Source organism: Scyliorhinus canicula, chromosome 7, assembly GCF_902713615.1.
Source record: "Scyliorhinus canicula chromosome 7, sScyCan1.1, whole genome shotgun sequence".
Taxonomy (NCBI): Eukaryota; Metazoa; Chordata; class Chondrichthyes; order Carcharhiniformes; family Scyliorhinidae; genus Scyliorhinus; species Scyliorhinus canicula.
The window spans coordinates 24,656,383-24,728,197 of record NC_052152.1 but is presented as its reverse complement, the minus strand read 5'-3'; the positions used below and the strand labels follow the sequence as shown (position 1 = coordinate 24,728,197).

General features: G+C 48.4%; 1 protein-coding gene across 2 annotated transcripts; it reads left to right on the top strand.

The window, feature by feature from the left end:
- Nucleotides 1-22,841: 22,841 nt before the first annotated feature.
- On the top strand, nucleotides 22,842-69,986 carry chaf1b (chromatin assembly factor 1, subunit B). Of its 2 annotated transcripts, none has more exons than XM_038801567.1 (14): nucleotides 22,842-22,937; nucleotides 31,278-31,413; nucleotides 37,364-37,496; nucleotides 38,158-38,278; nucleotides 39,609-39,712; nucleotides 40,922-41,018; nucleotides 43,454-43,532; nucleotides 50,026-50,119; nucleotides 57,230-57,299; nucleotides 57,387-57,478; nucleotides 60,854-61,010; nucleotides 62,710-63,153; nucleotides 65,835-65,920; nucleotides 69,540-69,986. In XM_038801567.1, exons 2-14 carry the CDS (start codon nucleotides 31,288-31,290, stop codon nucleotides 69,686-69,688), a joined length of 1,752 nt encoding a protein of 583 aa, XP_038657495.1. In that variant the 5' UTR covers nucleotides 22,842-22,937; nucleotides 31,278-31,287; the 3' UTR covers nucleotides 69,689-69,986. The 2 variants fall into 2 exon arrangements, with proteins under 2 accessions (XP_038657495.1, XP_038657496.1); XM_038801568.1 differs by lacking the exon at nucleotides 22,842-22,937 and adding an exon at nucleotides 25,892-25,913.
- Nucleotides 69,987-71,815: the final 1,829 nt, after the last annotated feature.

Here is a 71,815-nt window from a genome sequence, read left to right as displayed (position 1 = left end):
TCGACTTTTCTAAGTTTGTTCCCTCCTTTCCTAGAGCAAATAAAATAAACGGGGAAGGGACAAATGTTGCACAGGTACCGGGAGATTTCTGGTACTTTGCCCAAGGGGCCTTTCTTCAAGCACGAACCTCGGTGGCAACTATTGGCAGACAATTGATTGGGGGAAGTGTAAACATTGGCCTGTCTTCACCGGATGTCTACACGTTTCATCTTTCCAATAATGATCATTGGAGGAGAGATCAGGAGTGGGAACTATGGGTTATTTCTCTTACTGAATGGAAGGATGCTGTGGCCAGTTATGTTCCCTTCTCTGGCCCGGGCGCAACACAGACTGGGAACGATCTTTCGATCTCCTTGGTCTCGGGTCAAACTGTGAGAAATGGAGGATTTTCTCAATATTGGCTTCTAAGTACTGGGGCAATTTAAGGGTTAAAAGCGTGTTTGACTGCATTTGTCATGCTTTTAAAAAAGATTTTGTTTTGCAGGGCCTGGGAGCTCTTAGGAACCAGAAGGTGAAATTGACCAGGGGAATGTGGTTTTTCGACGGGGCTAATGCACCGTGATCTGACTGGAGAAAGTCTCTGGGGAGTTATTGTGCTTTCAGCCTGGACAGCCAAGTTGTTTTGCAGCTCGGGGAGATGATGTCATTGTTGGGTGGAGCTAAGACATGTAAAAGCATTTTGGAAAACCTTCGGAGAGGAGTTGAAGTCTGGTCTGTTTGGCACAGAGTCTACAATTCTCTCACAGTAGGATAGTTCAAAAAAGAGTAATAATATTTAAAGCACAGCAGTCTTGCTCGAGGACAAGGAAGAGGCTGAAACACATCAGGTGAACCAGCTTTTTGAAGATATTCAGCCAGAGTCTGAAGAGGTTCTAACAAGAGCCAAATCTATTCTGTGAAGCGCGTATATCTCCGCCAAGCTGGTTTTAAGAAGGATTGAGAGCTGTATGTTTCTTTTCTTGTTTAATGGCGAACTGAGTAATAGTGTTGTCATGAGAATGCTGCTTTAAGAAATGTTTGGCTGCTCATGTTACTGCAGTGATGTCAGAGTATGGGTGGAGCGAGCTCTGGTTCTGCTTTTTAGTTTCACTTTGAGAAAAGCTTGGGTGTGTCTGTGTCTTTCTGGTTTCGTTTTTCAGTGTGTTGCAGCTGAAGTCAGACCAAGCAGCTGTTCTGTTGATCTCTCTGCCATCCAAAGACTATCTCTGGATCATTTAGTGAATTCAGAATTATAAATGTTCTCAATAGTGAATGTAAACCCTGATGTGCTTCTGTTTAAAGGTTTGTTAATTCTTCTGGGTGTTAAAAGGACAGCTTACAGATTACTTAGTGTTGTATTCTTTGGGGATGTATTTCATTTACTGGTTGCTAAGATGCTCTGTTTTAGAAAGATTAACTTGAGTTCATAGAATAAGCATTGTTTTGCTGTTTAAAAAAAAATACTTGTCCATTTCTGAACTACCACACTTTATAGAGTGGGCCGTGTGCTCCCCATACCACAATCTATATAAAAGTTGTGGGTCAGGTGAACTCTGTGATACACTTTGGGGTTCTCTAAACCCTGGCCCATAACAGTATTTAACGGATAATTTCCAGCTGTCCTTTTTTGGGTGCAAATTTAAAGAGTTTAATATCGTATTCCCAATAAAGTTTTGTTTTAAAAATACCGAATTCTTATTTCTTCATGCAATCACACCTGGAGCCAATCATTCTTCCCGCACAGTCTTACAAATAAACTAAATGATTGGGGTTTTGGTCCAGTATCCTAGCCACTGTTGGGCTAGGGTTGGGCTAGGGTCTGGGATCGTAATACAGACAAGGACAGTTTACCAATCGACTGACAGAAACAACTTGCATTCGTACAGCAATTTTTTCACAACCTCCGGACACAATGAAGTCGGAAACAGGGCAGCCAAACTGTGCACAGCAAGATCCCAGAAATAGCAATGACGTAAACGGCAGGTCATTTGTTTGTTTTAAGTCACTGGTTGAGAGATAAATATTGGGCAGGGCACCAAGAACTCGCCTTCAAATAGTATCGCAGAACCCTTTATGTCCACCCAAGAGGGCAAACAGAGGGCACCCAAAAGGTGGCACACCTCTGATCGAGCAGTCCGCCCTCAATGCTGCACACTGCAGTGCTGGGTTACAAGCCTCTGGATTGCATCCTGAACTCGCAACCTGAGAAAGAGAGCCCCCCCCGAGCCAGGGCAAAATCAGACACCATAGACTCAAGAACATGGGTCTTGGAGATCTACAGCCCTATCCATCACCCTGTTGTATCTTAAAAAAAAGGTCAAAAAGGTAGAAAAATAAACCTTTGTGACTGACAATGAACTAGTTTTCAGTCTGTCAGTTCCTGAAAAAACAGCACCCCCAAAAATGGATTGTTACTGACATTGACACAGGAAGTTAGATCATTTGCATTTAGGAGTACAGGTATCAATGTGAAAACCCACACAGCCACAATCTAAGGCATTCCATTACAGTTAAAAAGTGCCATCAAATATTACCAGAGATATTCTGCAATATGATCAATAGCACACTATGCTGTTAGCTTAAAATGGTGACACTTGAAATCAAATCTTTTTTAAATTTATTACTTGCATGGTGACCTCCCAACCACTATTGCATGAAGCCCATCATCTGCTCAGGAATGCAGGTCAAACTGTCCATCGGTCTGTCCATACATGTGTTTTTTTTGAGTTCCCTCATGCAGCCAGTTTACAGGAAGGCCAGATGTACATTATAAAACTGAATGTGATAGTGGTGATCCAGTGAGATTCTGCCAGAGCCCAATCTACAATGGAAAGATCGCTTTTGTGGTAATATTGAGCAGTACAGCCACTAGATACAGTACATAAAAAAAGATTCCAGCAGAGGTGCATCCAACGGGGGATATAAACACACATATTATTGGTCCCCTGAATGGAGTTGTGACGTCTGACTCTGAGTAGACTGTGTAGGCAAGGTTTGGTATTCAAGGCAAACACGACTTGGGGAATCATGAGTTTAATGACATGCGTAAGCAATTCTGTATGTTAACATGTCAGACCACTAACCAGCAGGTGCCAGTAGAGATGTCCCACATGATCCTGCAAACTCAAGGAGTGGTGCCTGCGACACAGGGGAAGATGGCGGAGGGTCAGGGCCCCACCTTGCCGGCCCAGTGGTCAATGGATCAGCTCGTAGGCTTCCTCCACGTGAACTTTGCCCAGCAGAGGAAGGAGAACTTGGAGGACCTGGCCAGGGTGGTGGACCCGATAAAGGTGGGGAACGACTGCCTGGAGACGAGGTTAGAGGCCGAGGGCCAGGCAGTCCAGAAGGTGGAGGAGACAGTGGGGGAGTACGAGGAGCAGCTTGCTTCGATGGCTGCGGAGATGGGGTTGAGCAGGTTCAAAAAAGGAGGCTGCAGGAGAAGGTGGAGGACCTGGAGAATAAATTGCGCAGGCAGAACGTTAGGATCGCCGGCCTGCCGGAGGCTAGTGAGGGAGCGGACGCCGGTGCATCTGTGGCGCAGATGTTCGAGAAGCTATTGGGTGAAGGGGCATTTGCTCGGACCCTGGAGGTGGACCAGGCGCACAGGGCGCTGATGAGGAAGCCACAAAGGAACGAGCCGCCGAGGGCGATGGTGGTGTGACTGTACAGGTTCCTGGATAAGGAGCGGATTTTGAGGTGGGCCAGACAGACGAGGCGCTGTACATGGGAAGGCAGTGAGCTGCACGTCTATCAGGACCTGGGTTCAGAGCTGGCCAAAAGGAGGGCGAGCTTCATCAAGGTGAAGGTGGCCCTCTTTAAGAAGGGGGTGAAGTTCGGCATGTTTTACCCAGAGCGCTTGTGGGTAACATATGAAGGCCGGAAACTTTACTTTGGGTCGCCAGAGGAGGCGATGGAGTTTATTAGAGACAGTGGACTGGCAGGAGAAGGAAGACATTGAACTCTGGAGGGGATGTTCCTGTCCTGTATTTTATTTTTTTTCCGGTTTGTATGAACCACCTTTGTAGTGGGTTAGGGGCCATTGAGATGTCCTGGATTTGTTTTGTCCCTAATGGGGGATGGTAGGTTGATATTTTCTTTGTGTTTGGTGGGGATTGTAAAGTTTGCACTGGGAGAATGGTTAAGGGGGGGGGGGGGGAGAATCAGTGGGGGGTAGGATGCTAGGCGCCATGGGCAGGGGCTACCAGGCTAGCTGGGCGGGCTAGCTTATAGAAGTGCAGTGGGGGGTGAGCAGGTGGTTCGTGTGTTGAAGGGGTTTGGGATTGATGTTTTGTTATAGGGTGGGGGGGAGGGGCGGTAGACTGCTGACAGGGGAGGGGTTGTTAAAGGGTGACATGGTGAGGGTCGGTGGGCACCCGAGTGCAGGCCTGAGGAGGTATGGAGGTGGGCTGGAGGCTGGCCAAGGAAGGGTTATGGTTGATTGACAAGTGGGGGGTGCCCCCCCCCCCGACCAGGCTGATCACATGGACTGTGAGAGGGCTGAACGGACCCGTCAAGAGGGCCCGTGTGTTCACACATCTGAAAAGCTTAAAGGCTGACGTGGCAATGATACAGGAGACACACCGGAGGGTGGTGGACCAGACCTAAGCTGAGGAAGGGGTGGGTAGGGCAGGTATTTCATTCAGGACTAGACTCCAAAACAAGGAGGGTGGCGGTTCTTTTTTGTAAATAATTTTTATTGGACTTTTTGAAAAATAAATATCAACAGAACAATAATAACAATAACAATAATAAACACCCCCCGGCACCCGTAACAACGCATATAACAACCCCCCCCCCCCCCCAAACCCAATAAACAACAAAATAAATTAACAATAAGCAAATTAACTTAAACACTATCCCCCTAAACCACCCCCCCCCCTTTCCCCCCCTCCCCCCCCCCCCGGGTTGCTGCTGCTGCTGCTGACCTAGTTCCTTATCGTTGAGCCAGAAAGTCGAGGAAAGGCTGCCACCTCCTAAAGAACCGTTGTACCGACCCCCTCAGGGCGAATTTGACCCTCTCCAGCTTAATGAATCCTGCCATGTCATTGATCCAGGTCTCCACGCTTGGAGGTCTCACAGCTTTCCACTGCAGCAAGATCCTCCGCCGGGCTACTAGGGACGCAAAGGCCAAAACATCGGCCTCTTTCGCCTCCTGCACTCCCGGCTCCACCCCAACCCCAAATATCGCGAGTCCCCAGCCTGGCTTGACCCTGGATCCTACCACCCTCGACACCGTCCTCGCCACCCCCTTCCAGAACTCCTCCAGTGCCGGGCATGCCCAGAACATATGGGCATGGTTCGCTGGACTCCCCGAGCACCTGACACACCTGTCTTCGCCCCCAAAGAAGCTACTCATCCTAGATCCGGACATGTGGGCCCAGTGCAGCACCTTAAACTGGATGAGGCTAAGCCTCGCACATAAAGAGGAGGAGTTCACCCTCTCCAGGGCGTCCGCCCATGTCCCCTCCTCAATCTGCTCCACCAGCTCCACCTCCCACTTTGCCTTCAGCTCCTCTACCGACGCCTCCTCCACCTCCTGCATCACCTGGTAGATGTCAGACACCCTCCCATCCCTGACCCACACTCCCGAAAGTACCCTATCCCTTACCCCCCGCGGGGGCAGCAAAGGGAACCCCTCCACCTGCCGCCTAGCAAACGCCTTGACCTGAAGGTACCTGAACATATTCCCCGGGGGAGCTCAAACTTCTCCTCCAATTCACCAAGGCTCGCAAACCTCCCGTCAATGAACAGGTCTCCCAACTTCCTAATGCCCGCCCTGTGCCACCCCAGGAACCCGCCATCCATGTTCCCTGGGACAAACCGGTGGTTCCCCAGCAGTGGGGCCTCCACCGAGCCCCCCACTTCCCCCCTGTGTCGCCTCCACTGCCCCCAAATTTTGAGGGTAGCCGCCACCACCGGGCTCGTAGTGTACCTCGGAGGGAGCGGCAGTGGCACCGTTACCAGTGCCTTCAGGCTCGTGCCTCCACAGGACGCCATCTCCATCCGTTTCCATGCTGCCCCCTCCCCATCCATTACCCACTTACGTATCATCGAGATGTTAGCCGCCCAATAGTACCCAGAGAGGTTGGGCAGCGCCAGCCCCCCTCTATCCCTGCCCCGCTCCAAAAAGACCCTCCTCACCCTCGGAGTCCCGTGCGCCCTAACAAATCCCAGAATGCTGCTGTTCACCCTCCTAAAAAAGGCCCTCAGAATGAAAATGGGGAGGCACTGAAACAAAAACAAAAACCTCGGGAGCACCGTCATTTTAACGGACTGTACTCTACCCGCCAACGATAGCGGCAGCATGTCCCACCTTTTAAATTCCTCCTCCATCTGCTCCACCAACCTAGTAAAATTGAGCTCGTGCAGAGTCCCCCAGCTCCTAGCCACCTGAACCCCCAGGTACCTAAAACTCCTCACTGCCCTCTTTAGCGGGAGCCTGCCAATCCCCTCCTCCTGATCTCCCGGGTGTACAACAACCAGCTCACTCTTGCCCAGGTTCAATTTATAGCCCGAGAAACTCCCAAACTCAGCAAGAATCTCCATCACCCCCCACCGGGTCTGCTACATACAGCAGCAAGTCGTCCGCATACAGCGACACTCGGTGCTCCTCCCCACCTCGCACCAAACCCCTCCACCTCCCCGACTCCCTGAGATCCATGGCAAGAGGCTCTTGCCAGCGCAAAAAGCAAGGGGGACAGGGGGCACCCCTGCCTCGTCCCACGGTAGAGCCTGAAGTACTCGGACCTCCTCCCATTTGTCGCTACACTCGCCATCGGGGCCTCGTACAGCAACCTCACCCATTTAATAAACCCCACCCCAAACCCGAACCTCTCCAACACCTCCCACAAGTACCCCCACTCAACCCTATCAAAGGCCTTCTCCGCATCTAATGCCACCACAATCTCCGCCTCTCCTTCTGCCGTCGGCATCATTATCACATTTAGCAGCCTTCGCACGTTAGTGTTCAGCTGCCTCCACGTCACAAAACCCGTCTGATCTTCATGTACCACCCCTGCACCCAGTCCTCTATTCTAGTGGCCAAGATCTTCGCCAGTAACTTGGCGTCTACATTCAGCAGTGAAATCGGCCTGTATGAACCGCACTGCAAGGGGTCCTTATCTCGCTTCAGGATCAGGGAAATCAGCGCCCGAGACATCGTCGGGGGCAAAACACCCCCCTCCCTTGCCTCGTTAAAGGTCCTAACCAACAGGGGACCCAGCAGGTCCGCGTATTTCTTATAAAATTCAACCGGGAACCCATCCGGTCCCGGCGCCTCCCCCGACTGCATGTGGCCAATCCCTCTGACCAGCTCCTCCAACTCGATCGGCGCCCCCAGTCCCTCCACCTGCTCCTCCTGCACCCTTGGAAATCGCAGCCTGTCCAAAAAGCTCTCCATTCCCCCTCCCACCACCGGCGGCTCCGACCGGTACAGTTCCCTGTAGAAATGCCTAAAGACCTCATTGACCTCTGCACCACATTCCCACCCCTATCCTTCACTCCACCAATCTCCCTAGCCGTGTCCCGCTTACGAAGCTGGTGCGCCAGCATCCTGCTCGCCTTCTCTCCATACTCATAGACCGCTCCCTGCGCCTTCCTCCACTGTGTCTCCGCCTTTCTGGTGGTCAATAAATCAAACTTGGCCTGCAAGCTACGCCGCTCCCCCAGCAATCCCTCCTCCGGGGCCTCCGCGTACCTCCTATCTACACTCAACAGCTCCCCCACCAGTCTCTCCCTCTCCCCCCTCTCCCTATGGGCTCGGATGGAGATGAGCTCCCCACTAATCACTGCCTTCAGAGCCTCCCACACCATCCCCACCTGGACCTCCCCAGTATCATTGACCTCGAGGTACCTCTCGATACATCCCCGAACCCTCCTACACACCTCCTCATCAGCCAACAACCCCACGTCCAGACGCCAAAGCGGGCGCTGGTCCCGCACCTCCCCCATCTCCAGGCCCACCCAATGCGGAGCATGGTCCAAAATCGCAATAGCCGAATACTCGGCCTCCTCCACCCTCGGGACCAGTCCCCTACTCAGGACAAAGAAATCAATGCGGGAATAAACCCTGTGCACATGGGAGAAAAAAGAGTACTCCCGAGCCCTCGGCCTCCCGAACCTCCAGGGATCCACTCCTCCCATCTGGTCCATAAACCCCCTCAACACCTTGGCCGCCGCCGGCCCCCTGCCTGTCCTTGAACTAGAACGATCCAGTAGGGGATCCAGCACCGTATTGAAGTCCCCCTCATGATCAAGCCCCCCACCTCCAGGCCAGGAATGCGGCCCAACATACGCCTCATGAAACCAGCATCATCCCAATTTGGGGCGTACACATTAACCAACACCACCCTCTCCCCCTGCAGCTTACCGCTCACCATCACATATCTGCCACCACTATCAGCCACAACCTCAGATGCCTCAAACGCCACCCTCTTCCCCACCAGGATCACCACCCCCCCCGGTTCTTCGAGTCGCGCCCTGAATGGAAAACCTGCCCCACCCACCCCTTCCTCAGACGGACCTGGTCCGCCACCTTCAGGTGAGTCTCCTGGAGCATGGCCACGTCCGCCTTCAGCCCCTTCAGATGCGAAAACACCCGGGCCCGCTTAACCGGCCCATTCAACCGCCTCACGTTCCGCGTAATCAGCCGGATCGGGGGCACCCCCCCCCCCCCCCCCCCCGTCGACTAGCCATAGCCCATCGACTGCCAGCACCCATTCGGCCCGTTTCCCACGGCGATAGAACCCCACCCCGACCCCCCGACCCGCACCAACTCTTCCCTGGCCAATCCAGCAGCAACCCGGTATCCCCCCACCCCCAGGCTAGGACCCCTCCTAGCCGCGACTCTCCCTCCACTGTACTCCCGTGAGCCAGCTGACTTCTGCTGACCCCGGCAGCTCCCGCTCTAACTCCGACCCCTCCCGATATGAGGTCACACCTCCTCCTCTGCATCAGCTCCTTGGCACCGCTTCAGCGCGGGAAAACTGATCTGATAACCACGCCCCTCGCCACCAGCTCCACCCCCCTTGTCCCGCAGCACGGGAAACCAGAGAAAAGCCCGCGCTTTCACACTGCCCCACCCCACCAACGCAGCTCCCAAACCGCAGTCCCAACCCAACCACCAACTCCGTACAAACAAAGACACAGATCAACCACAAACCCCAGTACCCCCCTTAGAACACAGAACCATAACCCACATCGTCCGAAAGCGAGAGAAGAAACAGAAACAAACAGAATAACCCGCTACAGCATAAACCGTGATACAGAAATAGAAAAACTCCCACAGCCCCCAATCTCTAGTTCGAGTCCAACTTTTCAGCCTCCTCCAGGACTCAAAATAGTGATGCCGGTCCTTGTAGGTGACCCACAGGGGCGCAGGCGGCAACATGCCGAACTTCACCTGCTTTCCGCGCAGCACCGCCTTCGTCCGGTTAAACCCGGCTCTCCGCTTGGCCACCTCCGCACTCCAGTCCTGGTAGATACGCACTACCGAATTCTCCCACTTGCTACTCCTCACCTTCTTGGCCCATCGCAGAACACACTCCCGGTCACTGAACCGATGGAACCGCACCAGCACCGCCCGCGGGGGTTCATTCGCCTTAGGCCGCCTGGCCAGTACTCTTTGGGCCCCCTCCAGCTCCAGGGCATATGGAAGGATCCTGCCCCCACCAGCGAGTTCAACATCACGGCCACATAGGCCGGCAGGTCTGACCCCTCCAGCCCCTCCTCGAGGCCCAGGATCCGCAGGTTCTTCCTCCGTGACCGAAGCTCCATCTCCTCAAACCGATCTTGCCACTTTTTATGAAGTGCCTCGTGTATCTCCACCTTCCCCACGAGGGCTGAAACCTCCTCCTCGCGCTCAGAGGCCTGCTGCTGCAACTCGAGTATCACTGCACCCTGGGTTGTCTGGGTCTCCAGCAGCTTACTCGTCGTCACTTTCAGGGATCCAACAACTCCCCTTTCAGCTCTGTGAAATAGCGCAGAAGGGCCGCCTGCTGCTCCTCCGCCCACTGCCTCCACTCCTCAGGGGCTCCAGCGCCGCCATTTTGTCCACCTTCCCCCACTTTTCCAGGGGAGCTGCTGCCGTTTTTCTCCTCGCCCCACTCCGAGTCCGCACCATAAATCCCGGGGGGTTTTTCTCCAGACCCCTTTATCCACCGGGAATTGTCGAATCAGGGCTGTTTGGGGCCCTTAAAAGAGCCCACAAGTCCTATTAAAGCGGGAGCTGCCGAACGTGCGGCTTAGCTCCGCATAGCCGCAACCGGAGCAAGGGTGGCGATTCTGATTAACAAGCGGGTTGAAGTGGAAAATATAGTTGGGGACTTGGGGGGCAGATATGTTTTGGTGAGCGGGAAGCTGGAGGTGGTGCTGGTGAATATTTATGCACCGAAATGAGACGGCGTAGAGTTTATGAGGCAGGTGTTGGGGAACATCCCTGATCGGGAATCGCATCGGCTGATTATGGGGGGAGGTCGAGGAGAGGGAGGGTCGGCGACGGCGAAGGAACTAAAGGGGTTTATGAAACACATAGTGGGGGTGGATCCTTGGAGGTTTGGGTGGTTGAGAGCGAAAGAGTACTCACTTTTTTCCCATGTACACAAGGTGTACTCCCAAATTGACTTTTTCATTGTGGATAGGACTTTGCTGGTGGGAGTGGTGGACGTTGAGTATTCGGCGGCAGTAGTGTCGGATCATGCCCCAGACAGGGTGGACTTACGGATGAGTAAGCGGGGGGGGGGGTGGACTTACGGATGAGTAAGTGGGGGGGGGGGGGGGGGCAGCGCCTGCACTGGAGGTTTGATGTAGAGCTATTCGTGGAGGAAGATGCCATTCGGAGGTATGTGGTGATATAGAAACGTGGGAGGTTTCAACAGCTATGGTATTGGAGTCGTTGAAGGCAGTGTGAGAGGGGAGTGTTTATTTTGATCTGGGCACACAGGGAGAAAGCGGAGTGGGTGGAGATGGATAGATTAATGAGGGAGATCCTCCAGGTGGACAGGAAGTGCTCAGAGTCCCCGGAGGCGGGATTGTTGAAGGAGCGGCAGAGGCTGCAGATGCAGTTTGGGTTGCTATCTGCAGGAAAGGCGGTGGGGCAGTTGATAAAGGCGAGAGGGGCGGTGTACGATTATGCGGAGAAGGCTAGTAGGATGCTAGCACACCAGTTAAGGAAACGGGAAGCGGCGAGGGAGATTGGGAAAGTGAAGGTTTTTGGAGGGACTGGAGTTTCCGAGGGTGGAAGAAGAGCTGGTGGAGGATCTAGGGACCCCAATTGGGCTTATGGAAGTGGTGGAGGGGCTGGATGCAGTCAGGCAAGGCCCTGGGCCGGACGGGTACTCAGTGGAGTTCCATAAATGTTTTTAAGAGTGCTGGGCCCCTGCTGGTAAGGGTGTTTAATGAGGCTAGAGAACAAGGGATTCTATCCCCGACGATGTAACAAACCTTGATTTCTCTCCTCCTGAAGCGGTATAAGGACCCAGAACAATGCGGGTACTACAGGCCAATCTCCCTTCTAAATGTAGATGCCAAGCTATTGGCCAAGATCTTGGCCTCGAGAATAGAGGATTGTGTTCTGTGGGTGATGTGGGAGGACCAGACGCGGTTTGTGAAGGGGAGGCTGCTAAATGTGATTATGAGGGAAGGGAGGTGGAGAAGACCTTTGATTGGGTGGAGTGGGAGTATTTGTGGGGGGTTCTTGGGACGGTTTGGGCAGGGGTCTGCTGTACCAGGCACTGGTGGCTAGAGCGCGGACGAACCGAGTGAGCTCGGAATATTTTAGGCTGCACCGGGGGACGAGGCAGGGATGTCCACTCTCCCCACTGTTGTTTGCCTTGGCTATATAGCCATTGGCGATGGCGCTGAGAGCATCAAAGGACTGTCACAGGATAGAACGGGGGGGGGGGGGGGTGGCTGAAGCACAGGGTCTCGCAAAATGTGGACAACCTGCTTTCGTATATTTCTGACCTGCTGGGGGATTGGAGAGGTTATGGGGATAGTAGAGGAATTCGGCTGGTTTTTGGGGTTTAAATTGAATATGGGTCAAAGCGAGGGCTTTCTGATTCAGACGAGGGGGTAGGAGAGGAGATGGGGGGGGGGGTGCCGTTATAGGTGGTGGGAGGGAGCTTTCAGTATTTGGGCATTCAGGTGGCGTGGGAGTGGTGTCATGAGAATGTCGCTTTAAGAAATGTTTGTCTGCTCCAGTTACTGCAGTGATGTCAGAGTGTGGGTGGAGCTGAGCTCTGGCTCTGCCTTTTAGTTTCACTTTGAGAAAAGCTTGGGTGTGTCTATGTCTTTTGGTTTTGTTTCAGTGTTGGAGCTGCAGCCAGCCACAGAAGGTGTAATGTTGTTCTCTCTGCCATGTAAAGACTATCTCTTGATCATTTGGTGAATTCAGAGTGATAACTGTTCTCAGTAGTGAATCTAAACCTGGGGTGGAATTCTCCGACCCCCGCAGGGTCCCCTCCTTTGGGGAGGCCCGACGCCAGAGTGGTTGGCGCCACTCCGCTATGCTGGGACCCCCGCCCCGCCGGGTAGGGGAGAATTTTGCCCCTGATGTGCTTCTGTTAAAAGGTTTTTTTATGTCTTATGGATGTTAAAAGGAAAGTTTAAGGATTACTTAGTGTTGTATTCTTTGGGGGTTGTATTTGAATTGATGGTTGCTAAGATGTTCACTATGTTTTAAAAAGGTTAACTTGAGTCCATAGAATAAACATTGTTTTGCTTCAAGAAATACTTTTCTGCTGTACCACACCTGTAGAGTGGGCCGTGTGCTCCCCATACCACAATCTATTAGAAGTTGTGGGTCAGGTAAACTCCATGATACACTTTGGGGTTCCCTAAACCCTGGCCCATAACAGTGTTAACACAGGAAAATCAAGATTAAGCACACGTTAAAATTTACAACCTCTGTATTTGGAGTGTCAGACAGCTTTAACTGTTGATGCAACCGTAAATAATAATAATCGCTTATTGTCACAAGTAGACTTCAATGAAGTTACTGTGATAAGCCCTCGTCGCCACATTCCAGCGCCTGTTCGGAGAGGCCGGTACAGGAATTGAACCCGCGCTGCTGGCATTGTTCTGCATTACAAGCCAGCTGTTTAGCCCACTGTGTAAATGTATAAATTATCAAAAGATCCCAATCGCTGAATAGTCAATCTCGTTATCTTTGGGATCACGCGCTAACGATTATGATTGTCCCCTAATAAACTGGTCACATGGTTCTGTAGATCCTTGCGCGGCTGATGATCCCGATCCTAGAGCCTCATCTTCGACTGCACACTTGGCAGGTGTTTCCGGGAGATGGGATTGGTCCTTGGTCTCTAGATCGCTGGTATTCCTTTCTCAGGCTCCTTTTCCAGGCTTCCATTTGCCATCAGGTGTCCTCAAAGAATTTGTCCTTTCAATTAGGAGGTTCCTCCAAGTAGGTTTCTTCTGAGCAAGGGTCACCCAGGCATTGACATCTATGTTGCCATTTCTTGAGGTAAACCTTCAGGGTCTCTTTGAAGTGCTTCCTTTGTCCTCTTCATGTTCAGGAGGCTTCTTTGAGCTGGTCGGAGAAGACTTGCTTTGGCAGTCGTGGCTTTGACATCCTAAACACATGGCCGGCCCAGAGGATTGGATTGGATTTGTTTATTGTCACGTGTACCGAGGTACAGTGAAAAGTATTTTTCTGCGAGCAGCTCAACAGATCGTTAAGTACATGGGAAGAAAAGGGAACAAAAGAAAATACATAATAGGACAACACAAGATATATAGTGTAACTACATAAGCACTGGCATTGGATGACGCATACAGGGTGTAGTTTTAATGAGGTCAGACACTAAAAGGGTCATTTAGGAGTCTGGTGACAGTGGGGAAGAAGCTGTTTTTGAGTCTGTTCGTGCGTGTTCTCAGACTTCTGTATCTCCTGCCCGATGGAAGAAGTTGGAAGAGTGAGTAACCTGGGTGGGAGGGATCTTTGATTATGCTGCCCGCTTTCCCCAGGCAGGGGGAGGTGTAGATGGAGTCAATGGATGGGAGGCAGGTTCATGTGATGGACTAGGCGGTATTCACGACTCTCTAAAGTTTCTTGCGGTCCTGGGCCGAGCAGTTGCCATACCAGGCTGTGATGCAGCCCGATAGGATGCTTTCTATGGTGCATCTGTAAAAGTTGGTAAGGGTTAATGTGGACATGCCGAATTTCCTTAGTTTCCTGAGGAAGTATATGTGCTGTTGTGCTTTCTTGGTGATAGCATCGACGTGAGTGGACCAGGACAGATTTTTGGTGATGTGCACCCCTAGGAATTTGAAACTGCTAACCATCTCCACCTCAGCCCCGTTGGTGCTGACAGGGGTGTGTACAGTACTTTGCTTCCTGAAGTCAATGACCAGCTCTTTAGTTTTGCCGGCATTGAGGGAGAGATTGTTGTCGTTACACCACTCCACTAGGTTCTCTATCTTCCTCCTGTATTCTGACTCGTCGTTATTCGGGATCCAGCCCACTATGGAGTTGATTTATTTGAATTTTCAAATATCCTTCAATATGGTTCCACATGACTAAGGTCATAACAAGTGACATTAGGATGGAAGCAGGATAGATAGCAATCTGATGAAAAATAAAAAATGGAGTATGGTTTTTAACTCGTTCACAGGATAACATCATTGGCTTGGCCAGCATTTTATTACTCATCCCTCAATACCCTTGAGTTGGTGGTAACTCCATTCCGGACAGCATTGAGGCTCTTTACACACCACCTGGATCTACGGCACCTCTAGGGATCCTTGATTATGCTGCCCGATTTCCCCAGGCAGCGGGAGGTGTAGACGGAGTCAATGGATGGGAGGCAGGTTCGTGTGGGAACCAGTGGGGACCAGTTTTGGTGGGAAGAATAAGGAAACCGTGTATTGCTTAGATAACAAAGAGCCTACATGGGGCAACGAGTAAAAATCCTAAAAGTAGGAGCACAACTTAATACGGTCATTAACTCAAACAAACCAAGTATTCAGTGCATTTCTAGAGGAATAGGATTGAAAAAGACCTGGGGCGGGATTCTCAAAGCCAAAATTGCAATCGGCGTGGGGCAGAGATTGCCCGTGATTGGGTCCGTGCCGAGACGTGATTCTCCGCCGACTGGAGAATCGGCGTCAGTCGCGAGCATGCGGTCGATGCGGCGCCGGTCGGGGGCCATTGAAAGAGGCCCCCGTGGCGATTCTCCGCGGTCGACCGGCCGAGTTCTGCTGGCGTGATTCCGGTATGGTTTCATCTGGTGGGGGCTTGGCATCGCGGCTGCGGGGGCCGTCCTGGTGGGGGTTGGGGGGGGCTGGGGAAATCAGACTCCAGGGGGCCCTCCAAGATGGCCAGGCCCGCAATCGGGGGCAACCGATCGGAAGGCACACGCATTCCGGGGGGGGGCTATCTTCCACGCCGGGCTGCTGTAGGGCTCCGGCATGTTGCACGGGGGCCGGCGCGAAAACGGCTGCCGTGCGCATGAGCGGACCCGCGGCCAGAAGTGCTGGGACCCGTATCGGCAGCCAGAGCTGCGTGAAGCACTCCAGCGTCAAGCTGGCCCCCTGCTGGGCCAAGAGGTTCGTTGATGCCGGCATGAAACACTCCGGTGTTTACGCCAGCGTCAACACTTTGCCGTGATTTTGGAGAATCCAGGCCCTGATCAGAGATATTTAAGATAATGAAAAGTTTTACAGGTAGACGTGTTGCATCTTTTTCCACTTGTGGGTGAGACCGGAACAAATGATTTTAACTGTAAGAAACACATTCATAATTTTAACAGAGAATTTGGGAGAAACATTTTTACCCAAAGAGTGGCCCACCTAGACTATACCAGAAAGCGTGGTTGTGGCAAATGGCTTAGATACATTTCAGGGGACAAGCAGATGAGGGGGGAGGGGGACGGAATGAAATGATATGCTGATGGGATTAAGATGAAGCAGTGTGTGAGGGATCTTGTATGGAGTATAAACAGCACCATAGGCCATGAGGCCAGTTTTGTGCACTTGATGGAACAGGATAGATGAGCGTATAATTAAGAACCACCAAATTACAGTGAAGAAGGAGGCTGTTCGGCCCATGAAGTCTGCACCGACACTCTGAAAAAGCACTCTACACAGACCCACTCCCCCACCCTATTCCTGTTACCTAGACATCCCGAGACACTAAGGGGCAATTTATCATGGCCAATCCACCTAAGCTACACCTGTGGACTGTGGGAGGAAACCCACACAGACACGGGGGGAAAAAGTGCAAACTACACCCGGACAGTCACCCAAGGCCGGAATTGAACCTGGGTCTCTAATGCTGTGAAGCAGCAGTGCTAACCTCTGTGCCACCGGGCAGCTGTGTGGTGAATAGAGCTGCGCGGACGTGCCAAGGAGTTACTAGTAGGGTGCCCCAGGTATTAGCGCAGGGTCATTGCCGTTTATGGTGTCTATTAATAATGTGGAGTGGGGAAAGAATGCAGTTTGCACACAATTGGAGAGGCAATTCAGGCAGCAGGAAAACGGCAACAAAAATATGATGAGAGGTCTAGATAGGTGGGGAAAAGAATGGCAGAATGCAATTAATGTGGACGTGTGCAAGGTAATGAGATTGGGGAAATTACATCGCAGTAGGTAATAGCTAAACTAACTGGCTCTAGGTTCCAGGACGCATCTGAAGAGAATAACTCAGTTTAACTAGGATTTGACAGTTAAATATATTTTAGTGCTTCAGCGAAAACATGTTGAATATAAATTTCAGCATACATTGTGTAATGCAATCTATTACTGCAGTAATAATTCTGCACCATTATATTTTTTTCTATTCAGTTTTATTGATATGAATTACTTCCAAGCACTTACATCCATGGTTAGTACCATCAGAAAATGGGATATTCTAGCTTTCTGTTCTAACCAGGAGCGTCAAGAAACTAATCTCAGACAAGAAGAGATTTTGTGCCAGTTGGATTTCTGAGAGTATCAACACATTACATTGTCCCCGACACCATCCCTTTTTGTAAAGCGGAAAAGACCTGCCTTTGGAAAGCTAACATTCATTTTCTTCTATTGCTGTCGACAAACTACACAAAGTTGATGCTGTTACGATTTCCGTAGAGGCCAATAACTTTGGAATTCCCAGTGACTGACTGAAAGGAACGCACAGGATTTCACATTTTGAGACTCTTCTTGTAACAAACGCATGAAAAGCAATCACAACTAAACTGTGATTTAAGAGGGAACTAATACAATAGATAGTTCCCTTAACTTCCTAACATGACCAAAAACCCCACGCCGTGTTTATAGACCACAGCACACTTTCCGCAGAATTGTAGTCTTTTCAGGAACCAGCCCAAAGTTATTCCTAGCTTCCAACAGGCTCACTTCTGCCCATCTTGTTGACTTATAACATCCAGTGTCCATCGAAAGTCATTTCTCTCAGTCTTCTGAGAATCCCTGATTCAAACTCTCCACTTTAACAGTTCTGTGATTAGCTAGGCTCACTCTGGTCATTCCTTCCGGCCACAGCAGGCCAAATCCTCCAGTGTCCTTAAATCTCTACCAGGTCCCATCCCTTCAACTAGAGAAAAAGCTTTATCTGCATTCTGCCAGGTAGCTAACAGAATCACAGAACTGTTACAGTGCAGGAGACCATTCAGCCCATAATTCTGCCCAGCTCTCTGAATGAGCAATTCCCTTTATACTATTCTCCCTTTCTCCCCATAGGAAACAACGACTATCCCTGTTCTTTACAACGGTTGCTGTTTTCCTGTCTATCTCTCTCTCCCTCCAGAACTCTTGAGTCAGTTTGACCATAAGACATAGAGCAGAATTAGGCCACTCGGCCCATCGAGTCTGCTCCGCCATTCAATCATGGCTGATATTGTTCTCATTCCCATTCTCCTGCCTTCTCCCCATAACCCCTGATCCCCTTATTAATCAAGAACCTATCTATTTCTGTCTTAAAGACTTTCAGTGATTTGGCCTCCACAGCCTTGTGCGGCAAAGAGTTCCACAGATTCACCACCTTCTGGCTGAAGAAATTCCTCCTCATTTCTGTTTTAAAGGATCGTCCCTTTAGTCTGAGATTGTGTCCTCTGGTTCTAGTTTTTCCTACAAGTGGAAACATCCTCTCCACTTCCACTCTATCCAGGCCTGACAGTATCCTGTAAGTTTCAATAAGATTCACCCCTCATCTTTCTAAACTCCAATGAGTACAGATCCAGAATCCTTAACTGTTCCTCATATGACAGGCTCTTCATTCCAGGGATCATTCTTGTGAACCTCATCTGGACCCTTTCTAAGGCCAGCACATCCTTTCTTAGATACGGGGCTCAAAACAGCTCAAATACTCCAAATGTGGTCTGACTAGAGCCTTATACAGCCTCAGAAATACATCCCTGCTCTTGTATTCTAGCCCTCTTGACATCAATGCTAACATTGCATTTGCCACCTAACTGCTGACTAAATCCGCACATTAACTTTAAAAGAATCTTGAACAACGACTCCAAAGTCCCTTTGTCTTTCTGATTTCCTAAGTATTTGCAAGCAGCAAGATCATTGTGACAAATGCAAGTTCATTAGACAACACTGCCACATGTGGTGAATTGCTCAGACATGTGACAAATTGCTTCCGTTCATTTTTAGAACCAAATAATAGAGCTATGTTAAAATTGCAGTGTTGGGTGTGGGTGTCACTGACCCCTATTTGCTGTTTGTCTTTAATTGAGCAAGAATCAACTATCTTGCTGTTGGAGAGTAGTCACATATTGGTCAGACTGCAGCTATGTTTATCAGAATAGAGTTCTTGGGTTTCTAAGCTGAAGGGTCACATACTCCAGATGTTGTCGGCCGTTTGCTACCGTTTGTCTGGTGTCTCTGGGTGCCTCTAAATGTTGATAAATTTTGACCTGTGGGACCGGTCTGTGGAGTGCTGTCAAGGCAGGGTCGACCTTCGGAATGACAGAGTCCTGAATGCTCTTGAAACTTTCTTGGGCAATCTCGCGATGTAAGGGATGCTAATCAAAGAATTTGGTTTTGTTTAACTAGTGGTAGTTTTTGAGAACCAGTTGAGGTGCATGAGCGATGGTCAGCGCTGCATGGCTGCCATTAAGGGCTATATGTTGCAATTTTGGCAAGATGAGGCGGTGCAGCAATATCCAAATGTGTTCAGCTTTCATAACAGATCTGTGGAGACAAGCGATTGAAATTAATAGGCACATTGGCATAAAAGGAGAGATTACAGGAGATTGATCATGAGCCAAAGGTTGATTAAGTGTCCACAAACACTCCGTTTCAAAATGGCAGACCGACAAAGAGTAAGCAAGAAGCTAATACGTAGAAATGTATTGATTCTTTCCCCAACCAGCTTCCTAATGTATAAATTCTGATATAACTGGAACATTTTTATTTTTGAAGGAATTCGGTTTTTTGATGTTTGTTTGTCAGAAACAGAACACGTTAGTTAACAGGCTGTTACCATTCTTTGAGAGTGTATACAGTAAGATTGCAAAACTCTTTCCAAGCTGTTCTGCTGATTCTGGCAATGAGTGTATCAGTTTTGATTGTTGATGGTTTAACTGCTTGTCGGATGTGTTTGCAGGCATCTTCAACCTCTCCCTACTCCATCCCGAGGTTCCCACCTGCTTCAAAAAGACCACCATCATACCAATGCCAAAGAACCAGGCAACATGCTTCAAAGACTACCATCCGGTGGCCTTGACATCGATTATTGTGAAGTGCTTAGAGAGGTTGGTCATGAGACACATCAATTCCACACTCCCAGAATGCCTTGATCCACTGTAATTTGCATACCGCCACAACCGGTTCACAGCGGACGCTATCTCCCTAACCGTACACTCATCCCTGGAGCATCTCGACAACAAGGACTCCTACATCAGACTCCTATTTATTGACTTCAGCTCTGCCTTCAACACCATAATCCCAGCCAAGCTCATATCAAAACTCCCAAACCAAGGACTCAGTTCCTCTCTCTACAACTGGATCCTCGACTTCCTGACTCAATTAGTAAGGATAAACAACACATCCTCCACGATAGTCCTCAATACAGGGGCGCCGCAAGGCTGCATACTTAGCCCCAAAATGCTCCCTATACACACACGATTGTGTGGCAAAATTCAGATCCAACCCCATTTACAAGTTTGCTGATGACACAACTGTAGTGGGTCGGATCTTGAACAATCAGCCCAAGTACAGGAGGGAGATAGAGAACCTAGTGTCATGGTGTAATGACAACAATCTCTCCCTCAATGTCAGCAAAATTCAGGAGCTGGTCATTGACTTCAGGAAGCAAAATATCGTACACACCCCTGTCAGCATCAATGGTGTCGAGGTGGAGATTGTTGACAGCTTCAAATTCTTAGGTGTGCACATCACCAACAATCTGTCCTGGTCCACCCACATTGACATTATGGGGGGAGTTAGGGGGTGCTTTGTTTTTTTGGGGGGTATGGGGGGGGGGGGGGGGGGGGGGGAAGGGAAAAAAAAACGAGGCGGAGTTGGGGTGGCCCGGGGGGGGGATTGTTAGTTTTGTTACCGGTTGCTGAGGTTTGGCTTATGTAATTTTTGTACATATGAAAAATGCCTTTAATAAAAATATTTCTAAGCAAAAAGAAACTTACAGAATACTGAGAGGCCTAGATAGAGTGGACATGGATAAGGTGTTTCCACTAGTAGGAGAGACAAGAACCTGGGGGTACAGCCTCAGACTGAAGGGACGATCCTTTGAAACTGAGGTGAGGAGGAATTTCCTCAGGGTGTTGAATCTGTGGAACTCAGCACGGCAGAAGACTGCGGAAGCCAAATGACTGAGTGTCTTTAAGTTAGAGATGAATAGGTTCTTGATTATTCGCAAGAAGAATAATTGGTTAAGTTTTAATTTAATTGCCTGTGAACATAGATAACATATCAAATTCGCCTTCCCCATGGGCGGTCCCTCCCACAACCTCCAAACATGCAATAATTGAAGGTGGAAGTGTGCAGGATCAAGTCACGTTTGTGACAAGCCTGTAATTTTGGATGTTTGACACCCCCCCCCCCTCCCCTCACATGTGAAAATCCTGCCCAGTCTAGAATGACACTATCTGTGCTCGATTTGGGCCTGTATATGATTGCAGGCTCTCCTGATCGTGTGGTGAGGTGGAACACTTTTTTTGAAACCTGTAAGAGGGGTTTGTCACTATCTTTAAACAACAGTTACACCATCTGGCTTAGCAAAGTTACTCCGCAGCTGGGTAACTCTTTTATTCCAAGAAGAGCACTTGCCTCCATCACAGAGTGAGCCGAGCCGGACTGCTTTAATAGGAAAATATATTATTTGCAAATTCAGCATCAGAATTAGAGCTGCCAACTGTGATTAAATGTATTTCTGGGGGTTTAATTTGCTCCTATGCTCCAGCCATTTGTGAGCCAACACATTCATCCTTGTGACGCATTGCCTTTGAATGTCAACTGGAAAATGAAAAGTCTCATCCCCCAGTTGGATGATTCTTGGTTGATTTCCAAGCAGCCTCTTCCCCCCCCCCCCCCCCCCCATTTTCATAATCACAGAATTGTTACGGCACAGAAGGAGGCCCTTCGGCCCATCATGTCTGCATGGCTCTCCAAATGGGCATTATGACTTAGTGCTATTCCTCTGCTTTTTCCTCTTACCCTTGCATATTGTTCCTATTGAAAGAATCATCTGATGCCCTCTTGAAAACCTTGATTGAACCTTCCGCCGCCACTTCCAGGCGGTGCATTCCCGATCCGGACCACTCGCTGCGCAAAAACGTTTTTCCCTCGTAAACACATTTGCTTCTTTTGTCAGTCACTTTTGAAATGTCGGCCCTCTTGTTTTCGATCCTTTTACCAGCTGGATACAGCATCTCCTTTCCTACTCTGTCCAGTCCCCACATGATTTTGATCATCTCTAAACAAATCTGCTCTTGCCCATCATAGAATCCCGACAGTGCAGAAGGAGGCCATTCAGCCCATCGAGTCTGCACTGGTACTTTGAATGACCACCCTACCTACACCCAATCCCCACCCAAAGGGGCAATTTAGCATGGCCAATCTACCTAGCCCGCACATCTTCGGAGCGCCGGGAGGAAATCCACGCAGGCACGGGGGGGGGGGGGGGCGCAAACTCCACATAGTCACCGGGGCTGGAATTGAACCTGGGACCCTGGAGCTGTGAGGCAGCAGTGCTAACCACTGTGCTGGCCTTAGACCTATCCTCAATCAGCCGGAGAGAATTAAATGGCAGAAGTGATCCCCCCGGATCGCACACAGGGAAGGACATCGAGAGGAGGTTGGCACCATCACCCTCCACCCACCCACCCACACTGCCCGCCCAGCGCACAACCCGCCACCCCCTGAGCCCGGCTGAAAGGCGGCCTTAGCGCCTGGCGGGCGGCGGCGCTGTCGGGGGAGGGCGGGCGGCGGCGCTGTCGGGGGAGGGCGGGCGGCGGCGCTGTCGGGGGAGGGCGGGCGGCGGCGCTGTCGGGGGAGGGCGGGCGGCGGCGCTGTCGGGGGAGGGCGGGCGGCGGCGCGTGTCGGGGGAGGGCGGGCGGCGGCGCTGTCGGGGGAGGGCGGGCGGCGGCGCTGTCGGGGGAGGGCGGGCGGCGGCGCTGTTGGGGGAGGGCGGGCGGCGGCGCTGTCGGGGGAGGGCGGGCGGCGGCGCTGTCGGGGGAGGGCGGGCGGGCGGGCGGGCGGCGGCGCTGTCGGGGGAGGGCGGGCGGGCGGGCGGCGGCGCTGTCGGGGGAGGGCGGGCGGGCGGCGGCGCTGTCGGGGGAGGGCGGGCGGGCGGCGGCGCTGTCGGGGGAGGGCGGGCGGCGGCGCTGTCGGGGGAGGGCGGGCGCCTGGCGCTGGGAGCGGCCCATCTTGGCGGTGGAGGAGTGGCGGCTTGCTGGTTGGCAGAGGGGCGGGGCTTAGTGGCGCGCGCGGGAAAGTGGCTTGTTGCTGAGAGCGGAGAGCTGACCTGGGCTAAGGTACCGTCTGAGATGCGGCTTCCCAACCGGCACAGTGTCGGCCTGCAGCTCGGGCCGCGCACCTTCGGCACGGCCTCCGGGGGGATTTAAACCTAACTTATTATTTAAAACACCCAATCTGCAGCTCACCCTCAGGGGATCCCCTTGTCACTGATACCGGGGCGGCTGCTGCACCCCCCCCCCCCCCGTGGCTTTCTTTATTAAATGCAATCATTTTCCCCTTCCCTGAGGCATTTACTATTTTGCAGTAAGGTCTGTCCCAACTTTATTTTCTTTTTAAAAAGCCTGTTCTGTGCATCTGCTACTGAGTGACATGAAGCTGCACTCCAGTCCAACTCCAGCTTTGGACAATCTCTGCAAAGTTTCGCCTGGCTCCAACTTTTAACCCCCCCTCGCGGTTGTTTAGATCAAGTTGTTGTGGAGGCCACTATTGCTAATGTGCTGTTAACTTGTTGCTTCCAGGAGCAGATCTTTCCTTTCTCTTTCTCTCCCCCCCCCCCCCCCCCCCCCATTTCTCACTCTGCTCAACTCTGCTCAATAGGCCTGCAAATGTATTAAAATGTTAATGTGTCATTGAGAATATTGTTTTTAGAGTTGGGTGATGTGCTGTGTATTAATTGAAGGGCTGCACATTGAATATTGACAGCCTTGAGAAGGCTGAACTAATTGTAACTGGGAGTATTGTGGTATTGGAAATACAAAACAGGCCAGTCAGCATCTATTATAATCATTTATATTATTGTCACAAGTTGGCTTACATTAACACTGCAATGAAGTTACTGTGAAAATCCACTGGTTGCCACATTCCGGCGCCTGTTCGGGCATACAAAGGGAAAATTCAGAATGTCCAATTCACCTGACCGCACGTCTTTGGGATTTGTGGGAGGAAACCGGAGAACACAGGTTACTGTTAGGCTGTGGCATCTTTAATTTTATCTTCAGGTAATGATCTTTGCAGAATTTGGCTTTTGAATGCTTATAAATGGGTAAGATCCTGGATGGATAGAGGATTGACTGACTGGCAGAGGCTGCGAGTGGGGATAAAGGATTTTAAGGATGGCAGCCGGTGACGAGTGGTGTGCCTCAGGGGTCTGTGCTGGGACCACAACGTTTTACAATATACATTAATGATCTGGAACAAGGTACTGAAAGCACCGTTGCTAAGTTTGCAGATGATAAAAGATCTGTAGAGGGACAGGTAATATTGAGGATGCAAGGGGGCTGCAGAAGGATTTGGACAAGCTAGGAGAGTGGGCAATGAAGTGGCAAATTAAATACAATGTGGAAAAGTGTGAGGTTATGCACTTTGGAAGGAGGAATTTAGGCATAGACTATTTTCTAAATGGGAAAATGCTTAGGAAATCAGAAGCACAGTGGGACTTGGGAGTCCTTGTTCACGATTCTTTTAAGGTTAACGTGCAGGTTCAGTCGGCAGTTAGGAAGGCAAATGCAATGTTAGCATTCATGTCAAGAGGGCTAGAATACAAGACCAGGGATGTATTTCTGAGGCTGTATAAGGCTCCGGTCAGACCCCATTTGGAGTATTGTGAGCAGCTTTGGGCCCCGTATCTAACTAAGGATGTGCTGGCCTTGGAAAAGGTCCGGAGGAGATTTGCAAGAATGATCCCTGCAACAAAGAGCTTATCGTATGTGGAATGGTTGAGGACTTTGGCGCTGTACTCGTTGGAGTTTAGAAGGATGAGGGGGGATCTTATTGAAACTTACAAGATACTGCGAGGCCTGGATAGAGTGGATGTGGAGGGGATGTTTCCACTTGTGGGAAAAGCTAGAACCCAGAGGACACCATCTCAGACTAAAGGGACGATCCTTTAAAACAGAGAAGAGGAAGAATTTTTTTCAGCCAGAGAGTGGTGAATCTGTGGAACTCTTTGCCGCAGAAGGTTGTGGAGGCCAAATCACTGAGTATCTTCAAGACAGAGATAGATAGGTTCTTGATTAATAAGGGCATCAGGGGTTATGGGGAGACGGCAGGAGAATGGGGATGAGAAAATATCAGCCATGATTGAATGGCAGAGCAGACTCGATGGGCTGAGTGGCCTAATTCTGCTCCTATGCCTTATGGTCTTATAAAAGGAATAAATTAAGGATGTAGCAGGCTCTGATATTAGATAGGATGGCACAGTGGGTAGCACTGCTGCATCACAGCATCAGGGACCCTGGTTCAATTCTGCCCTCTGTGTGGCGTCTGCGCGTTCTCCCCGTGTTTGCAATGGTTTCCTGCGTGTGCTCCTGTTTCCTCCCACTGTCCAAAGATGTTCAGGTTAGTTGGATTGGCCATGCTAAAATTGTCCCTTAGTGTCCAAAAGGTTAGGTGAGGTTACGGGGATAGGGTGGAGACGTCGGCTTAACGAGGGTAAAAGCAAATTACTGCGGATGCTGGAATCTGAAACCAAAAAGAAAATGCTGGAAAATCTCAGCAGGACTGGCAGCATCTGTAGGGAGAGAAAAGAGCTAACGTTTCGAGTCCAGATGACCCTTTAAAGGATGACCCCTAAAGGGTCATCTGGACTCGAAACATTGGCTCTTTTCTCTCCCTACAGATGCTGCCAGACCTGCTGAGATTTTCCAGCATTTTCTTTTTGGCTTAACTAGGGTGCTCTTTTCAAGGGCCGATGCAGACTCGATGGGCCGAATAGCCTACTCCTGTACTGTAAATTCTATAATGTGCTATTGATTTCTATAAGACTGTATTAAAGCTAGTCTTTTTTTAAAAAGTTATGCACGTGGTGGAGTGCATAAAAAAAAATTAGTGTAGCCAATTATTTTTTTCCAATTTAAGGGCAATTTTAACGTGACATTCAACTACCCTACACATCTTTGGGATGTGGGGGTGAGATCCACAAAGACACAGAGACTGTGCAAACTCCAAACCGACAGTGGCCTGGGGCCGGTATTGAACCTGGGTCCTCAGTGCTGTGAGGCAACAGTGCTAACCACTGCGCCACCGTGCTGCGGGTAAGGAAAGTAAAAGTGTATTTAAATGTTCAGTCCTGCAACCTAATACAGTATTTCTCAGGCTGGTTCAGAATTTATTTCCTCCCTTGTCCTGGTTCCGGTTTTGTCCATTTTTCTGCTCTGCCAGAGATGATGATACCTTGGTTTCAACATTGACAGCCCTTCAATGTCTAGTGCTGGTTTGTGTTCGTAACGTGTGAGTCTTGAGAGTGATGGGGGAGAGGATCGCTAAAGCCCAAGCCTGGCATTACCCTCCCCCAGTGCACACTTTATAGCATTCACTGTCACTGACTAGCCTTCAGCTGCAGGAACCCTGGTGGACCACTCTTTCCCTTTCTCTTTCACCTAGAACAGGGGTGGGCAAACTACGGCCCGCCAAAGGTCTTTATGCGGCCCACCAAGATCAAGTCATAAAAAATTTTTTTTTTTTTTTAAATAAGGTTATTTGGGGGGGTGGGGGGGGTGCTGTTGGGTTACTGGTATAGGGTGGATATGTTGACTTGAGTAGGGTGATCATTGCTCGGCACAACATCGAGGGCCGAAGGGCCTGTTCTGTGCTGTACTGTTCTATGTTCTATATGAGGCGCCCAGAATCAAACCGGGTGAAGCGCCATTTTTGAAAAGTAGAGAAAAAGAGGGCTAAAGGCAGGATGCCACCGGGGGAAGCGCTGAGGTATATGCTTCACGCTAATTGGTTACAACCGGGACTATTAATTAATATACTATGTGGCCCTTTAAAATTGTGAATTTCTGAATGTGGCCCTTGCACGGAAAAGTTTGCCCACCCCTGACCTAGAAGGTTACCAAGGCTGGTTGACCTTCGCTGAAGCAATAGTCAGTGTGCAATCAACGAGGCAAAGACCATGGCTTATTACTGGCTCAGGACCACTCTGGGAGGCACTTTTATCCACAGAGCCATTGGGCTGTCGGTATATTCAACAAAACTCTTTTTAAAAAAAAAAAAGTCTGACGCTTTGACAACTAATTGAGAAATGTTCAATCTTCCTAAAGCTATGTCCAGATTTCATGACGAGGACCAGCTATATCTCTGCTCCGTTACAATTATTAAAGGTTAATCCTCCCCCTCCCCCGACGATGTCGCGGGCTGAGAGCTCGCTCGTCCTCAAGAGGGAGAAGGATCCGCTACACTGTCGGTCCGACAGGCCGATATCGCTCCTAAACATAGATGCCAAACTGCTGGCTAAGAATTTGGCTACTAGAATAGAGGACTGTGTCCCGGGAGTGATTGATGAGGATCAGACGGGTTTCGTCAAGGGCAGGCAACTGAACACAAATGTGAGGAGGCTCCTAAACATTATCATGATGCCCTCAGAAGGAGGGGACGCAGTAGTTGTGGCTGCAATGGATGCAGAGAAAGCCTTTGACCGGGTGGAATTGGGGTACCTGTGGGAAGCGTTAAGTAGGTTTGGATTTGGTGAGGAATTCATAGGGTGGGTCAAACTACTGTATCAGGCCCCCGTAGCAAGTGTGTCCACGACCCAGCTGAGGTCGGAGTATTTTAGGCTACACCGAGGGACGAGGCAGGGGTGCCCCCTATCCCTGCTACTATTTACCCTTGCAATTGAGCCGTTGGCCATAGCACTGAGGACTTCAAGGAACTGGAGGGGGCTGGTTCGGGGGGGGGGGGGGGGGGGGGGGGGGGGGGAGGAGCCCTGGGTTTCGCTCTACGCAGACGACCTGCTCTTGTATATTTCGGACCAGCTAGAGGGGATGGGGGAGGTCATGCAGATCCTAAGGGACTTTGGGAGTTTCTCGGGGTACAAGTTGAACGTGGGGAAAAGTGAGCTGTTTGTGATCCACGCTCGGGGTCAGAAGAGACTGGGAGATCTCCCGCTCAAGAGGGAGCACGGTAGCATAGTGGTTAGCACAAATGCTTCACAGCTCCAGGGTCCCAGGTTCGATTCCAGGCTTGGGTCACTGTCTGCACGTTCTCTCCGTGTGTGCGTGGGTTTCCTCCGGGTGCTCCGGTTTCCTCCCACAGTCCAAAGATGTGCAGGTTTGGTAGATTGCCCATGCTAAATTGCCCTTAGTGTTGGGTGGGATTACTGGGTTATGGGGCTAGGGTGGAGATGTGTGCCTGGGTAGAGTGCTCTTTCCAAAAGCCGGTGCAGACTCGATAGGCCGAATGGCCTCCTGTACTGTAAATTCTATAAGATGGTAGTGAAGAGCTTTCGGTATGTAGGCATACAGGTGGCTAGGAATTGGGATGCCCTACACAGGCTCAATCTATCTCGGCTTGTAGAGCAGATGGAGGGAGACTTTAAAAGGTGGGACATGCTCCCGCTTTCTCTGGCGGGAAGGGTGCAGACCGTGAAAATGATGGTCCTCCCCAGATTCCTGTTCGTTTTCCAGTGCCTTCCCATCTTCATCCCAAATCCTCCTTCAAGAGGGTGAACAGGATTATCATGGGATTTGTGTGGGCCAACAAGACCCTGCGGGTTAAAAGACTGTTTTTAGAGCGCAGCCGGGTTGGGGGGTGGGTGGTTGGCGCTACCGAACTTCTGTGGCTACTACTGGGCGGCTAATGTAGCCATGATTAGGAAATGGGTAATGGAGGAAAGGTCGAAGTGGGGTGGCTAGAGGCGGCGTCATTCAAAGGCACCAGCCTAGGGGCACTGGTAACGGCATCGCTGCCTTTCTCGCCGGCACGATACACCACAGGCCTAGTGGTGACGGCGGCACTGAGGGTCTGGGGTCAGTGGAGAAGGTACCGGATGGAGGAGGGGGCCTCAGTTTGGACCCCAATACGGTATAATCATAGATTTGTTCCGGGCCAGATAGACAGAGGGTTTCAAAGCTGGCACAGGCCAGGCATTAAAAGGATAGGGGATGTGTTCGCAGATGGGACTTTCCCTAGCTTGAAGGCTCTGGAGAAGAAATTCAGTCTGCCCCTTGGAAACGCCTTCAGATACCCCCAAGTCCGCGCCTTTCTCGAAAGACAGTGGGGGCATTTCTGTTGCTACCCCCTCGCAAGATACAGGACAGAATGGTCTCTGGCATCTGGGTCGGGGAGGGGAAGGTGTCTGACATCTACCAAGAACTGCAGGAGGCGGAGGAAGCCTCAGTGGAGGAACTGAAGGGCAAGTGGGAGGAGGAGCTGGGCGAGGGCCTGCCCTAGGCAGGGTGAATTCCTCCTCATCATGTGCCAGGCTCAGCTTAATTCAGTCTAAGGTGGTCCATCGGGCACACATGATGACGGCGAGAATGAGCAAGCTCTTTGGGGTGGAGGACAGCTGTACGAGATGTGCAGGGAGCCCAGCAAACCATGTCCATATGTTCTGGTCACGCCCGGCGCTGAAAGAATTCTGGCAGGGTTTTGCGAAGGCAATGTCCAGGATCTTAGACATGCAATAGCGATCTTTGGGGTGTCAGAGGATCCGGGAGTTCAGGAAGCGGAAGGAGGCCGAGGTTTTGGCCTTTGCCTCCCTGGTAGCCCGGAGGTGGATCTTGTTAATGTGGAGGGACTCGAAACCCCTGAGCGTGGAGACCTGGGTCAGTGACATGGCTGAGTTCCTCAGTCAGTGACATGGCTGGGTTTCTCAGTCAGTGACATGGCTGGGTTCCTCAGTCAGTGACATGGCTGGGTTTCTCAGTCAGTGACATGGCTGGGTTCCTCAGTCAGTGACATGGCTGGGTTTCTCAGACATTGACATGGCTGGGTTTCTCAGTCAGTGACATGGCTGGGTTTCTCAGTCAGTGACATGGCTGGGTTTCTCAGTCAGTGACATGGCTGGGTTTCTCAGTCAGTGACATGGCTGGGTTCCTCAGTCAGTGACATGGCTGGGTTTCTCAGACATTGACATGGCTGGGTTTCTCAGTCAGTGACATGGCTGGGTTTCTCAGTCAGTGACATGGCTGGGTTTCTCAGTCAGTGACATGGCTGTGTTTCTCAGTCAGTGACATGGCTGTGTTTCTCAGTCAGTGACATGGCTGTGTTTCTCAGTCAGTGACATGGCTGTGTTTCTCAGTCAGTGACATGGCTGGGTTTCTCAGTCAGTGACATGGCTGGGTTTCTCAATCAGTGACATGGCTGGGTTTCTCAGTCAGTGACATGGCTGGGTTTCTCAGTCAGTGACATGGCTGGGTTTCTCAGTCCGTGACATGGCTGGGTTTCTCAGTCAGTGACATGGCTGGGTTTCTCAGTCAGTGACATGGCTGGGTTTCTCAGTCAGTGACATGGCTGGGTTTCTCAGTCAGTGACATGGCTGGGTTTCTCAGTCAGTGACATGGCTGGGTTTCTCAGTCAGTGCCATGGCTGGGTTTCTCAGTCAGTGACGTGGCTGGGTTTCTCAGTCTTGAGAAGGCAAAGTTTGCCTCGAGAGGGTCCTTACTGGGGTTCGCCCGGCGGTGGCAACCGTTCCTTGACTTTAAGAGCGTTAAAATTATCAATCCGAGGGGGAGGGGGGGGGGGGGAAGAGGGTGAGGTGGTGGACTGTTCATTTAATGTATAATCTCTTTTTGTATAATGATAACAGCCACCTTGTTTTGTTACATATTTTTATTTTTTCCATTGGTTATGTAAAAATTCTGTTTGAGAAAAACCTTAATGAAAAATTTAAAAAAAACGTTATTAAAGGTTCTGACTTGCAGACCAGTGAGGGAGGCTGTGGCATAAGAAATAATTCTCTGGGGGTACATGTTGCACCAGCATTGAGAAATTGGTGAGGGAACCCACTGGAGGATGACCTCCAGGTGCGATACAAGTGGGTCTATTTCCCACCTTCACACTCAATTGTTGATCGTTTAACAATGCAGAAGAAGCACAAAAATAAGTGAAACATTAGTCAGCCCAGCAGTATTAAACCCACAGTATGGCTGTCAGAGTATAAAAGCCAAAAGCAAGATGTCCAAATCTGGACGATAGAGTGGAAATATTCAGCAAGTCAGGCAGTGTCTGCTGTCAGTTTAACATTTCAGCCAATGGTGTTCCCAGCACTTTGCTGTATTTTAAAAAATTATATCCGTTCTTTTAGTGACAAGGTTTGCCCCACTGCTGAGACTTCACACTCAAAAATCACCAGAAATCCCAAATTAAAACTGATTCAGCGTTTGCAAACACAGAATCTCTCTGAACCTTGCATAGAATGTGGGGCTGAGTCGGAAGATCTGCTAACGGTGGACCTGCCGAGATTGGAAATTCCCTCTCCTCCCGACTCTTCACTGAAGGCACGAATTGTAACGGGTCCTGTTGCTGCTTCTGAAATCTCTTTGCAGGGATTTAAAGGCATCTCCGAGGCCCACAAGCAGTCCAAAGAGAGCTTGCTTTCTCCGTTGTGTTATACTGACTGCTTAATTGTAACTTTTCTCTTCCTCCTCTTTCCCGCCCCACCCACATTCCCTCAGCTTGAGCAGCATGAAGTTTGTTACGTGTGAAATAGCATGGCACAACAAGGAACCTGTATACAGTGTCGACTTTCAGCATGGACCGGATGGAAGGATTGACAGACTGGCCTCTGCAGGAGTAGACAGCGCAGTCCGGGTATGTACTTGGGCAGCTTAGATTTTGTGATGGTCGAGATGGCAACTGGCTCTTTAAAAATGTTTGTGGAAAAACAATTTGGTAGTGTTGTGTCCGTTTGGGCTGTAATTGGAGCGGCTTTCTTCTATGTTGGACAGTCAGCATCTCATTGTACTCCCACCCTGGCCCTGCACTCAAACTGAAATACTTAGATAAGAAAGACACCTATGTCAGACGCCTATTTATTGACTACAGCTCAGCCGTCAACACTGTTGTGCCTATGAAACTCATCTCCAAACTCTCTGGTCTGGGCCTCGGCTCCTCCCTCTGCGACTGGATCCTGAACTTCCTAACCCACAGACCAAAATCAGTAAGGATAGGCAACAATACCTCCTCCGCGATCATCCTCAACACTGTTGCCCCACAAGGCTGTATCCTCAGCCCCCTACTATATTCCTTATACATCTATGACTGTGTGGCCAAATTCCCCTCCAACTCGATTTTCAAATTTGCTGATGACACCACCGTAGTGGGTTGGATTTCAAACAATGACGAGACAGAGTACAGGAATGAGAGAGAATCTGGTGAACTGGTGCGACGACAATAATCTCTCCCTCAATGTCAACAAAACAAAGGAGATTGTCATCGACTTCAGAAAGCGTAGAGGAGAACATGCCCCTGTCTACATCAACGGGAACAAAGTAGAAAGGGTCGAGAGCTTCAAGTTTTTAGGTGTACAGATCAACAACCTGTCCTGGTCCCCCCATGCCAACACTATAGTTAAGAAAGCCCACCAATGACTCTACTTTCTCAGAAGACTGAGGAAATTTGGCATGTCGGCTATGACTCTCACCAACTTTTACAGATGCACCATTGAAAACATTCTCTCTGGTTGTATCACAGCTTGGTATGGTTCCTGATCTGCCCAAGACCGCAGCAAACTACAAACGGTTGTGAATGTACCCCAGTCCATCACGCAAACCAGCCTCCCATCCATTGATTCTATCTATAATTCCCGCTGCCTCAGGAAGGCAGCCAGCATAATTAAGGACCCCACGCACCCCGGACATACTCTCTTCCACCTTCTTCCGTCACGAAAAATATATCAAAAGTTTGAGGTTACGTACCAACCGACTTAGGAACAGATTCTTCCCTCCTGCCATCAGACTTTTGAAGGGACCCACCTTGTATTAAATTGATCTTTTCTCTACATCCTGGTTATGACTAACATTACTTCTGTTGACTCTCCTTCCTTCCCTATGTACGGTATGCATTGTCTATAGCTGACAGAAACAATACTTTTCACTGTCTTCTAACACATGTGACAATAAATCAAATCAAATCAAAAATCAAACCCCCAGCCCCTTTCAAATAAAGACAAGATCAACTAATTTAAAGAAAAAGAGCAATAAATTCTCCTCTTCCCGCGTCTTTATTATAAGTTTACTCTGTGACATCACCATGGAACTCATATATAGGGTAGCACAGTAGTTAGCACTGTTGCTTCACAACGCCAGGGTCTGCGGATCGATTCCCGGCTTGGGTCACTGTGTGGAGTCTGCACGTTCTCCCTGTGTCTGTGTGGGTTTCCTCCGGGTGCTCCAGTTTTCTCCCACAGGTCCTGAAAGACGTGCTGTTGGTAATTTGGACATTCTGAATTCTCCCTCTGTGTACCCGAACAGGCGCCGGAATGTGGCGACTAGGGGATTTTCACAGTAACTTCATTGCAGTGTTAATGTAAGCCTACTTGTGACAATAAAGATGATCATTATAACTCACCAAGGTTTCTTCGGCAGCACTGTTGAAACCCACAACCGTTACTACCTAGAAGGACAAGGGCAGCAGCTACATTGGAACTCCACCACCTGGCAGTTCCCCTTAAGCCGCTCATCATCCTGACTTGGGAATATATCATTGTTCCTTCACTGTCACTGGGGCAACATCCTGGAACTCCCTTCCTAACTGCACTGTGGGTGTACCTGCACCACATGGACTGCAGCGGTTCAAGAAGGCAGCTCATCACCAACGTCTCGAGCAATTAGGGATGATTAATAAATGCTGGACTAGCCAGCGATCGCCACCCTGCAAGAATTATATATTTTTTAAAAATCTCTGCTCGAGTCACGATAACCCAAGAGAATCTTGGCAGGTAGAAGCCTCACAAACTCTGATAATCCAGAGCTGCACTGCTGCACTAATTAACCAATTGTTAAAAATCCTCCGCTAGTCTGTTTTCTCTCCTTTCATTCATTCCCAGCTTGATGGACGGTTTCTTGCTGTCTGGGCCTCCTCCAGTATCATCCCCAAAGGGTTTTCATTTATTTCTGACTTGTGATTGTTGGTCTTGGCGAGATGTCCATTCCGATGGTGGTATCGGTCTTGGTGTCCACATTCAGGCACATTTCTGACGCAGGGACGTAGCAGCATGTTGTAATACTCGGGTAATTTAGCTGCTCGGTATACATAGAAGATAGGAGCAGGAGGAGGCCTTTTGGCCCTTCGAGCCTGCTCCGCCATTCATCACGATCATGGCTGATCATCCAATCAATAGCCTAATCCTGCTTTCTCCCCATAGCCTTTGATCCCATTCTCCCCAAGTGATATATCCAGCCGCCTCTTTAATATATTCAAAGTTTTAGCATCAACTACTTCCTATGGTAATGAATTCCACAGGCTCACCACTCTTTGTGTGAAGAAGTGTCTCCTTATGTCTGTCCAAAATGGTTTACCCTGAATCCTCAGACTGTGACCCCCTGATTCTGGACACACCTATCATTGGTAACATCTTCCCTGCATCCACCCTGTCTAGTCCTGTTAGAATTTTATAAGTCGCTATGAGATCCCCCCCCTCATTCTTCTGAACTCCAGCGAGAACAATCCCAACCTAGTCAATCTCTCCTCATATGACAGTCCCGCCATCCCTGGAATCAGTTTGGTAAACCTTTGCTGCACTCCCTCGAGAGCAAGAACATCCTTCCTCAGAGAACAAGACCAAAACTGCACACAATACTCCCACACTTATCCAAATTATACTGCATCTGCCATTGGTTTGCCCACTCGCCCAACCTGTCCAGATCTTGCTGTCGGATCCCTGCATCCTCGTAACAATTCACCCTCCCACCTAATTTGGTATCATCTGTAAACTTTGAGATGTTACATTTTGTTCCCTCATCCAAATCATTAATATATATTGTGATTAGCTGGGGTCCCAGCACCGATCCCTGTGGTACCCCACTGGTTACTGCCTGCTAATTTGAAAAGGACCCATTAATTCCTACTCTTTGTTTCCTCTCTGTCAACCAGTTTTCTATCCACCTCAATACATTTCCCGAATCCCATGCGCTTTAATTTTGCATAATAATCTCTTATGCGGGACTTTGTCAAACACCTTCTGAAAGTCCAAATATACCACATCAACTGGCTCCCCCTTGTCGACTGTACTGGTTACCTCTTCAAAGAATTCCAACAGATTTGTCAGGAATGATTTTCCCTTCATAAATCCATGCTGTCTCTGACTGATCCTGCCACTGCTTTCTAAATGTTAAGCTATAAAGTCCTTGATAATGGATTCAAGCATTTTCCCCACTACCGATGTTAGGCTTACTGGTCTATAATTCCCTGTTTTCTCTCTACCTCCCTTTTTGAATATCGGAGTGACATGAGCTACCCTCCAATCTGCAGGGACAGTTCCAGAGTCTATAGAATCCCGGAAGATGACCACCAATGCATCCATTATTTCCAGAGCCACCTCCTTAAGCACCCTGGGATGCAGATCCTCAGGCCCTGGGGATTTATCAGCCTTCAATCCCATCAGTTTTCTCAGCACCATCTCTCTACTAATGTATTTTTTAATACTTTTTTTTAATACTTTAAAAAAATTTAGAGTGCCCAATTCATTTTTTCCAATTAAGGGGCAATTTAGCATGGCCAATCCACCTACCCTGCACATCTTTGGGTTGTGGGGGCGAAACCCACGCAAACACGAGGAGAATGTGCAAACTCCACACGGACAGTGGCCCAGAGCCAGGATTGAACCTGGGACCTCAGTGCCGAGGCAGCATTGCTAACCACTGCGCCGCCGTGCTGGCCTTTCTCTACTAATGTTGATCTCCTTCAGTTCTTCCCTCTCACTAAACCTTTCATTCTCCAACATTTCTGGGATATGATTTGTGTCCTCATTTGTGAAGACAGAATCAAAGTATGTATGTTAATTGTTCAGCCATTTCTTTGTCCCTTATTATGCATTCCCCTGTTTCTGTCTGTAGGGGGCCTACATTTCTCTTTACCAATCTCTTTCTCTTCACATACCTGTATAAACCCTTAGTGTTAGTATTTATGCTCCCAGCAATCTTCCTTTTGTACTGTACTTTCCCCTTCTTAATCAATCCCTTGGTCCTCCTTTGCTGAATTCTAAACTGCTTCCAATCCTCAGATCTATAAAGTTTCTTGGCCAATCTGTATGCGTGTTCCTTGGATCGGATACTATTTCTAATTTACTTTGTAAGCCATGGATTGGCCCTCTTACCCCCTTTGCTTTTGTGCCAGACAGGAATGAACAGTTGCTGTAGTTCCTCCATGCGTTCCTTGAATGTTTGCCATTGTCTATCCACTGTCATCCCTTTAAGTAACTCTCCCCAATCTATCAAGGCCAACTCACGCCTCATACCCTCATAATTCCCTTTATTAAGATTCAGCACCTAGTCTCCGAATTAACTACTTCACTCTCCATCTTGATAAAAAATTATATCATGTTATGGTCGCTCATCCCGAAGGGGTCTCGTACAGCCAGATTGGCAATGATTCCCTTCTCATTACACAGTATCCAGTCTAAGATGGCCTGCTCTCTAGTTGGTTCCTCCACATATTGGTCAAGAAAACCATCCCGGATACACTCTAGGAATTCCTCCTCTACGGCATTGTGGCTAATTTGATTTGCCTAATCTATGTGAAGATTAAAGTCACCCATGATCACCGATATTCCCTTGTTACATGCATCTCCAGTTTCTTGTTTAATGCCATTCCCAACCTCACCACTGCAGTTTGGGGGTCTATATATGAAACCCACTAATGTTTTTTGTCCCTTGGTATTTCTCAACTCTACCCATACAGATTCCACATTGTCAGAGCTAATATCTTTTCTCACTATTGTGTTAATTTCCTCTTTAACCAGCAGTGCCATGCCACCACCTTTTGTTTTATGCCTTTCCTTCCTAAATACTGACAACCCTGGGACATTCAGTTCCCATCCCTGGTCACCCTGCAGCCATGTCTCCGCAATCCCAATTATATCATACCCATTTGTATCTATCTGCACGATTAGTTCATCCACTTTATTGCAAATGCTCCGTGCATTAAGGCACAGCGCCTTTAAGTTTGTCTTTTTCACAATGCTTGTCTTGCTCCCAATATTTTTCTCTACTGCCCTGTTTGAATTTTGTCCTTGGTTTCTCCACCTATCATTTTTCTAATTCACTTTTCTACCTTTTGCTCTTGTCCTTGCTCCCTCTTTCTCTGACTCCTTGTGTAGGATCCCATCCCCATGGCATTTCAGTTTAAACCCTCCCCAACTGCTCTAGCAAATAGCCCCCCTAGGACATCAGTTCCAGTCCTGCCCAGGTGTAACCCGTCCAGTTTGTACAGGCCCCACCTCCCCCAGAATCGCTCCCAATGCCCCAGGAATCTGAAACCCTCACCCTGACACCATCTATACAGCCATGTATTCATTCTATATATCCTGTCATTTCTACTCTGACTAGCACGTGACACCGGTGGTAATCCTGAGATCACTACCTTTGAGATCCGATTTCTTAACTTCCTTCCTAGCTCCCTGTATTCTGCTTTGAGGACCTCATCCTTTTTTTTACCTATGTCGTTTGGCCCGATATGTATGCAGGTGCTCCCGTGCTCACTGGATAAGCTTGTTGAGTAAAAAGCTACCTTCAGCTCCTTCAACACCATCATTTTCTTGCAGATATGGAAGGCCGACAAAGGCAAGGATGGGAAAGCAATTGTAGATATTTTATCAAACTTAATACGTCACACAAAGGCAGTGAATGTTGTACGTTTCTCTCCGAGCGGTGAGATCCTCGCGTCAGGAGGAGATGGTAAGTGAAACTTTTTGATTAAATGGGTATTTGGACTTTGTCAAATTGGAAAGCCTCTACTAGAGTAATAATGTCTAGCCAAACCATTTATCACAGCTGCGTGACCATTAAAGGTAGTAGTGGGCATGTGTGGAGTGGGTCTTGGTCCGTTAACTGCCCAGAGAGTTTGTCTATATGCAGCCTGAATGCCCCCTGTAGAACATGATAAATGTGGTGGTTTCTTGACTCGATTATAGTGGGACCGCCACTTTCAGGAGGCCTTTTAGCCTCAGGCTCTGGATTGAGAACTGGAATGTTTACTCTGGGATAGCTTAGTTTTACACAGAGTCGGGATCCAGCCAGGCTCTTTTGGAAAGAAACTCTGGCCATTATTCCTCACCCGCAAGGAGTTGGGAATGACCCGGACAAATCTCTGTATGCTCCCACTGTCGCCCTGGCGGCATCACTGCAGATCAACAGTTGGAGCAAGGATGGCCCCCGATTTGTATTGCTCACTACACTGCTGCCTGCCGCGTTTATCCGCAGACGTACGGGAGGACGGGGAAGATTGGGAAATTCTGTCTTAATCGTTCGGAATAGATTATCCCAACTGTTTGCTGATTAAATGACCAAAATGGTTTTATTGTGTTGACCAACCTAAACATCTATCCGTGTGCCACAGATGCGCTAATATTGCTATGGAAACTGAATGACAACAAAGACGTCAAAGAATTAGAACAAAACCTTTTTGAAGAGGATACGCAGTTAAATAAGGAGAACTGGACAGTACTCAAAACCTTGCGGTAAGGATAAATCTCGTTGTCTAAGTCCTGCTCTTCACTTTCCTGACAGAAATGGCTTTGGTTCGGAGTGGCCAATAAGGGATGATGAGGGGGGGGGGAATCAAAGGGAGCAGTCAGTTTACGATGGAAATAATGTTTTACTGTCACTTTCAAAAAATTTGGGTACTTTTGAGTCTGACATTTGGGGACTTGGAGGCTACGTACCCTGGCTGGGGAGTCTAGGATTGGGTAGATTGCCGGGGGGGGGGGGGGGGGGGGGGGGGGGGGGGGGGGGGGGGGGGGCACAGTGTAGAATGAAGGGTGGTCCATTTAGGGCTGAGATTAGGAGAAATTCCTTCACTCAAAGGGTTGTGAATGTTTGAAGTTCTCTACCCCAGAGTGTGTGGATATTCAGGCGTTGGAGGCCGGTTTAGCTGGACAGCTGGTTTGTGATGCAGAGCAAGGCCAGCAGCGCAGGTTCAATCCCCGTGCCGGCTGAGGTTATTCATGAAGGCTTCGCCTTCTCAACCTGGCCCTTGCCTGAAGTGTGGTGATCCTCAGGTTAAATCACCAGCAGTCAGCTCTCCCCCCTCAAAGGGAAAAGCAGCCGATGGTCATCTGGGACTAAGGCGACTTTACTATATTCGAGATGGATATTGATAGTATTTTAAATGCTAAGGGAATTGAATGATGCGGAAATAGCGCAGGAAGGTGGAGTTGAGATTGAAGAGCGCCCATGATCTTAGTGAATGATGGAGCAGGCTCGAAGGGCTGAATGGCCTACTCCTAATATTTCTCAGCCATTAATGTTCTGAGCTTGTGACTCAATGTGTATTACTGTTCCGCGCTGTTGGAACCACAACCTATTTGAGAGGAGTCATTGTGCACTTTGGTTGATTTGAGCTTTTGCTACCATTTAAACTATGACGTGTGGTACGGTTATCGGTCGCATTTTGTGACCCCCATCTTCCTGCTCATTTCCGTACCCCATTTTCAATGTTCTCACCCGCTCTTTGCCCCTACAACTTCCTCAGAAGAGGTTACAACTCTGGGTTATGGCTCCACTGGTGCCAGCAGCTTCCCCAGGCGCCAGGTGGGTCAGAACCATCCTCAAAATGCCGTGGAAGAAGAGCAGAGGAGTTGTCCTGGCCGATAGTCATCCCTCCACCAACGTCACCCGTCATTGTAGCGTTGCTCCTTGCGACACCACGTTTTGGTCATAAGCACTTTGGGTTTTTACGCCTGACATTCAAGATGAAGATTTTAGATATAATCACTGGGATTTTGTTTTCATTTATGCTGTTTACCTAAATATCCTTCGTTTTGTGTGTGTATGTGTTTTGTTATGTAGAGGGCACATAGAGGACGTATATGATATCTGCTGGACAACTGATGGGAATCACATGGTGTCTGGATCAGTTGATAACACTGCCATTATGTGGGATGTTAATAAAGGTAAATACTAATCAAACTCGTGCAACTTTTTATTGATTCTTTCACGAGATGTTGGTGTTGCTGGCTGGGCCAGCATTCCTTTGTCCATCATATTTGCCCCACGGACTGAGTGGTTTGCTGCGCCATTTCAGAGGGGCAGTTAAGAGTCGGGCAGATTGTTGTAGGCTTGGGTAGGCCTGACCAGGTGAGGGCGGCAGATTTCCTTTGTGAAGCAGGTGGGTTTTTTGCAACAATTGGTGATGGTTTTCCTGGTCACCCTTTATTGAGACTAGCTTTATGTTCCAGATTTATTAATTGACTTTAAATTCCACCAGCTGCCATGGTGGGATTTGAACCCGTGTCCGCAGAGCGTTAGTCTGAGCCTCTGGATTACCAGTCCAGTGACGATACCGCTATGCCACCAGCCCGCTTCAATATATTTTCTGATTTGTGCTTCTTTCCACTCCCTATCACGCACTAGCCCCTCTGTGTGGGTGTTTGAGTGCACTAAATGATAACGTGGTGAAGCTGCTGTTAGTTCAGTCACTGAGCGATGTGTGAACAGAGCCAGTGTTCCTCCAGAAATGGTTAATTGCAGATTGCTACTCGCCCTGTGACCGATTTCCACCCCTTTGCTCCACAAGTTTCAACGCCTGAGTGATTGAAATCGGCGTGTTAATGCCAAATTGTGGACAGGTTGTGGTATGAATTCTCCCTGCGCGTCCATTAGAATTTAAATTGAGGTGATGACCTAATTTTCCATTGGACCCTGTAATTGAGAGTAGAGACTTTCACCTCTTCGGATTTTCTGGATGGAAAGCCAGGTCTGACAAAACACAGGTGCAGTTTTGCTCTGCCAGGCACGCGTCAATGAATCCCTTTTGTTTTCCTTCCCTCCAAACATCTTTCGTTTCCCCACCACACCCTCCCCCTCTCTGTGGCACTGATGCTTTCTGACAAGATGGCAGTGGTTCTGTGCTGACTGTGGAGAATTGCATCTTGGGTTAAGGGTGATGAAGCTCTGACCGACTCTGCCCGCATTTCCCGAGCATGCAGCGCATAAATGTATCGCTGGGTTGAAAATGCACGATAATCGGTGCACACGCTCTGCGTGTTAATTCTAAAACTCACCTTGAAATACTTCCCATTGGAGATAAGCGGACCGTATTATTTTATACATGCATTGAATTTTTGCTTTGTACTCCAAGCCGTTTGTGTCTTTATTTTCAGGAGCGAAACTGTCAATCTTTAATGAACACAAGAGCTATGTGCAAGGTGTCACTTGGGATCCTCTGGGGCAGTACATTGCTACACTGAGCTGTGACCGGTAGGTTGGCTAACATTTTCCCTGTTGTTCCTGTTCCAGGCAAATTCCTGATGAATCTTACAGTGAATTCTGAGGTTTACTGCACCCTTTTTAACCTGAAACGTGGCAGCCCGACTGAGCTTTTTAAAATTCTTTCACGGGATCGGCCAGCGTTTTATTGCCCGTCCCTAATTGCCCGCGAGACTGCCGCCTCGAACTGCTGCAGTCCATCTGGTGCAGTGATGCTGGGAAGAACATTCCAGGATTCTGGTCCAGGACATTGAGATATATTCAACTGGCGTTGTGAAGATAATTTATCAGGCAGTTTTCCCTGGATTCCCATTGGTCAGCTTTGGATTAATGGATACAAAATTAATTTTCTTTCATCTATTTTATTTCTAAGTATTTCCATAATTAACTTTCCGATAACAATGCAACCTCAACTTCAAAGCAAGGTTAATTAATGTCGGGATAATTGGGGGGATTTTTCAAAGCTAGTTTATGTCGCATGCCTTTCTTTGTCTGCTTTTTGGACAAAAGAGCAGTTTGAATATATTCATTTTAGTGTTTGCCTGTGGTCTGATGCCAGAAATAGTCGAGTGGACACATTAAAAAAGGATGGAATCTCTTCTCTGCTGAAAAAAGAAGGCTGAGAGTTGACCGAACAGAGGATGAATGGATGCAGAGAGAATGTTTCCTGGAAAATGGGAGGAGGAGGAGGGAGGCCGGTTGGCTCTTCGAGCCTCCTCCACCATTCATTATGATCATCCAACTCAATATCCCGATCCCGGCTCCTCCCCGTATCCTTTAGCCCCAAGAGCTACATATAACTCCTTAGAAACATACAATATTTTGGCATCAAATGCTTTTTGTGGTTGTGAATTCCACAGGCTGACCACTCTCTGGGTGAAGAAATTTCACCTCATCTCAGTTCTGAATGGTCTACCCCGTATACTCAGACTGTGACCCCCTAGTTCTGGACTCCTCCAGCATCGGAAGCATCCTCCCTGCATCTACCCTGTCCAGTCCTGTTCGAATTTTATAGGTTTCTATGTGATCCCACCCCCTTCATTCTCTGAACTCCGAATATGATCCCAACCTCTCCACGTATGCCAGTCCCGCCATCCCAGAAACAGTCTGGTAAACTTTCTCTGTGCTCCCTCGATAGCAAGATCCTCACGTTTATCCACATTAAACTACATCTGCCATTCATTTACCCACTCAACTTGTCCAAATCACACTGAAGCATTTCTGCATCCTCCTCTTAGCTGATCCTCCCGCCCAACTTTGTGTCATGTACAAATTTGAAGATGTTAAATTTAGCTTCCTCATTTAAATCATTAATACATATTGTCATTAGCTGGGGTCTTGGCACCGACCCCTGCGGTACCCCACTAGACACTGCCTGCCATTCGGAAAATGTCCTGTCAATTCCTCCTCTGTTTCCTGTCTGCCAACCAGTTTTCCATCATTCTCAATGCACTAGCCCCAATCCCATGTGCTTGAATTTCACATGCCAATCTCTTATGTTGGACTTTGTTGAAAATCTTCTGAAATTCCAAATAAACCACATCCACTGGCTCCCCCTCATCGACTCTACTAGTTACATCCTCGAAGAATTCCAGTGGATTTGTCGAGCATGATTCGCCTTGCATAAATCCACGCTGGCTCTGTCTAATCCTGCCACTGTTTTCTCAGTGCTTTGCAATAAAATCTTTCGTAATGGACTCCAGTATTTTCCCAACTACCGATGTCAGGCTGCCCTAGTTTATAATTCCCGGTTTTCTCTCTACCTCCCTCTTTAAATAGTGGGGCCAGGTTAGCTACCCTCCAATCTGTAGGAACTATTCCAGAGTCTATAGAATCCTGGAAGATGACCACAAATGCATCCTCTTATAGGGAAGAGGATAACTAGAGACCACCAATACAAGGTAATCGCCAAGAAACCCAATAGTCAATTCAGAAAAAACCTTCTTCTCCCAAATAACAGTGAGAATGGGGAGCCCCACCAGAGGGAGTGGTTGAAATGAATAGTGCAGATGGATTTAAGGGGGAACTAGATAAGCATGTGAGGAAGAAGAGAGTCGATGGTTACAATGGGAGATTAAGATGGGAAGAGGCTCGAGTGGATCATAAGCATCAGCATGGCCTGGTTGGCCCGAATGGCCTGTTTCTGTGCTGTATATGAAATGAAAGGAAAATCACTTATTGTCACAAGTAGGCTTCAATGAAGTTAGCCGCCACTTCCGGCACCTGTTCGGGGAGGCTGGTACGGGAATTGAACCGTGCTGCTGGCCTGCCTTGGTCTGCTTTAAAAGCCAGCGATTTATCCAATCTAATCCTTTGTGGTTTCACATCCATGATGTGCTCATTAATGTTATGTGTTACAGTTTCAATCGATTTTTGAACAAAGGCAAGGTGTTTAAAGTGTAACTTTTGTATCTTTTGGTTGACAGGGTTATGCGAGTGTACAGCACACAGACCAGACGGGTAGCTTTTAATGTCAGCAAGATGTCATCTGGTTGTGAAGGGGAGGTATGCTATACTGTAAAATAACTGGTCCTTCAATAACTTTGCATAGAGTATTGTTAGCGCGGACTAATTATTTAGCAATGTGCGGGTGTGCAGACTGACATTCTCCTTTGTTCCCCATGCTGCACTCGGTGGGGCTGAGAGAGATTGCTGGCAGCCGCTGTCGGGCTGAGTGACGTTTCCTGGTCTCGTGCAGTCCAACAGCAAGGACTTGAACCAGATGTACTTGAGTCATATTATCAAACCAAACATTCCGTCCTTATTATTGGAAGTATTAACACCTGGAATTCATGTGCGGTTTTCCCAATCTCCCACTCTTAACTTCGGCAGACGCCCGGAGGATTCGGCATCAGCGGCCTTTTCTCTGGAGGCTTCTACCAGTGTTATGTCAGGAGACCAGGGAGCCTCAAAGGAAATGCCACCCCTAGTGTAGCACCGTTGGCTTTTGGGACTTGCAAAACCAAGCACGTCTGCAATTACACCACCCCCAACATCTACAGGCGTGGCTCAGTTGCCGCACTCGACACAGAATCAAACGGTTGTGCGTTGTCCCACGAAGGTTGATGCCGATCCTCCTGCGCCGTGTTGTGTCTTTAGAGTGAGGCATGAAATTGAGGCCCCCACCTGCCTGTTGTCACATTGGGAAAGGATTGGGTGTCCACAAAAAAGAAAACTGAGGGATGAATTAATAGAGGTTTCGAGGGAGTGGAGACAGAATGTTTGAGAAAATAGGAGCAGGAGGAGGTCATTTGGCCCTTCGAGCCTGCTCTGCCATTCATTATGATCATGGCCGATCGTCCAACTCAATAGCCTGTTCCTGTTCTCCTACACCCTCCCATATCCTTTGATCCTGTTCACCTCGAGAGCTGTATCTAACGGCCCTCCCAACATACAGTGTACAATGCAAAGGATCACCTGGCACTATTTCAACAAAGAGGAGGGGAAATGTCCTCAGTTTCCTGGCCAATATTTATCCATCAGTTAACATCACCAAAACAGATTAGCTGCCTGTTGCCACACTGGTGAGCTCCGATTGGCTGCCCACATTACCACAATTACATGGTTTCAGAAAGTGCTTCATTAGCTCCAAAGATGTTTTTTGGGCATCCTATTTGTCCATTATATTTTCTCCATCGCCAATTTTTTAAAATTGATTTTTGTGGGATGTGGGTGTCGCTGGCCAGGGCTGCATTTATTGCCCATCTCTAATTGCCCTTGTGAAGGTGGTGTTGAGCTGCCTCCTTGAACCGCCGCAGTCCCGGTGGTGTAGGCACACCCACGTTGCTGCTAGGGAGGGAGTTCCAGAATGTGGTTTCTGACATACTGAGGTTGTGCAAGATGTTTTAGAAAGGTAAATCTTTGATTCTATGGCACTGACTGAAAACATGGCAATTCTGGGGGGCATTTTAATGCCGCACGACCTGCTTTTGGTCACTGGTTCCTTGCTGGCAATTGCGTGCATGTGGGGACCTCTTGTGGCAGGAAGTTAACACTGATTCTCTATCACATTCCAACCAGTTTGTTGGTCTGAACAAGTTGATATAATCTCGCAGAGTTGAAGGTGTCACCTTTCAGAGGGGAAATTAAACCGAGGCCCTGTCCTAACTTTCTGGGGGATGTAAAAGATCCCATGATGATATTTTGAAGAAGAATTGGGTTGTGGTGTCCTGCTGACCCGCTTAGACCCTCGTGAAAAATAACTACAATAGATTATGTGGTCATCACCTCATTGCTGCAGCGGGATCTTGCTGTGTGCATTCCCCACATTCGACAGTGACTGTACATCAGAAGTACTTTGGCTGTAACGCCACTTTGGGTGTCCTGAGGGGTAGGCGCTATGGAAATTCAAATCCTTTTCCTTAACGAGGCTTGCGATCCTGCCACCGCCAAACCAGAACATTAAATTTGGGATCTTAAAGTCTTTGATAAATAGCTTCATAAATCCCTCCTTTTTTATGCATACTGTAAATAATCGAGGGCTTAAAAATAGTGGTTTCAGCTTCCGGCTGGCCACTGTGAAGCACGTTCCTCTTGTCAGCATTGCAAAGCCGAATGAGCTGGGGCTGGGCAATTACTTTGTGTTGCCATCTGTCTTGTGTGCAGCCAATTTGTACTGTGCAGAGGCAGAATACTGCGCCTGCTGGAAATCTGAATTCAAACATAGACGGTGATTTTCTGGTAAGCCCGTTACTCGCCCCACAGATGCTAACGTGACAGGTCAGTGACTGTCTGTCAGCACTGGGGGGGGGGGGAATGGTGTGAATGGCAGACTGATGGACATCTGTCACCCGAACGCAAGGACAAGAGAAACACAAGTAAAACCAAAACCTGTGGAGATAAATGACGCAAAATTGGGTCAGAGTTTGCGTCTCAAGTTGTTGAACTTGGTGTTGACTTGGAAAGACTGTAAAGAGCTAATTTGAAACACGAGAGGCTGTCCCACTCTCCCAGTTTCTCCATCTCCGCCACATCTCTTCTGACGATGCAATCTTCCTAATACCAGTGCTTCTGATGTGTCTTTTTCCCTGAATCGAGGACTCTTTTCCCATCACTGTTGACGGGGCCCTCGACTGTGACCATCCTGTTTGTTGCACATCCACTTTCACCTCTTCCCCACCCTGTCAGAACCACGATGGGGATCCCTTGTCCTCACTTTCTACCTCATCAGCCTCCATATTCAATGGACCGTTCTCCGCCACCTCCAGTGTGAAGCCACCACAAAACGCATCATTCTGTCTGTGACACCCTGGTCCTTTTCGTAATCACCCCCAACACCTCCCTCTCTCCTCCTCACAGCCCAATGTATGCATAAAACCTTCCCTTTTAGCTCCATTCTTCTCACCGTCCAAGGCCCCACACACTCCTTCAGGTCAAACAGCGATTGCCGCGCATGTTTTTCAGTTTGGAATACTGTGTTCGCTGCTCATAATGTTGTCTTCTCTATATTGGGGAGACCAAATGCAGATTGGGTATGGCTTTGCCAGAACATCTGTTTGCAAGCACGGACTTCCTGTCACCTCTCATTCCCCACATTGCTTTCCCATTCTCCCCCGTTGGCCTCCTGTAATGTTCCAACGAAACCCGATGTAAGCTTGAGGAACTGCACCTCGTCTTTCAATTAGGCACTTTACAGTCTTCCAGACTCAACGTTGAGTTCAACAATTTCGTACTGTAACCTGACCCCATTTTGTGTTTTCCTTCACAGGTTCCAGTTTTACTCTTGGTCTTTCTCTTCTTTCTGCTTTTGGATGCCAACACCACATCATTCTGCCTTTCACACCTCTTGTGGGCGCATCATTTGTTTCTTTATTTGTCCCAATACCACTTCCTTTGGCTCTGGGCTAAGATATTTAATACCTCCTCCCCACCTGTCGCAGACTTTGGATCTAGTTCCTGCCTGCCCCTCCCCCCTATCATTTGTTTAAAACGTTTCTAGCTTTTCCCAGGTTTGCTGGAAGATCACCAACCTGAAACACAGCTGGATTTTGCAGCAGGCTCCGTAACCCTGACGTTGGGACCAAATGAGTGTCCCAAGCCTGCACCTAGAAGCACAAGGCAACAAGAAATAGAAGCAGTAGACCGTATGGCCCACTGAGCCTGTTCCGTTATTCAATCCGATCACGGTTGAGCTTCAACTGCACTTTCTTGCCCACTCCCCATAGCCACTAATTCTCTGAGACACCATAAATCTGTGCATCCCAGCCTTGAATGTATTCAACGATGGAGCATCCACAAACCTCCGGGATAGAGGATTCCAAAGATTCGCAGCCCCCTGAAGGAAATAATTTCTCATCTCGGTCCTCAATGATCAGCCCCTTACCCTGAGACTGCGCCTCTGTGTTTTAGATTCCCCGACCAACATAAACCATCCCACCGCCCACCCTATCAAACCCCTTCAAAAATTTGTAGGTTTCACTGAGATTGCCTCACGTTCCTCCAAACTCCAGAGGAAATCGACCCAATTTTCTCAGCCTCTCGCATTGGACAACCTCCTCGTCCCAGGGATCAATTTACTGAACCTTCACTGTAACGGCCTCCAATGGAAGTATCTGCCTTGAACGTGGAGACCAGCTCTGCAGTGTTTCACCAAATGTTTGTACAATTGACGCAAGACTTTATTCTTGCACTCCAATCCCCTTGCAGTAAAAGCCAACATGCAATTTGCCTCCCTGATTGCTTGCTGCACCTGTATGCTCCTGTTCCTTGTAGGAGCAGAGCCAAATCTCTTACAACATCAACACTTACAAATTTCTCACCTTTTAAAATATATTCTGCTTTTCTGTTCTTATGACCAAAGCAAATAACTTCACATGTCCCTATGTTATGTTATATCTGCCATCTTGTTGCCCATTTACTTTACCTACTTGTATCTCTTTGCAGCTACTGTGTCCTTCCCACTGTTACTTTTCCACCTAGCTTGGCATCATCAGCAAACTTTGATACATTATTCTCTGTCTCTTCATTTATTAACCTATTCTAAATAGCTGAAGCTCTGGCACTGAACCTTGCAGCACTCCACTCTTCGCTGCCTGCCAGCTTAAATATGCCCCATTTATGCCCACTCTCTGCTTTCTATCCATTAACCAATCCCCTATCCATGCATATATATTACTCTTCATTCCATGTCTTGCCTATTAACCTTCTGTGTGGCACCTTTATCTGAATGCCTTTTGGAATTCCAGGTGTACTACATCTACTGGTTCCCTTCATCTACCCTCTTTGTGTCATCATACTATATTTTTCTAAGTGCACTGTGAAGACTTGGAAGAGATGCCAGACAAATTATGTCAGGCTAACTGGCCAGTTTTTTTTATTGTTATTTCTCCACTTCCTTTTTTAAATGGCAGCGTGACATTTGCGAACTTCCAGTCGAATGGGACTGTTCCAGGATCTTAAGAAATTTTGGAAAACCATAGCCAGCACATCCACTATCTCTGCAGCGATCTCTTTTAGAAGAGATGGCCTGGGGTGTAGGCAATCGTGTCCTGGCGATTTGCTGGATTTTAGTTCCCACGTTTCGCCAATACTTGTTCCTCCGCCGATATTAATTTCTCTAATTTCCTCACTCTATTGACCCATGGTTACCAGCTATTTCTGGTATGAAATGGTATGTTCGGTGCCTGCGGCATTTCCTCGTGCCCCACGATAAGTTATCCTGTTACTGGCCCAAGGTGGCATGTTGATTGGCCACCTTGGAGCCAATGGATCCTTCATTAGCCTGTGCATCAGTCAATAAATAAGAAACTTGTAGATTGTTGGGTTACCCCCTCCAGCCTGTTTCACCTCTCCGCTGACTTGGTCTTGACCATGATTGCAGCCTTGTCTTAATGCAGCCCCCCTCCCTCCCCCTCTCTCTCTCCCCCTGTGACGTTGAGCCCGTGGCTCTGATGCCTCCCCAACCTGCCTCAGGAAGGTCCCCTCCATTGAACTGGCAACCTGCCCATGTTTCAGAAGGGTGCTCCACTGCCAGAACATTGGGGCCCTGACTGCGTTATCATTTTCTGAAACCAAGGTTGGTAATGGTTAGGGTTTAACGGTTAGGTTGAAGAGTTTAGTTTTGTGAAATACCTGTATCGAAGCGCCCTGCCCTCCAGCTCGTGGTGGGCTCCTCACTGCTCTGTGCCCCAGAGAATTGATTTCAAACTCCTTGTCCCCGTTTTCAAGTTCCACTGTCGTTTTGCCCTTCCCGATCATTGTGCTCTCCTCCTGTACTGGCTAATTGCTTCATTTTAGCGTCGATCGCTGCTTCTTCAGTTACTGTGTGTCCTCGCCCTCTGGAAGGCTTTCCTTCGATATTCCGGGAATGGCTGGTGGGGTGCAGTTTGTGACGTGCAGCGTGAATTGGAATTTTTTTCACGTCACCTTTTTGTGGCAAAAAAGTTGTGGGGGATGCGTTGGACTGCTGGGCTCACCCCCGAGTGTTGGGTCGAAGAGTCTCTCCTGTTAGCAAGCAAAATGGTGGAGAAGAGAACTGGAAAGGAAAAGAAAGTTGAATTAAGGGAGAAGGGGGAAGTAGAGTCATTAACAGGGTGAACAAGACTCCAATAAGAGTTGAACATAGTTACAGATCAAATACAGCAATTTTGTGGCACTCGTTTTGGAAGTTGGCCGCGAGGTATAGTTTGTGTGCAGCCAATGGCAGAGAGCAACGCAACTTGTTCAGCAATAGGTGGCAATTCGCTTCTCGTTGCTAATCTTCCTCACCCCCCACACACACACACACACACACTGGACCTTTAACACATTCATAACGGCGACACCTTCAACCTGCCTTCCAAATAAACCTTTTGGACCAAGCTCCAGTCCTTTCCATTAACCCTTTCTCTGTCATGCTTCTGGTCACTCATTATCTATGTGCTTTATGCAAATCTTTGTGAGTGGGAAGCCTGATGCAAGTGTTAAGATGCGGGAAAAAGTTTACCTTGGGATTGTTCAGTTCTGGCCTCGGTGTTTATTCACTTATGTTCCATATTTTGCTGTTTTCGACGAATGGCAGACCAAGACCTATCGAATGTTTCATGACGACGGCATGAAATCGTTCTTCCGCCGACTCACCTTCACACCAGACGGTTCCTTGCTTCTCACTCCAGGTAAGCAGTCCTCTGATGCTTGTTCATTCTTAGTAGGGTGATGGCGGAGCCTTTCTTTTTGAATTACCAGGGAGCCAGTAGCCCCCCCCCGTTTTCCCCGCTGGCAACACTTTGGCCAATCAGTTGACTTGCCAATCAATCAGCACCCTTTTCTCCTGCAGCGGGAATGGTTGTGATTGTTTGAAATTTGTGTTCTTGCATTTGTGCTGATGTGGGTAAGATGAAAGTCTTTGACAACGTAGCTCTCATTCCAGCCGTTTGGAACAGCAGTTATTTCTAGGGTGTATGAGAAATGCCTGAACTACCATTTCAAAACTGGTAACGGTACTTATATTGTTTTTTCACATCTTGTGCGATTTAATTCCATGAAATGAAATTAAATGAAAATCGCTTATTGTCACGAGTAGGCTTCAAATGAAGTTACTGTGAAAAGCCCCTAGTCGCCACATTCCGGCACCTGTTCGGGGAGGCTGGTACGGGGATTGAACCGTGCTGCTGGCCTGCCTTGGTTTCAAAGCCAGCGATTTAGCCCTGTGTGCTAAACCAGCCCCTTTCCAGGTTCTAATTCCAGGTTCTTTTGTTGGATAACTGGGTTGAAGAACTTTAAAACAAAAAACAGGTTTGAATCATAAAGCAGTTTTATTTGAAATGCTACACAAATCACTTCCTATAACCGACATTCAGCAACTTGCGTAACTCTTAGAAGGACGGCAACCATGACGTGAGCTGCACTAAAGCTACTGTCTCACTGTACCGATGTACACGCCTCGAATTCCCGACAGCATTTCTACAGTCTGATGTCTCAGTCACATGACTGCCATGACGCAAAGTTAAATAAGTTACTTGATGGAAGGTCGGCAGCTGATGTGGCAAAACTCACAGCAACCAGCAGGTGGAAGCACTCTTCTCTTAACTTGCAACCGGCAATGAAGGCTGATGAAAATGGGGAATGCGATGAAACATGATTGGTAATTCCAATTTCTACGGCAGCAGGTACAACATGAAGAGGGGCCGTCCAAGCCCTGCTGCTGACTGGACTCTCAGGCTACATTTCCTCTCCGGGGACCAGGGATTAAGTGTGAGCAGATGTCTTGAGATTGGAAGCCAGCTGCAGAGTACACCGTTTCAAGAAAGCGAGACAGGCACCAAAATCAGCAACCCGCCCGCCACATTTAACCGACTAATTACAGGCCAATTAGGCTTGTTAACAATACACTGCCTACAACATCATACTTTTGGTGTAGGATGTTTAACCTCCAATGGTTAAAGGGCTGAGGCGGTAGAGGGGGGTTGTTCTTTGGTGGCTGCGCTTTTGTGATCGTGGGGCATCCCTCCTGTTAGACTGAACCTCCACCCCCACTTATTCCAACCCGTTATCTCCTAAACCCTCCAGGCCCAAGACCTCGAACTTGCCTCCTCTGGGGACCCCCGGCCTTGGTTTCACACGTCACCGGCAGCCCCGACAGTGACCGGGGCGGATGGAGCTGCAGGCTCACCCGATTGGCGGGACCTGAGGCGGAGGTCTCCCTCAGCCCTGGTTAATGAGCCGCGCACCGCTTCATGACTGTGGGCCTGCTCAGCTCCACGCCGGTATGGTTCCCGGCAGCAGGGGTGCTGCCCACGCGCACACACCCCGCCCCCCTGCCTTCGAATGCGGGATAGCTTCAAATATTCTAGCGTGCAGCCTGTGTTACCTTAAATGGGAGAACTTGTGAAGAGGCTGCGAAACACATTCCCGATTGCTGTACAGCCAATCAGAGGGGACGTTACAGACAGCACATTGACAGGAAAGTTTAACACTGCATGTGCACTATGAATGGTGCAGATATGGCCAGAATTAAGACTGATAGCTATGGATGTTAAACCCGAGTGGAACAACAAAGTTTGATGAATTGTTGAATCTTGAGGGTAACTTAGAAGCTATTGGAATAAAACTATGGGTTACCTTGAGTATTTTGTTCAGATTGGAACACTGGGCATGAGAGAAGTATTCGCACTACAGAGCCGAGATGAGCCATTAAGCTAATATCAATTGAACGACTGTGTAAGAGTCTGGAAACTGGGGCTCTTCAACCTTGAAAGAACATGACTGAAACGATCTTGTGGAATTATACAAGACAATGGCCCATAACGTCCTGGTTCCCCAGAGTCACGTTTGGAGGGTACCCCAGTGATGCGCTGGGGAATCCTTCCAGGGTGGTCCCATGTAAAGGCTCACCCGGCAATTGCCCAGAAGAGTTAACTTCCTCTGGACACTGGGCTGGGAACCATCAGACAAAGCGATTTATAACACTAACTTCGGGTGGTTCTTCCTGTTTTACCCTGATAGTTACTCTGAAAGAGTTGGAAGGAGAAATAGCACTGCTCCGGTTTCCTCCCACTGTCCAAAGATGTGCGGGTTAGGTGGATTGGCCATGCTAAATTGCCCGTAGTGTAAGGTTAATGGGGGTTGGGTTAGGTTACGGGTATACGGGTTACGTGGTTTAAGTAGGGTGATCATGGCTCGGCACAACATCGAGGGCCGAAGGGCCTGTTCTGTGCTGTACTGTTCTATGTTCTATGTTCTATAACTCAAGAGTAACTATAAACCCCCCCCCCCCCCCCCCCCCCCCCCCAACACACACACACACACACAGACAGTCTGACTCCCACCCTCCTGGGGCAAAACATAGGTCTCAGCCGTGCTATAAAACATGATGTGGAGATGCCGGTGTTGGACTGGGGTGAGCACAGTATGAAGTCTTAAAACACCAGGTTAAAGTCCAACAGGTTTGTTTCAAACACGAGCTTTCGGAGCGCAGCTCCTTCCTCAGGTGAATGGAGAGGTATGTTCCAGCAACATTTATATAGACAAAGTCAGAGGTGCTGGACAATGCTTGGAATACGAGCATTTGCAGGTAATCAAATCATTACAGATCCAGGGAGAGGGATAATCACAGGTTAAAGAGGTGTGAATTGTCTCAAGCCAGAACAGTTGGTGGGATTTTGCAAGTCCAGGCCAGATGGTGTTGATCCCTGTTGAGGCCGCACTCATGCGTGCGGAACTTAGCTATAAGTTTTTGCTTGGCAATTCTGCGTTGTCGCGTGTCCTGAAGACCGCCTTGGAGAACGCTTACCCAGAGATCAGAGGCTGAATGCCCTTGACTGCTGAAGTGTTCCCCGACTGGAAGGGAACATTCCTGCCTGGTGATTGTCACACGATGCCCGTTCATTCGTTGTCGCAGTGTCTGCATGGTCTCGCCAATGTACCATGCTTCGGGGCATCCTTTCCTGCAGGGTAAGAGGTAGACTACATTGGTCGAGTTGCACGAATATTCCAGGGCAATCTCTGCAAGACATGCCAGATCATCGACTTGGATACCATCATTACACGTGGAAACACCACCCACCAGGTACGCGGCACATACTCATGAAACCATGCAGACACTGCGACAACGAATGCGAATACGGCAACAGGAGAAACGTGCAAATTCAGAATGTCCAAATCAGCTAACATCACGTCTTTCGGGAATGGTGGGAAGAAACCGGAGCACCCGGAGGAAACCCACGCAGACACAGGGAGAATGTGCAGACTCCGCACACACAGTGACCCAAGCCAGGAATCGAACCCGGGTCCCTGGCGCTGTGAAGCAACAGTGCTAACCACTATGGTACCGTGCCACCCCAATATTCTTGACATGGCAGCTGCCTCTGCAGAGTTAGACAGCATCAGGTGGATAAGTTGATTTCTCCAAGGGAAGGAGCTTATATCGTCTATTATGCACATTACTTAAACTGGTTATTCACTATTCACGTTTTAATGAAATATGACATTTTCACATGAAGTTGGAAAGGTTTATTATGCAGACAATGCTCAGTACATGAGGGAGAACAAATTCCAATGGATCACACCCAACTGTATCGAAGTCCAAAGTCTTGCGCATATCATGAGCCTTATTGCTGCTCTTGAGAAATCATCTTTTTAACCTGATAATGGTCGGAAGATGTTCGCACTGCCAAGTATTTGAATTGTGCTGTTGCAGAGGAAAGCTTCAACATACAAAAAAAACCACTCCATCTGGGAGGACCCCCTCCAAGGACAGCGCTTGAATTTTAGTTTTCTTTTGTTTCATTGCCAATACGTGGCCTTCGGTGGGAATAGAATGTGCATTTGGTCTTACGTTGGAAAAACAGTGGCCGAGTGTTTAAATCAAAGTAATTGCAATTTACACTTATTTGATTATAGTAATGGTTGAATTTAAAAAAAAAAACAAAATTCCAATTAGGGGCAATTTTAGCTTGGCCAATCCACCGACTCTGCACATCTTTGGATTGTGGGGGTGAGACACATGCAAAACCTCTATTGAGACAGTGATCCGGGGCCGGGATTGGACCCGGGGCCGGGATTGGACCCGGGGCCGGGATTGGACCCGGGGCCGGGATTGGACCCGGGGCCGGGATTGGACCCGGGGCCGGGATTGGACCCGGGGCCGGGATTGGACCCGGGGCCGGGATTGGACCCGGGGCCGGGATTGGACCCGGGGCCGGGATTGGACCCGGGGCCGGGATTGGACCCGGGGCCGGGATTGGACCCGGGGCCGGGATTGGACCCGGGGCCGGGATTGGACCCGGGTCTTCGCCGCCGTGTGGTGGCAGTGCTATCACCACTGTGCTGCCGTGCCGTCCTTGGTTGAGCCAATGCTATTACACGTGGGAACACCACCCACCAGGTACGCGGTACATACTCGTGTGACTCGGCCAACGCTGTACATAGATACATAGAAGATAGGAGCAGGAGGAGGCCTTTTGGCCCTTCGAGCCTGCTCCGCCATTCATCACGATCATGGCTGATCATCCAACTCAATAGCCTAATCCTGCTTTCTCCCCATAGCCTTTGATCCCATTCTCCTCAAGTGCTATATCCAGCCGCCTCTATAAACTTTGAATATATTCAAAGTTTTAGCATCCACTACTTCCTGTGGTAATGAATTCCTCAGCACATCTTTATGTGAAGAAATGTCTCCTTATCTCTGTCCAAAATGGTTTACCCTGAATCCTCAGACTGTGATCCCTGGTTCTGGACACACCCATCATTGGTAACATCTTCCCTGCATCTACCCTGTCTCGTCCTGTTAGAATTTTATAAGTCTCTATGAGATCCCCCCTCATTCTTCTGAATTCCAGTGAGAACAATCCCAACCTAGTCAATCTCTCCTCATATGACAGTCCCGCCATCCCTGGAATCAGTCTGGGAAACCTTCGCTGCACTCCCTCGAGAGCAAGAGCATCCTTCCTCAGAGAAGGAGACCAAAACTGCACACAATACTCCAGGTGTGGCCTCACCAAGAGCCTGTACAATTGCAGCAACACATCCCTGCTTTTGTACTCGAAACCTCTCGCAATGAAGGCCAACATACCATTAGCCTTCTTTACCGCCTGCTGCACCTGCATGCTTACCTTCAGCAAACGGTGCACAAAGACACTCGGGTCCCGCTGCACACTCCCCTCTCCCAATTTACAACCATTCAGGTAGTAATCTGCCTTCCTGTTTTTGCTTCCAAAGTGAATAACCTCACACTTATCTAAATTATACTGCATCTGCCATTGGTTTGCCCACTCGCTCAACCTGTCCAGATCTTGCTGTAGGATCCCTGCATCCTCGCCACAATTAACCTCATGAGGTTGACTACCTCATATGCTGCAGGAAAGGATGTCCCGAGGCGTGGTACATTGGCGAGACCATGTAGACGCTGTGACAACGGATGAACGGACATCGCGTGACAATCACCAGGCAGGAATATTCCCTTCCATTCGGGGAACAGTCAAGGGCATTCAGCCTCTGATCTTCAAGTAGTCGCACTGTCTGGACCTGTAAAGACGAAATTACCTGCAAAGACTCTCATTCAAAGTATCATCTTGCATCATCAACTTTGTCTTTATGTGCTGTGTCTGTATAACCTACCTCTTCCCTCACCTGATGAAGGAGCAGTGTTCTGAAAGCTAGTGATTCTAAATAAACTTGTTGGACTTTAACCTGGTTTCGTAAGACTTCTTACTGTGCCCACCCCGTCCAACGGCAGAATCAGAGTTAATGTTCATTTGTGTTAATAGTGAAACGATTGTTTTATCTAAGAATTACTGTTGTCACACTTTCTTTTATATGTAAATATAGTTGGAATACACCAGGATGTGCAGCAGAAAATGGCTCTGAGATGCCCTAATATTCCAGGAAGTTCGGGTAAAGCACGGGTTAGGTACAGAGGGCAAAACAGCTTCTACTTTTTCAGCACAATGTGCCATAAGTCAGAGCCTGTAGTTCAGAAATGAGCGACTTGCCCTGTGATTTCCTGAATAGGGGGGTGTTGAATTTTTCCTGTTTGTCTGAAATGGGATTTGAGCTGAAAGAACAAACTTCTGCCCCAACTTTCGGTTCCATCCGGAGCCTGACAACATGTATGTTTCAGTCTGTGTGGTCAGTTATGTTTCAGTTTGGCGGGATGCTGGCGAGCTCGGACCTGCTGTTGTTCCAGCAGTCCAGTGACCCTGGAGCTTTCATTTTAAATCATGAAAATATTTAGTTCATGTGGGACCGTAATTTCCCCCCCCCACCTCGTGTCTCTGTGATGTGCTTTGCACTGGATTAACGTATATATACTTATTTATGGATGTGTATTTATGCCACTATTACAATGGTCATTTGCAGCAATGAAGAAATGAGGACTGTTTATTTTCTGCTTTGCTGAACTTGCTAGTGGTCCCAATGGTGAAATCTCTGCAGTGGAATAAATATTTAAACAGCGATGATCTAGTCAGCTGTTAAATTAAGTCATGCCACTGTAATTAAAGTTGCAGGTTTTTCAATTCACGGGAATGATTTCCGGAACAAATCCGACGTTTATGGCTGTTCGAGTTGACTGTTAAAGTAGAAAGGGAACGTTGGAAATGCGCGAGAGTAAAAATTGGCGGCGGTTATCTGAAGGAACCTGGTTCTGATGAATTGACCCATCTAAAGTTCGCTCCGCCAGCTTCCAGACGCCCAAGAGCTTTGCGCCTCCTGCATCCTCTGTTTACTTTTTGTGTTCTGTTTTATCTTGCGACGCGCACTCATTAATTTTCTGCTTCCTCTTTCAGCTGGTTGTGTTGAAGCTGGAGAGAATGTTACCAACACCACACTCGTATTCTCCAGAAAAAATCTGAAGAGGTAGGAGCTTAGCTTTACCGTTACAATGCTGAACCCTTGCTTGAAATTTGTGAGGTAACTTCACCAACCCGTCTCTTTTATTTGAAGGCCCATAGCCCACCTGCCCTGTCCCTCTAAGGCAACTCTGGCTGTCCGCTGCTGCCCAATGTTTTTCGAGCTAAGGCAGCAGAAGGTCGAAGGTGAGTCTGATAAAGCAGCATAAGCACTAGTTGACAGTATCTGACCTTGTGTGACAATTGTCAAGGGTAGTGGAGTTTTTTAAAAATTGCCCCAGCCTCAACAATTTTCTGTCCTGTTGTGAAGTCTGTCATTTGTGCTAAGGGATGATCCAATCTGTGCCGGGGATCCCTTAACACTTTTCATTGGCTGTGCCGTTGCTTCATGTGTTGCCCCCCCTCGCCGCGACACCGATGTAAACCAATTTTCCTACAGAAGCTAATTCCCTCATCCTTCCCCAGTTGGTAACAGCTGCTCCCACTTGCAAACGAAAGTGTGCACTTCACTATCACAGAATTCCACCATTAACATTGACTTGCCATCAGGACCCATACAAACTGCTGAATGAACTTTTGCCATTATCAAAGGTCAGAAATTAAAAGTCATGAACTAGCAGTTGTTCAATAATCATCGCAGCATTTCGGCATTGAGGATGCAATAAATAAAAAGAGCTGATTTGGGTTAATTGACAAAGAGAGTATGCAAAGTTTATGCCTCGGCTGTTCAGCATTTGTTTCTTGAAAACATTTTATTGAAGCATTTTTAATTTTAGCATTTAGAAATTCTAAACAACTGAGCGGTCTGGCTCATGCAACATCACAATAACATACCGAACCCAACCCCCCTCCTGACTGCCTGTACATTAGATTCCCTATCTTTATTCTACAAATGCCATGCCCCCCCCCCCCCCCCCCCCCCCCCCCCCAAATCTGCTGACGGTCAGTTTTCCTCAGAGAAGTCGATGAACGGCTGCCACCTGTTCCCCTGAACAAGAACAACTTGTGCGAACCCCTGAATTGAACCTCCTACGGCGAACTTAATCTTCTCCAGCCTGAGAAACCCCGCCATGTCGCTGACCCCCACCCCTGACTTTGGGGGGCTCCGAGTCCCTTCATCCCAGCAAATTCCAAAACGTCAGCCTCTCTCCTCTCCTGGGCCCCCGGACTCAGCTGTTCAGCATTAACTGTGTGCCGATTGAAAATTTATAGGAACTGGAGTAGGCCATTCAGCCCATTGTGTCTGCTCTGCCAGATCATGGTTGATTGGACACTTCAGTGCCTTTTACACCCACTCTCTCCATAGCTCTTTACACAATTGTTCATCAGAAATCTAGTTGTGATCACCTTCTGCGATTGATAAAAATTGGTGAGATTAATTTGGGATGAGATTCATGTAACTGATAAATTGACTGACAAGTGGGCAGCTTACTGAATAGATTGAGTAAAGTTCATCCTGGGTATTAGCACCAAAGCGGCCACAGCACATTGGCCGCCTGTCTTACTCTCTGCTGAACCTTTTTTTCCCACTTCAAGTTGATTGAAAGGAGACTCGGGTGTCGTGTAAAACCGATGCCAATGCACTTTCTGTCCCGTGCGACTGTCTGGGATGAATTCCACCCCACTATCAAGTCAGTGTTTCGCGAACTATTTATTTTTCTTTTTGTTAATATAAATTTGGAGCACCCAATTCATTTTTTCCAATTAAGGGGCAATTTAGCGTGGCCAATCCACCTATCCTGCACATCTTTGTGTTGTGGGGGTGAAACCCATGCAAACACGGGGAGAATGTGCAAACTCCACATGGCCAGTGACCAAGAGCCAGGATCGAACCTGGGACCTCGGCGCCGTGAGGCAGCAGGGCTAACCCACTGCGCCACCGTGCTGCCCTTTGAACTTGTAAATGCTGATCCTTACAAACTGTCTTGGATGAACTGGTAAGCCATACCTTCCTGTGGGAGAAAGACGTTTGTCCTTTGTGATGTCCAACGATGATCTGAAGAGGTGCTGTCTGTTCCTCAAACATCCGCTACTAGGTTAAATGTACTCGCTGACTTGAATCTCTCACTTTTAAGTCACCTCACGCAGCCATGTTTGCACCCTGGAGTCAATGAATCACTGGATGTGTCCGGTCACTCATCTCCTCCCCAGGATTTTGACCTTTGCTAACAAAGGCTCTCACACGTGTCTAGATAAACCAGGACACCTTTACGGCCTGTTTAGTGAGCTGTTTCTGGGCCTGTGGTCTTGATGGGTAATCGGTTGAGGGAGATACAAGCCTTCACTGTTCAGTTAGCATTAGCACTCTGCTTTCCCGATGTTCAGTTGAAATACTAGTTTCATTTTGAGGACAAGTTGAAGGCAATTCTTCGGTTGCATCTCTGACAGACTTCGGTATCTGCAGAACGTCGCATCTGAACCATGTCCTACCCATAGCTGATACCCATACCAACATGTGTACTTAGCAATGTAGGGGGAGGAGGGGTTACCGGGTTCATTGGTTAGTACTTGAACCCGCCAAGTTTTGTCCCCCCCCCCCCCCCCCCCCCCCCCCCCCCCCCCCCCCAAAAATCACAATAGTCTTGTGAAGGAAATAAAGTTTCATTTCTGGAGATTCCTTCACCAGGACAACTCCGAGCACTTCACAGCTAAGACAGCAGCTTGACTAATTACTTGGTACTGCTGCCAAGGCCAAGATTACTGGTTGCCTCATGCCAAAGTTTCTGATGTTGACTATGAGGAACTGTGAGGAGAGGCTAAGACTTGCTTAACAAGGGGTAAAAGAGCTTGGCAAACGTGAGTAGAAACAGTGCATATTGTTCAATGCTGACAGTCTCCACGAAGCCATGGTCGCACACCTTGCATGTGGAGGAGAGAGACGCTTTATTGATTGATGTAATGGACGCTTCCACGGGAGACCCTCGTTATTTTAGAGTTGGACGCTTGCTAAGCCACCACAAAACAAAACAGTTTTCATGGCTAGCTAGCGACTCCCCCTCAGGAAAGGACAGAATCAAATCTGGGACCTCTGTGCTTAAGTAGCTACCTGATGCAACAAAGCTCACTCATGGACATTGATCATTTGGCTGATGTGATAGAGAATGCCTTGGGCCTGTCCCGCCCAGCAAGATGTTAATCCCTGTGGAGAGGGAGAAGAGGGGACAAAGGGGGCTATAATGTTATAAATATTTGTTTAACATCATGGAAGCCATTTCATGTAATTATTATTGTCGCAATGATGCACACAGGAAGAACTTAAGCACTAATTAACTAGCAATTTTTTTGGAAAGACTGAAGTAAATTAGAATCCGGAGATTTCACAACAGGTCAGAAAGAGGTTTTTAAAAAAAAAAAATAGTTTTGGCTAATCCCTTCTTCGAAATTGATGCCAAACCCGGGTGTGCATGTTCATTATTTTCTGCTTTATATGTGAGATAGATGGTTATTCTTGTTCAATTTATGTTTTTGAAGCCTGTCTTTATCTATTGGAATAATTGTGTTCATCTACCTCCCACCCCACCCACAGCAGAATTATAACCTGAGTTTTTTTTTGATGTCTAGATGAGTCACCTAAGAACACAAATGTGTTCAAGTTGCCATATCGACTGGTGTTTGCAGTAGCTTCGGAGGATTCCATACTCTTGTACGATACACAACAAACAATTCCCTTTGGTTATATCTCAAACATCCATTATCACACCCTGAGCGATATAACATGGTACGGAAAGGTTAACAACGGAAGCTCTCTAATTGATTAGATTTTATCATCTTGTTTATATTGTTTCTGAATCCTAACCTCCGAACTTCATGAGGTGACACAATGTGATTTGCATTAATAAGGATTTTAAGATAATTTAACCTTACCTTTTGATAATTCCAAACCTTCCATCTCCCCACTGGGGCGTTTTTACATTAGGGTGGCTTTCTCGGTCAACTCTCCCATCATCCTCTTCAAAGGTCTATTTCCCGGTGTCTGTCGCACTCTGCCTTTCACAACTCTGAGCCTGACGTCTTTTGTTCTGCTACATCCACCACTGTCGGAGGTCTCCTTTTGAGGCTTAAATACCTGCCCCTTTTTCGGGTGTAATCTGCGTCTACCCCTCGATTTAGCTCGATGGTAAGGTGTTTACTGGTGGCTTTCACAATCTTGAACTTGTGCCCGGTGCTTGGAGTGTCTGAAAATATTGCTTAGGCAAAGGTCATCTCTCGCCAAGATATCCTCTTAAATGTTATAGACAAACCCTGAAAGGTGTGAGGTGATGAGTAATGTGACGAGGAAATATTCAATGGGAGGTCTGACACTGGGAAGTTCCGAGGAACGAAGGGACCGTGGCGTGTTTGGCCATAGATCCCTGAAGGCAGAAGGGCAGGTTAATAAGGTGGTGATAAAAGCACCTGGGACACTCGCTTTTATCAGTCGAGGTGCAGATTACAAAAGCAGGAAGGTCATGTTGGAGTTGTATAGAACTTTGCTGAGGCCACAGCTGGAGTACTGTGTGCAATTCTGGTCGCCACATTATAGGAAGGTTGTGACTGTATTGGAGGGAGTGCAGAGGAGATTCACCAGAATGTTTCCTGGGCTGGAACATTCAAGTTATAACGAGATGTTGGGTAGGTTTGGGTTGTTTTCGCTGGAGCAGAAAAGATTGAGGGGCGACCTGATCAAGCTGTACAAGATTGAGGGGCAGGGACAGGGTGGATAGGGAACAGCTGTTTCCCTTTGTTAACGGTCAGTTACAAGGGGACACAAGTTCAAGGTCGGGCAGGAGGTTTCGGGGGAAATTTGAGGGAAAACCTTTTTGCCCAGAGGGTGGTGACATTCTGGAACACACTGCCTGGGAGAAGCAGGTTGCCTCACGTCCTTGATAAACTACCTGGATGAGATCTTGGCCTGTCATAACATTCAATGCAATGGGCCAAGTGCTGACAAATGGGATTAGGTAGGCAGGTCATGTGTTTTTCATGCGTTGGTGCAGACTCGATGGGCCGAAGGGCCTCTTCTGTTCTGTATTATTCTGTAGAAAGTAGGCGCGTTGAGCACGAACTCTGTTGCCGACCACCTGGTTAGAACTTAATTCACCACCAGTCTGAGCTGCCCATGGGAGTGTTCATCCATAGCAAGTTTGGAGGGAAGCTTAAAGATGAATTTTAAGGTCAATTGTTCTTACCATTAACTTGTTCAGGGATATCCGTTAGAACTTTTTTTTTATGGAACTGAAAGTTGAATATGTAATTTTTTGGGGGGGGGAATTTTCTGGAACATTTTTATTTAAATCTCTGCAGTTCTGGTAGCTTTAAACTGAGACCCATGGTCCCCCCCCCCCTTTTGTTGAATTATCTTCATTTTAACTGGACTGTTTTGGAGGGAAGTCATTGAAAATCTTCCTGACCTGTGTCATTCAAATCCTTTCCAATAGGTCGAGAGATGGCACTTTCCTCACTATATCGTCCACGGATGGATACTGCTCCTTTGTCACATTCGAGAAAGGCGAGCTGGGTATACCTCTGAAAGAAAAGCCAGTGCTCTCCATGCAGGTCCCCAGCCTCTCGGAGAAGAAACTGAAGAAGGGTCAAGCAAACCGGGTGACTGCTGTGACCCCAAAACAGACAGAGTGCAGCCCTCTGGCCAGGAACGTGGACCAACAGGACTCTGCCACCCCAGCCCAGCTGAAAACGACCAGTGCAGCGGCAGCCGCTGCGAAAGAGACCCCCGGGACCCCCCTCACGACCAAAGCTTCTCCAACCTCATTGGACACGACTCCTCACCACGCAGCTTCTCATGGCAAAGCTCCCCAACCCAGGAGGATCACCCTGAGTACCTTGAAGGCTTGGAGCAAGCCCAGCAACGCCCCGGTGCCCAGGTAAAGCTGAAGCTCCAATCGGTTGACAAGTCATCGACGCAGCATTTTGCTTGCGGTTACTTTCAAAATTATTTTTGCTTCCTGCTGGTGTTAACTATTAAGAGCTGCAGGAGATTTCTGTTATTTGGGCAGCACAGTGGCACACACTGGCACTGCTGCCTCAGAATGAGGGACCCGGCCTTGGGTGACTGTGAGTGGAGTTTGCACGTTCTCCGTGTCTGCGTGGGTTTCCTCCGGGTGCTCCGGTTTCCCCCCACAGTCCAAAGATGTGCAGGTTATGTGGATTGGCCAAGCTAAATTGCCCTTAGTGACCAAAGATGTGCAGGTTAGGTGGGGTTAATGGGATAGGGTGGGGGAGTGGGCCTAGGTTTAGAGTGTTCTTTTAGTGGGTCGGTGCAGACCTGATGGGCTGAATGGCCACCACCTGCACTGTAGGGACTCTATGGAAAGGCGAAAATATAAACTGTAATGTTGAATGACCACTTATGTCCATTGCTGACCTCAGTGAGAGAGGGGGGAGGGGACAAGGCCAGACACTTAAATGTGTCCAGCTATGCTGCTCATCCATATGATTCATGGCAGGCGTTGGTAGAATAATAATCAAAGAATCCAGGTTTCTAGCCTGTTTCCTATCATCCAGGAAGGTGAAATTACTGAAAATGCAAAATATACTATCAGATCGATTTGAATTTAGTTCCACAATTTGGTGCTATGGACCGTCAGCAGTAGAATTATATACAACTACAATCTGTAACTCATGGCCCGGCATATCCTCCATTCCACCATTATCATCAAGTCAAAGTATCCACCTCCTGATCCCCAAAAGCCTGTCACCATCTACAAGGCACAAGTCAGGAGTGTAATGGAATATTCCCACTTGCCTGGATGAGTGCAGCTCCAGCAACGCTCAAGAAGCTCGACACCATCCAGGACAGGGCAACCGCTTGATTTAGGACCCAATCCACCAGTTTCAACATTCACTCCCTGCACCATTGATGCACATTGGCAGCTGTGTGTACCATCTACAAGATGCGCTGCAGCAACTCACCAAGGCTCCTTTGACAGCACCTTCCAAACCTGCAACCGTTACTACCTAGAAGGACAAGAACAGCTGATGCACACGGCAGAAGCTCCCAGTTCCCGTCCAAGTCACTCACCACCCTGACGTGGAAAACCTATCGTCGTCCCTTCACTGTCGCTGGATCACAAACCCAGAACTCTGTTCCTAACAGTGTTGTGGGTATTTCTACAACATGTATACTGCAGCGGTTCAAGAAGGCAACTCACATCCACCATACCAATGGCAATTAGATGGTGGTGTGACCTTCTTCAACCGATGGGTAATAAATGCTGGTCCAGCCAATAGCAGCCACATCCCATGAACAAATTTTTTAAAATCTCCATTGGGGTAAATGGGACTCAAAACACAGAACAGATCAGCCACGATCTTATTGGATGGCGGAACAGACTCAAGGGGTCAAATGGCCTCCTCTTTTATGTTCTGACGTAAGAGAGAAGTCTAATCATCTCAATTCAGTTGCTGAATCCTCCACTATCAACATTGCAGGGGTTACTATTGACCGGAAACTGAGCTGAATCAACCATTTAAATGCTGTGCTGATGGGAGCAGATCAGAGACTCTGAATCGTGTTGACTCCATAAAGCCCGTCCACCATCTACAAGGCACTGCCACCCACCCACTTGAACATTCACTCTCTCCACACACAGTGCCAGTCGTGTGCACTGCAGCAACTCATCAAGGCTCCTTTGATAGCACCTTCCAGACCCACAGCCTGTTCCATCCAGAAGGACAAGAGCAGTAGATACCTGGGAACCCCACCACCTGGAGGGTCCCCTCCAAGTCATTCACCGCCCTGACTTGGAAATATATCGCCGTTCCTTCACTGGCACTGGGCTGACATTCTGGAACTCCCTCTCTAACCACATTGTGGGTGGACACCAGCAGTTTAGGAAAGCAGCTCACCACCGTCTCGAGGGCATTTAGGGATGGGCAATAAATGCTGGTGCTGCCAGTGATGCTCATATCCCAGGGAAAGAATAAGTAAAATTAGTGGAATTGGACCAGTATCAAAGACGTCAGACATCAAAGTCACGAACCAATGTTTGTTTAATAACTTCAGAAGCATTAACTATGCAGAAGAATTTAGCCGATAGGATTAATTGACAAAATGAGAATTTCAAAGGTTGCTCAATTATGCCCAGTAATTCAGAATATTAAAGTTGCGATCAGTGCCCGAGATTGGTACAAACTGAGATTAATTTAGGATTAGCTTCATATGGCTGACAAGTTGATCATATTTAATGGCCAGCCCACTGACTAGATCAAAGTCAGAGAATGAAGTTTGCCCCTGGCAGTAGCACCAGCCAGGCAGCCTCTTTTACACTCTACTCCATCTCAATTGAAGTCAGTGAGATAGGAACACGGGGCGGAGTGTGAAACAGATGCTGCTACGCTCGTCCTTGTGTGTGATGACCCGGGATGAATTTCCTCACATTTGCTCGGAAGCAGTGACGATTCCTGAGCTGCTAACGACTGATTCCCTGTGCGGAAGCTGCAAAGAGGGAGGAGCTTTGGTCTTGTAGTCGTATGTATCTTGTGAGGAACTGACTGGATATCCTACCAGTTTCTTTCAGTAACCAGCTGTCTGGCTCTCTTCTAGGCGAATCTCACTGACTCCTGTGAACCCAGGTTCCTCCCCGGTGGTACCCACGCCTCCTGTCACCCGAGCAGAAAATATAACCCATGGTAAGTAGCGATCCCCGTTAGCCACTAACTAACTGAACTCGAAGCATGGTCTTTATCAGTTAAACTCTTATTTTTTTATTAAAAAAGCAGAAACGCAAATGAAGAAAGGCAGAAGTGCCGATAAGAGGCCAGTAGATAAAGGTGTGTTTGCAAATCCCAATAGGATCTGGTTTCTGTTAGGCAGAGATGACCTGAGCATGGAATTCACACACAATTGCCCTTAGTGTCTGAGAACACGCGGTGGATTGTGTACGTTTTCTGATGTCTTTCGCACCAGTTATGAGACTTCTCTTTATTCACTTGCGATTATCTACATTTGAAAAATAAATTGCCAGTTTCATCAGATGCTAACTTTGAGAGCCACTCATGACTGTTGAGGGCTGGTTTGCTGGTACATAACGACTAAGTTAATGCTGAAGGAGAGGACAACAGAATTACGCTGGTGATATTCTCCAAGCACCCCTGAGGAGCTGAAACATCCCGTCCGACGCTGCGTTGCAACCAAGCAAAATGGAGAAGGTTCTTTCGGGACGACATCAAATGCATCGAGAGACTTGGTCAGCAGCACACAGAACTGAAGCTGAGGTGCTGGAGAGAGAGCGTGAGAATCTCTAAACACCTCGTGTGCTTCCACCCTCCAAGCGCCACCTGCCACCGTGAGTGGCAGAGTCTTCAGAACATGCATTGGACTTGTCGGCCACCTCCGAACCCATCAAACTGAGTGGGAGTTGGCCATCCTCACACCTGAGGGACCGCCTAAAAAGAAGATAGTTAATGACAAAAATGTCCAAGTTTGGGGGGGTCGATTTGCTCAGTTGGCTGGAAGGCTGGTTCGCGATACGGAGCGACACCAACAACGCGGGTTCAATTCCCGTACCGGCTGAGGTTATTCACGAAGGCCCCGACTTCGCAACCTTGCCCCTCGGTAAGAGAAGTGGTGATCCTCGGGTTAAAATCACCACCAGTCAGCTGTCATAGGAGGGAGCAGCCTATGGTCCTCTGGGACCGTGGCACGTTTTTACATTTGATGTCCAGACGTCAAAACCATAGATTTTTATTTTCAACGTTCAATCAAAAAAAAAATACATCAGCTGTTTTCTAGTTCAATCCCTGGTTTGTGGTGCTGAACTGCTCTCGGCTAAGCAGGTGGTGGGACAGTATGACCTGAGCCATGAAAGGGAAAATGAATTAAGCAGGATTTCTGCTCGCTCGTTACCGACCCGTTTGTGGGTCAGATGAGGACAGGATCGGTCTCGAGATACTGGAGTGCAGCAGCTGCTTAATACTGTTGGTGTGCCATTGGGAAAGGGCAGAGAAAGAGTCAATAGGGGAAAATCTGTGTAGTGGGGGAGAGTTGGTGAAATTTAATTTTGTATGTTGAATAATTAGATGTGGATGAACCCAAGCAGGCACCCTTTAATTACGCATCACCTTTAGCGAGAGCCGTGGGACTTTTCACATTAAAATTGCTGTGTAAACGCAAATGGTTGCTTCAATACTAAAGCGATATACTAAATGAATACTTTTCGTCAGTATTCACTCAAGAAAAAGATAATATTGTGGAGGAGAATGCTGAGACCCAGGCTATTAGAATAGATGGCATTGAGGTGCGTAGGGAAGAAGTGTTGGCAATTCTGGACAAGGTGAAAATAGATAAGTCCCCGGGGCCGGATGGGATTTATCCTAGGATTCTCTGGGAAGCCAGGGAAGAGATTGCTGAGCCTTTGGCTTTGATTTTTAGGTCATCATTGGCTACAGGAATAGTGCCAGAGGACTGGAGGATAGCAAATGTGGTCCCTTTGTTCAAGAAGGGGAGTAGAGATAACCCCGGTAACTATAGGCCGGTGAGCCTAACGTCTGTGGTGGGTAAAGTCTTGGAGAGGATTATAAAAGATACGATTTATAATCATCTAGATAGGAATAATATGATTGGGGACAGTCAGCATGGTTTTGTGAAGGGTAGGTCATGCCTCACAAACCTTATCGAGTTCTTTGAGAAGGTGACTGAACAGGTAGACGAGGGTAGAGCAGTTGATGTGGTGTATATGGATTTCAGTAAAGCGTTTGATAAGGTTCCCCACGGTCGTCTATTGCAGAAAATACGGAGGCTGGGGATTGAGGGTGATTTAGAGATGTGGATCAGAAATTGGCTAGTTGAAAGAAGACAGAGAGTGGTAGTTGATGGGAAATGTTCAGAATGGAGTTCAGTTACGAGTGGCGTACCACAAGGATCTGTTCTGGGGCCGTTGCTGTTTGTCATTTTTATAAATGACCTAGAGGAGGGCGCAGAAGGATGGGTGAGTAAATTTGCAGACGACACTAAAGTCGGTGGAGTTGTAGACAGTGCGGAAGGATGTTGCAGGTTACAGAGGGACATAGATAAGCTGCAGAGCTGGGCTGAGAGGTGGCAAATGGAGTTTAATGTGGAGAAGTGTGAGGTGATTCACTTTGGAAAGAATAACAGAAATGCGGAATATTTGGCTAATGGTAAAATTCTTGGTAGTGTGGATGAGCAGAGGGATCTCGGTGTCCATGTACATAGATCCCTGAAAGTTGCCACCCAGGTTGATAGGGTTGTGAAGAAGGCCTATGGTGTGTTGGCCTTTATTGGTAGAGGGATTGAGTTCCGGAGCCATGAGGTCATGTTGCAGTTGTACAAAACTCTAGTACGGCCGCATTTGGAGTATTGCGTACAGTTCTGGTCGCCTCATTATAGGAAGGACGTGGAAGCTTTGGAACGGGTGCAGAGGAGATTTACCAGGATGTTGCCTGGTATGGAGGGAAAATCTTATGAGGAAAGGCTGATGGACTTGAGGTTGTTTTCGTTAGAGAGAAGAAGGTTAAGAGGTGACTTAATAGAGGCATACAAAATGATCAGAGGGTTAGATAGGGTGGACAGCGAGAGCCTTCTCCCGCGGATGGAGGTGGCTAGCACGAGGGGACATAGCCTTAAATTGAGGGGTAATAGATATAGGACAGAGGTCAGAGGTGGGTTTTTTACGCAAAGAGTGGTGAGGCCGTGGAATGCCCTACCTGCAACAGTAGTGAACACGCCAACATTGAGGGCATTTAAAAATTTATTGGATAAGCATATGGATGATAAGGGCATAGTGTAGGTTAGATGGCCTTTAGATTTTTTCCATGTCGGTGCAACATCGAGGGCCGAAGGGCCTGTACTGCGCTGTATCGTTCTATGTTCTATGTTCTATGTTCTAATACCCTTTTCTACGAGTTGCTGGAAAGAACTGCGAAGTTTCAACAAAAGGTCTCTGCAAACAGAACATGAGCAAAGAAGCCCCATGTGAACAAATGTTATTCTTCAGCAATCATTAGAGGTTTCTCCACTGCCCTGATGGCATTGTCGGTTTGCTGGGAGAGTGATTCCATTGGTGCCAAGTGCTCTCCTGTTGTTTGCTACAGTGGCTATTATTCAAATGTTGGCCCTGAGTGTGAGCGTTGCCAGGCTATTCAACATGGTGAGGCACTGCGGCCACACACACACACACACACACACACACACACAGTTCAGTCTCCCTCTCTGACATCCGCATGTGCGCGTCCGGTTTGTTGGCCAGAGCTACGTTTCTCTGCATTAAACGGCATGTTTTGAATGTTTTAGAGAGACCTTCTCCGTCCAGTGATCCTTCATGCAAGTCACCCGACGCTAAGCGCTCCAGAACTGATGATAACCAGAGCCTCAGCCCCACAGATAATGTGAGAACAGAAGACGACTGCGAGAGGGGGAGTGTGCAAACCTGCAACAAATGAACATGCCTCAGAACTTTTTTAACACACGTACTTTGTATAAAATTCTGCATTGTGATTGGTTTAGCCTCAGTGCTGGCATGTACATGCGAGCTGGGAATTGCATTGTCAGTCATGTAAAGGACCATGAGCTTTTTTTTTTGTGTTATAGGCTTTAAATATGTCATAACATCCTCTTGATATTAGGCTGTTTCTAAATGTGAATAGTCCCGTTTTAGTTAATCACTGTACAAAGTAACCACTGTACAAAGTATCAATTATGTCTCAAAATTAAAAGATTTTCTGTTTATGCTGATAGAAATGGGTGTTTTGATATTCCAGTTCCATTCAAGATCTAACTTTGTTTTCTGTCTTAATTGCACCTCGGATATCTTTCATGCTGCTCATATACTTTGAAGTGCGATCACTCAGAAAATGCACAGTAAAATCACACAAGAAGCAAACAGATGAAGGGCCAGTTAGCCTGCCTAGGAACATGAGTTAGTGGGTGAACTGGAAGCTAACCCTCATTCCCATTTGATGTTGCATTTTGCATTTTCTGAACTTTGATTTACATCGGCAGTGGAAAGCGTGGTAAGCTACTGGGGTAGCCATGATGTGGAGATGCCGGCGTTGGACTGGGGTGGGCACGGTATTACAACACCAGGTTAAAGTCCAACAGGTTTATTTGGAGTCACTAGCTTTCGGAGCACTGCTCACCTGATGAAGCAGCTGCACTCTCGAAGTTAGTGACGCCAAACAAACCTGTTGGACTTTAACCTGGTGTTGTAAGACTTGTTACTGAGCTACTGGGGGACAGCGCGGCTGCACAGTGGTTAGCACTGCTGCCTCACAGGGCCAGGAAACCGGGTTCAATTCCGGCCGTTGGTGACTGGAGTTGGCAGCACGGTAGCATGGTGGTTAGCATAAATGCTTCACAGCTCCAGGGTCTCAGGTTCGGTTCCCGGCTGGGTCACTGTCTGTGCGGAGTCTGCACGTCCTCCCCGTGTGTGCGTGGGTTTCTTCCGGGTGCTCCGGTTTCCTCCCACAGTCCAAAGATGTGCGGGTTAGGTGGATTGGCCATGCTAAATTGCCCGTAGTGTCCTAAAAAAAAGTAAGGTTAAGGGGTGGGGGGGGGGGGGGGGTTGTTGGGTTACGGGTATAGGGTGGATATGTGGGTTTGAGTAGGGTGATCATTGCTCGGCACAACATCGAGGGCCAAAGGGCCTGTTCTGTGCTGTACTGTTCTATGTTCTCCTCGGGTGCTCTGGTTTCCTCCCGCAGTCCAAAGATGTGCAGCTTGGGTGGATTGGCCATGCTAAAATTTCCCCTCGGTGTGCAGGTTGGGTGAGATTTCTGGGTTGGAGTGGGCCTGGGTAGCGTGCTCTTTTAGAGGGTCGGTGCAAACTCGATGGACTGAATGGCCTCCTGCACTGTGGCGATTCGATGGTGTAAGGTGGAGGGCAGCGAGTTTGTCCTTTCCCCTCTCCTGCCTCACCTGCAAATTATTCCAGGCCAGTAGCTGCCACGCGAGTGGAGGAGCAGATTTACATACTCGATTCCTTCGGAGGTGTGAAAAGAACAAAAAATTCTCACGAGGTATGAGCTACAGTCACGTCTCCTGAAAGAGAATGGTAAACTCAGTGATTTATAAGTACAGCCTGAAGCTGCTGCACATTATGCCACTAACCACATTCAGCCAGAAGGGATGAGTGGATGGTCCATCTCGGCCCCTCCTGCAGTCCCCAGCCAATTCAATTCAGTCCACGTGATATCAGGAAATGGCTGAGGCATTGATACAGTAATGGGTCCTGACAACACCCCAACTAGTACCAAAGAATTGTGTTCCAGAACAGATATCACCTCAAGCCAAGCGGCTCCAGTACGCCTCCGATAGTTGGAGTCCCACCTAGCACACACAAAATGTTTTTTTAGAGGTAAATCATCTCAGCCCCAGGGCATCAGGGCAGGGGTTCCTCGGGCTCGTGTCCTAGACCCAACCATCTGCTGGTGACGTATCATTGAGCGTTCCTCTGTAAGAAGGTCAGGCGTGGGGATGTTTGCTGATGATTGTACAATATTCATCACCATTTGCAACTCTGATACTGAATTCCTGCAAGACCAGAACAACAATCAGACCTGGGCTAATGT

Bases quoted from the DNA above. Each gene is read 5' to 3' on its own strand.
- chaf1b (XM_038801567.1), top strand. From the start codon at position 31,288: ATGAAGTTTGTTACGTGTGAAATAGCATGGCACAACAAGGAACCTGTA. The intron at 38,279-39,608 runs GTAAGGATAAAT...TTTGTTATGTAG, and splicing joins ACAGTACTCAAAACCTTGCG to AGGGCACATAGAGGACGTAT. The intron at 57,479-60,853 runs GTGAGTCTGATA...TTTGATGTCTAG, and splicing joins AAGGCAGCAGAAGGTCGAAG to ATGAGTCACCTAAGAACACA.